Genomic DNA, 72,089 nt, shown 5'->3' with positions numbered 1-72,089 from the left:
GCTTAATCTTGACTGAACCCTTCGGGTCACACCCAAGCATTCAACAAACCGAATCGACGAATTAATTCGGAAGGAATTAATGAGTCAACCGAGTAATATTTATTTAGACGTCGGAAATTCGAGCTTAGAGCGTCGAAACCGAGCGTCGGAAGTCGAGTCAAAAAATAGTGAAAGACGAGACGAGAAATAGTAATAAATCAACAAAAGACCAAAATACCCCTAGCATCGGAATGCCCTAGCAAACCGAGTGCTAAGGGCATATGGCCTAGCATGGTGGCTAGCATGCGCACCAAGCCGAGCCTAGGCTGGCTGGTGCGTGCTAGCGCACTCATGCTAGCATCGCAAGGCTAGGCGCTGCCTAGTGCGTGCTAGCATGCTAGGCACAGCCTTGTGCGCGCAATGGCTAGCAAGCCATGCCGCAACAAGCTGCTGGAGCTAGCACGCTAGGCGCGCCAGCTCGCAACAGCTAGCAGCAGCATGGCTAGGCCATTGCTTGCTGCCTAGCAGCGCTGGCCAAGGCACAAGGCCAGCAGCAGCAGCCCGCACAAGCATGCTGGGCGTGCTGGCCAGCAGCAGCAGCAGCCCGCATGCAAGTGCTGGGCTTGCTGGGCGTAGCTGCCACGGACAGCAGCACATGGCAGCCCACCTTGGCTGCCTTGGTGCCCAAGGGTGGGTGCCATGTGGCTTGTGGTCCTTGAGTGTGTGGGGAGTGAGTTGGCCGGTTATGGGAGAGGGAGTGGGGAGCAAGTTTGGTCCCCCCCTTCTCCAAATGGTCCTCACCTAACCACTCACATGAGCTTGCCACTTGGTGATTTATTACTAGCTTGATTATTGATTTTATTTTAGCTTTAAAATAAAATGGAAAAATCATACTATCCCACATTGATGGGAGAGTAAATGATACTCCCATCATTTCCTATAAATACCCAAGTATGGGCATTGGGAAAGATGCTTGAGTAAGAGTTGGAAAAGGCATCACAATTAGTGAAAACCTTTGAACTCAATATTATTACTCGGGTTTTGTTGGTCGGGTCTTGCTAACTCCAAGACATTGGACCTAGTCGGTTTTGTTGGTGCGGGTGGACTTCGTTGGAGGTCTCCGTGCAAGCGGGACTTGAAGCTTTCAAGTAAGAGCTCATTTGGAGCGAAGCACGCGTCAAGGGTAATTAGCTTATCTTAATCTTGTGATTAATTTAATTATGTTTATGGTTTTATTTATTGCGAGTGCGGTCTTGGTTTTGGGTTTGTTTCCGCGGTGAGTCGGACTCACCAAACCCCAACAGCATCATTATATAAGTTATTTGACATATATTCTTTTCTATTAAGTTATTCAAAGAACAATCATAATTGAGAACAATCAATAAATCTCTTGGATTAAGTTACTGTTGTTAACAATTTTGGGAACATAACAACTATGAAAAGAACGATCAATAAATCTGTTGTATTAACTTAGTGTTCTTAACAAGGTTGGGAACATAACAACTGTGAAAAGAACGATCAATAAATCTCTTGGATGAAGTTATTGGATAACAATGCTAGTCGATCGGATAAAGATAAGAATTCACAATGCTGGTCGATCGAATTAAGCTAATAGATAAAAAGTGTGAAAAGAACGATTAATAACTCTCTTGGATGAAGTTATTAGATAACAATGTTGGTCGATCGGATGAAGATAAGAATTCACAATGCTGGTCGATTAAATTAAGCTATTAGATAACAACTGTGAAAAGAACGGTCAATGATACATTTTGGTGATGATATGTTAAATATTTCAAGTACTAATCCAATGACCTCTTCTGTTGTTTATGGAACTATTTTTTTTTACATTATAACGATGTGGTACATACTTACGTATTTTGTATTAAGTAATCCCATATTCAGCATTACGTAATGCTATAGTAAATATATATGATTTTACATGCATTATAACGGTGTTAGATGCATTGTAATGATGTGCCACATACTTACATATTAAGTAATGCTACATTTTGTATTAAGTAATGCTATATTTTGTGTTAAGTAATGCTATATTTTGTATTAAGTATAAACTTCTATGATAATGTCTAATTCAGTTAACGATGTGATTTATACTATTATATTTTTCTCATGTACTGCCTACTGCTATATTAAGTGATGATATCCTTTGTTCATATATACTGTTATATATGTGTATATTATTGCTTTGGTTTATTTAACAAATATGATGTTGTATAAATACCAAGTGGTATTTATGCCTTATACATTTTTCAATTGATATTTATTTTCAATTTACGTACTTGTATATTTGACTATATATTGTTATACTGTCATTATATATTGCTAAATATATTTTAAGGTTTTGAAACTAGTGTTTGATCTAGCCTTTTTTGACCTAACCTTTGACCGTATATATATAAAAAGTGTAGGAGATCCCCACACATATTTCCCAAAAACTTGTGCATTGGCATCTTGTGCATGGTTACTGTTTCCCATCATCTAACCATTCAAGCCCATTGTATATAATTTCCTCTCACCACCATTTTGCCGGCGTCGTGACAGAGAGCCGAGGAGAATGTCTAGACTTTACAAGAACTTATCAACGACGGCCTGCCACTGATTCGGGAAGTCTTGGCTTACGTTACTCTGAAGCGACGCAATCGATCCTCTGAAGCGACATTTATATGCCTATGTTTTCTCACCAACTTGCAACAATATGCCAAACCTACTTTATGTTCAAAGGTTTGCAATTTCATCCATATTTCCCCTACATAAGCCCTTTTAGGATCAATAAGCCTTGGCAATTCCGTAAAGAGGCTTATTGCTTAATGTATTATATGCTTGATTTTTACAAGGTTTGTTTCTCAATCAAGCTAAGGGAGTTGCGTCGTTACTTGTGGCTTTGTCTCAATTTCGAGTATAGGTACCGTTACCTTATAAGGTTCATGCGTTGGTTCATGGAGATTGATGGATGGATGGATAGTGACTGTACAACAACTCATTGATACACATGAGGCATATAGTTGGGGGTTGTTGGTACTGCATAAGGAGTTTTCGTGTCAGGGAATCATCGAAAGTGAGCGGGTTTCCATCGAATGGATTAGATTTGGGCCAATTGATTTTGTGGATCTTTTCCAGGAAAATGAAGAGGAGTACTACTTATTCAAACAGGCCATGTGTACTCAAAATGGAGTTCGCATAGAGGATTACCCGGAGTTGGTCCACCGGAAACCGTATAGCAAAGAAGGGTTTGACCCCATTTAACCTGCTTGAATCGGCTGTCAATTACGCAGAGAAACTTCATGATGGGTTGCGGGGTTCATCTGCCTCTATGGATGAAGACGGTGATTCTAGCGATGACGATGTTGAATTTTAATCTTGGTCATGGCCCTTTCCTAGTTTACCAACTATGATGAAGATGTTTTACCCTGGTGTCTATTAATGTTATGCCTTTGTTTTATGTATTAGTTTAACTTATGTTTAAGTTTATGTAGTAGGATTATGGGATGTTTAATGTTATGGGTAGTATATTATGTGTGTTATATGGATTGTTTAATGTTATGGTCTAAAAAATTAATATGACTCATAATAAATTTAAAGTAAACAATAAAAATTCAGCCAAAGTGTAAAAAAAAACATGACTTCAAGCTTAAAGTACATCAATTGAGTAATGAAAAAAAAAAGTCAAACTGTCGATTGGAACTCAGTACATTTTACCATTTACCTAAACTTAAATTACGTAAACAAATTAAATACATTTTAAAAGATACATAAATTTAAACTTAAATTACGTATATGTTATTGAAGAAATTCATGTATTTTGTACCATCAAAAGATTACATTAAATTTTAAAAGGAAATGTAAAGATGTAAATTAATTTAAAAGGAAATGTAAAGGTAAGGAAAATGTACTATCAAAAGGAGGTAGTACCAAAGACATTTAAATTAAATAAATGTACTTACAACTAAACTTTTGTAGAATATCTTTTCATGTCAGTACCATGCTGTCAACTCATTCCCCAGCCTATACTGCCGCCTATAATCCTAGTAATGTATGACGGTCAACAGTTGATTTCGACTTACTTTTATATCTTCATATTATATTAAAACCAATACAGTTATTTATAATAATACTACTATATGTTAAATATTACAGTTAATTTTACAAATATACTATTATTTTTTCCGCTTATAGAATGTATAGGATGTCAACAGCTGATTTCGACTTATTTTTATATCTTCATATTATATAAAAACTAATACAGTTATTTATAAATTAATACTATTATATGTTAAATATTACGGTTACTTTGTCAAATATACTGTTATTTTTCCCGCCTATAGAATGTATACAATGCAACAGCTGATTTCGACTTTATTTTACATATTACATTAAAACAAATACAGTTATGTATAAAATAATACTACTATATGTTAAATATTACAGTTACTTTGTCAAATGTACTGTTATTTTCTGTGAAATGTTATTATTTGTGAAAATGTAACAAATGCCAACTCTTTAGATTATATAAACTGCCATTCATAATCAGCATACAGTTATTTACATAATATTAAGAAATTCAATTGGTTGAATTTCCCGCCACATTTGCTTTTACTTTTGGGTGGGAGAATTAAGCGGTAAACTATAGCCAGTATATGTACTACTGGTTGCTCCCTCCACAATATATGTGAATATCCACCTCCATTACAACACCCAATCATCCACCATGAAAGAACTTCTGATCTCATCACTGATGTTGAAAAGCCACCAGATTCACAAAAAAACTTAAACATTGCTCTCCTTACGCCAATTCTAAATCGATTAGGGTCATTTCATGCCCAAGTTCATCGAAAACCTTGATAAAATTTAGATACCTTAAAAAAAAATAGAGTTGTTGAATTTAATCTTTAATCCTCTAGAGGCTGAACCTTCCTCCACCAACATTGTTCAAATGTCACCATGCGGAGACATATATCCCTTTTACATTCCTGATATGAGTGATCTAGCATTACTACCTAAGCCACTGAAGGTGTACTTTGAGTGGTTAATTCGTACAAGCGTTGGTAGTATGCTAACATCACTCTGGATAAAGTTTCATCCTTGAACGAGTTGGTGGTGACCGTAATCGACAGTCCACAGCTCGTGCAATGTCATTAGGTTGTTCGCCACGAGTTATGGAATTCAACAGACCATAGCGTTTGAGTTAAAATCCGGTAACGTCACTACGAATGCGAGGGATGGCAGAATATTAACAATGAAGCTTAATGTCGAAGCTCCCTTGTATGAAACTTGTGCGGGAGAATACAGAATAGTATTTTTGAATTGTAAGGGAATATCTCATGATAATTTTCCAACTCAAGCTTCTCACATAATAGAAGTTGTTAGGCCGTAGTTGTTGATCCTAGCCGAGACACGGTTGTCAAACGTGATTGCAAGATGGGTTACAACCCCATTAAAACCTTGGAGGATTTCGTTTGCTGACCTGAAAGGTGGGGGGGTATGGCAATACTAAGCTTCAGCAAGCATTGTGCATTTCAAAATGTGACAACAGGTCCAAATTATTAGAAAGGGGAAGCTTTGAAAAGAGTAACATTCATGTACTTTGAATTAAGCTTTTTAGTATGAAATGTATGTCAATGATATGAAAATTTAAATATAAGTGATTGAAATGATATGAAAATTTTAATATAAGTGATTCAAATGATATAAAATTTAACCTGCTGTCCTGACCATTAGTTCATTTAACCATAACTTAACTCCCACCTAAAACTATGTATAATTAGTTACACCACAATTCAACAAGCACCATTACATACATATATGAAGTTCTTCAATAAAATGCTACTTCTTCGTAACAGCATCCAACACCTCATCTCATACGTCATTCAATTTGCACATCAAGTCCTCAAAGAACAGCCATGACTGTCAACATTAATATCAGATTCCTAAAAGAATGGCAACAGCAGGATGAGGAGCTAAGCAATATCCAAAACACAAAGAAACCTCTTTCAGATATCAAGATGTAGGCCATACCAAAGAAAGTTCAGTAAGGAGCCTCTCTGCGTTCCTCTTGATGGAAGCCAACATATGCACTCCACAGCTATGCCTGGGATTAATAGAATGACACGCAAAGTCAGCAAAAAGCACATGGCCATTTTTTTTTAAACATGCAGTGATGTTGTCAAGGAAAGGACATATACAAATCGCCCTGGGTGATCCATTTTAAGGGAACTAGTAACCCAGTTCCCAACTATTCCTAAGGGCTATTGGGTTCTAGAAGTTGGAACACAAGATCCATTGCATATGCCTACGCAAAAGATCACAAGATCCAACACAAGATACAAGTCATATGTTCAGACAGATTATATGTAAAAGACGAGGGTAACGATACATTACAGGCAGGTCGAGAAAAGTACCAGCTGTTCACATTTACACAATGCAGATCTGCGGCCGTGGACGTCTCTATGGAATCCATGACAACAATTTCTTCCCGATTCACAGAAAAAGCAACACACCACCAGGATTATTTAGTACCACGGGAACAAATACCTGCAACAGGAGAAACAAACAACATAAACAGTACGGAAAACATACTCCCATGACCGCGTTCACCAAAAATCACATACCACATTAATCCGGTTCGGAGTTAAACCTAACAGTTGCCTAGTGTACACCCTAGTTGTTCGGTCGAGGTCGTTTAGAGAGTTCTTTTGCAATACACGATGCTAGTAACATGAAAAACCATCGATTTCATACAGTGAGATGAAATCACATCCTTTTCATGAAGGGTTAACCAAAACTTACGGCAAATGCAGGGTCCAACATAAATCGCCCGTTGCGACCTTCAAACCGCTTCGCCGAAACCTTTTCATAAATCCTCGCAGCCACCCTAACATACTATCATTCAGATGGATTTAATGAGTACAACGAACCTGATGTATATGTGGGCCATATTTATATTTAGTTACCTGATCACTAACTTGGCCCCTACTCAAAGCTATTTCAGCATACGTAGATAGAGTTACCTGATGACCATCGTAACATAGCATCACAGGGTCTTCATCACTACAGACAAATTTAATTTCAGATCAAATGAGAGTGTTATCCAAACACAAGAATAATGTTAAACACTAACTTACATTTCTATGAGCTGCCTTCTCAGAGAGAAATTGGTGTTCAACCTAACATAGTTCATGATAGAATGTCATAATCTACGGTACTTCTAAGGCCACCAACTGGTGACATATCCTTGTACTAGCCTCCTGGGTGTGGCTGTTGTCTTTCACTTTTGCCTACTACATTCACCAACAGAATTCATTGATGTCTCAACATCCTCATCGCTTGAGCTAAACGATATCTCTTCATCAATTCTCTTTGGACTTTGAGGTCCGCGTGTTATCTGCTTTTTTGGGGACCTATAACCTTTGTCAAAGAAACTCTCCTTGTCTAGGTTCTCAGTCTGTAAACACCCCTTCAACTTCTCATTCTCCTTTTCTTCCTGCCTTTGTCTCTCCTGTTCCTCCTTCTCCTTTTCCTCCATCTCTTTTTCCTCCTCCTTCTACAGCCTCTCCAACTCCTCCTGCATTTCTTTCTCCTGCTGCTCCTTTTCCTCCTGGCTTTCTCTACCTTGTCTCTCGTTTTCCTTCCTCTTTTCCTCTATTTCTCTCTCCTGCTCCTGCCTTTCTCTATCTTGTCTCTCCTGTTCCTCCCTCTCTTTTTCTTCCTTCTCCAGCCTCTCCAACTCTTCCTATATTTCTCTCTCCTGCCTCTTTTGCCTTTCTAGCTGCTCCCTCTATTGCCTCTCCTTTTCCTCCCTGTCTTGCCTATTCTTTTCTTCCCTCTCCTACTTCTACTTTTCCTTCCTCTCTTATCTATCCTTCTCCAACCTCTCCAACTCCTAGATTTCTCTCTCCTTCCTTTCCATCTCCTCCTACCCCTGCCTCTCTTGTCCTCCCTCTCCTGCCTTTCCTTATTCTCCCTTTCCAGCCTTTCCTTTTCTAGCCTCTCTTGTAGTTCTTTTGCTTGCCTTTCTTCCATCTCTTTTGCCTCCTTCTCTTGCAGTTCTTTTGCTTCCCTCTCCTGCTTCTCTTTTGCTATATCCAACCTATGCCTGTCTTCCCTTCCCTGATATCCTCCCACTAATTATTCACAAAAGGGCTGCCACACAGTAATCCACTTAAAATGTAATCGTGGACAGAGATGTCGGCTAGCAACTATAACATGCTGCATACATTCATTACGACTCATATAATTGTAAATTACCCGATGCCTTATTCTATCCAAAGTAGCCATCCCCATTCTTTGGACGCTTTTTGGCACCTTGCGTGCAGATAAGTTTTTCAACATCCTCCTCTTGTAGATCCACAGATTGCAACAAAGCTTCTACAACCTATTCATTTAACAACCTACATTACACCATAGTATGACTATTACCCAACCATATCAAATAATCCGCAAAATCACATACCTCAGTTGCCACATCACGTCTCTTCACCGGCATAATATCCAAGGCACTTCGTTCGTGTGGCCGACCATACGCAACATTCTCAGTCTACAGAAATTACATACAAACAACTCAGTTATCACACATACAGTTTTTAGACACACTAAAGCACAAACGAATAATCAAAACGTACCCCCAATTTCCCAAAATCACTTTCCTTATGGCGATCAGCCTTCTTAGCCTTTTGATCTCTACTTGTGTCCAAACTTTCAACCTAGGAAGGACTCCCCACTTCACAGGGGGCCTTCTCAACCGATAAAGGTACAGTATCTGCATAAGAAATAAGCATAGAAAATTATGTACAAACATTACATAACAATAAAAATTTCAGCTTACGGTGGCTAACGTGAGACTAACCGAGAGAAATATGGTACAGCCTCCACATCCCTTGGCAAAATCCATCGGGTTAAACCTCCTTGCAAAGCTACTGATGGAGTACATAAGTTTATTAATCACTAACTATAGGGAATATTTCAAGCATCCCACACTTGAGCCCCACTGTGATCATACACTTAAGCATGGTGGCGTCCAAAGGGAAGGAAGCTAGAGTAAAAGAGTCGCCAACAAGTTTTAGGAACTTGTAAATCGTTCACAGGGTGAAGGTTACACCCCTTAATGATCCAGGAGATCGTTAACTCCAATAGGTCTGGAACCATGACTGGAAGTTCAGGGATGAAGGTACAAATCCAACCTAAAAGAGATTGAACTTGCCCTAAAAATAGGCCTCTACTTTGTTCTTCTCATATTCATGTGCGCTTTCTGACTAACATACAACCATTAAATTAACCCTAAACCTGCTTAGTCTATGTTGGTTGAATATTAATGCACAACAAAATTATTTTTGGCGATCACTTGAATTATAATCATATTAGCCTAAACAAGGGTATTAATTATCTTATTAAGCGTGATTACAAGTACAAATTCCCTTTAAACATGCATAAAAGGCGTGATCAAGCAATAACAATAAAAATATGTCAAGCAACATAATAATCATCATCATAATCAAAGCTTAATAATAATAGCAAGCATGTCACTAAACATTAAAGATCAGTTAGCCCTAACATGACACTAACATGCTATAAAGAAAGAATAGGAAGCATCATAGAAACATGCATGATATTAGAAAGCAATAAAAGCATCTTAACGTGATACTAGGAATTAAAATAATCTTGCATGATTTCTATATCAAAAGATCAATAAAGTAATTAAATTACTTACTTGGATGCCTCGTATCTCTTTATAATAACAAAATACACGCGTTAGTAACATCAAGGAAAAATATTAAAACAGTAAATCTAATCAAAGAATTGTAATAAGGTTTGGGACCAAACCCTCAGAAATTATCAACCTTTCACGTTTAGGGCGAAGGCAACCTCGAACTTGGATAGGTGTGTCTAGAGCTAATGTATGTGGAATTTTGTAAAAGGGAAAGTTTAGAAAAAGAATAGAGAGAAAAGGAAAGCTTTTAGTTTTTTTAGAGAGAGAATAGAGAGAGATGATTGTTGTGAATGATTAAAAACGGTGAGATACGACCCCTATTTATAAGAAAATAGTCCGAAAACCGATAAAAAGAGTAAGAATTTGAATCGGAATAAAACTGGCTTCTGTCGCCAAGCGACAGACATCAACGCCAGGCAACAGACATTAGCGCCTGGCGACAGACTCTGTCGTCTGGCAACAAACTCTGTCGTTTGGCGCTAATTAAAAGATAAAATGCGCTTTGTACGAAATCCTTTTCCTAATATAATTAAGTAATTAGAATCCACGTTAAACAGTTTTTAAGATCAGATTTATCATGAAACGCTTATTTTATTCCAAATAAAACTCTTTAAAATATAATTATTAATCCTAATATCATTAGAATTAAAAAGAACCTTCTAAATATTCTAGAAGATTAAAATTAATCCTAATAACTTTAGGAATAATAATTAATAGGCCCTCCTCTAGATCATTGGGCCACATTTCGAGCCCAATTTAATATAATCCATAACTTCCTCATTATTCATCAAAATTGGGCTTATAATATATCGTTGGAAAGCTCTTTTCGAACCCAATTCAACTACACTATTATTGGACCCTTACCATGGACCAAACCAAATTGGATTGGCTATTTTTCATAAATAGAGTAAGAGAAGAAATATTTTTGAAAACAGAAAGAGAAATATTTTAATAAAAACATTCTCATCACTAGACCTTTCATACTTTCACCTTGTTCGACAATTAAATGACGTGAAAGGTATTCATCACTGGGTTTGGTTTTGGGGAGACACATTTGGGTGTCTACACTAACGTACACCGGTCATAGGACTCCGTCTCGTTTGCTGCAATTACTGCTGGAATTAGCTTAGGGCACAGCCTATGGGATGTAGTAGGACACAAAATATCAGCTAGGGCTAACAGCAAAAATGTTATCTTAAACTCATACACATCCTGAAATGGAGCTTCAACTTCGTCAACTTAATTTTTCCTCGGTATCGCATTGTTCGAACTGATTCGATTGCGCACTGTTTCCACAAAATATTCCATGTTTTCAGTAACTGGCTCCTTCGGAACCGGCAAGGGCCCCTTAGGAATGCCAAGAACCCAATGGAATTGAACGGGATCCAATGAAAACTCTTTCCCGTCCAGAATAATCAAGCAATTAGAGGGCACATCAACCCTCGTTGCAATCCAATAAGCCAACTCCCTCGGAAGCTGCCTGTCAACTAATGCATATAGCCTAGCAAATCCCATATCCTTCACTATCTTCCTTTTTCTTTCACGGAATTCATTGATAATTATACCAAATTTCTCCACACGACGATTAACATTTTCAAGCAGCAATTGCATCATAAACATAGACAATTCTATTAACAGCTGAAATTGCAATTTCACTAATTTTTTTAAACAAGACATCATACACATAGACAAATCATAAACTTTTCAGCAAATTTTACCCTTTTGAGCTCCTCCTGGCACCTTTCAATGACTTTACCTAACTGCTTCATCTTACCACCCTCACTAAGTAAATTTTCCTACACACATAAACACATTGAGCAATACCAAAAATTAGCCTACTATATAACAATGGCCATACTAGGTACAAAACCAATTACGAACTCACCCTATACACAACATCATCAATTTTCTTAGATACCTAAAGCACGTCATTGTAGGGAATATTTCAAGAATCCCACACTTGAGCCCCACCGTGATCATACACTTAAGCATGGTGGCGTCCAAAAGGAAGGAAGCTAGAGCAAAAGAGTCGCCAACAAGTTTTAGGAACTTGTAAACCGTTCATAGGGTGAAGGTTACACCCTTTCACGATCCATGAGATTGCTAACTCCATAATGGTCCTGAACCAGGACTGGATATTCGGGGATGAAGGTACAAATCCAGCCTAAAAGAGATTGAACTTTCCCTAAAAAATAGGCCTCTACTTTATTCTTCTCATGTTCATGTGCGCTTTCTGACTAACATACAATCAATATATTAACCCTAAACCTGTTTAATCTATGTTGGTTGAATATTAATGCACAAACAAATCTATTATTGGCAATCACTTGAATTAAAATTATATTCGCCTAAATAAAATTATTAATTATCTTATTAAGCGTGATTTTAAGTACAAATTCCCCTTAAACCTACAAGAAAGGGCGTGATCAAGCAATAACAGTAAATATCAAGCAACATATAATTATTGATACAACAAATCATCATAATAATATTCTCAGAGCAATAATTTTAGCAAGATCCTAGGCATGATACTAACAAGATTAATAACAAACCCTAGCATGTCGCTAAACATTAAAGATCAAAGCTTTAACCCTAACATGATACTAACATGATAGAAGAAAATAGGAAGCAACCTAAACATGATACTAGAAAGCAATAAAAACATCCTAACATGATACTAAGAATTAATATAATACAAACATGCTTTCTACAAAATATAACAATGAAACTACTCACTTTGATGCCTCATATCTCTTTCTATCAAAACAATACACACATTAGTAACTTCAAGGAAAATATCAAACAATTAATTTAAATAATTGAAATAGGGATTTGGGACCAAACCCTCATAAATTATCAACCTTTCACGTTTAGGGTGAAGGCAACTTCGAGCTTGGCTATGTGTGTTTAAGTCTCGTGATGGAGGAATATTGTATTTGAAAAGACAAGGCTTAGAAAATCAAGAGAGAAGGAAAGAATAAGTTTCTAGCTTTTAGAGAGAAAAGAATAGATGATTGTTGGTGGTTGTTGGTGATCAAGCTTGTTAATGATTGAAAAAAGGGTGATATGACCTCTATTTATAGGAAAAAATAGGGTCAAAGGGATAGAAAAGAATTCGAATTCGAATCGGAATAAAACTCGATGGACAACAGTTTTGCGATTTTTGTTTTTATCATAACTTTTGATCCATAAGTTGGAATAACATATATAATATGTCGTTGGAAAGCTCTTAAAGTATACTTTCCAACCCAATCAGAATCAGATTAAAATATTTTTAAGAATAAAATATATGGCTAAAATAGTGGGACGGTGTTAGTTTTGGATAGAGTTTCGTATTTCTTTCATATCTTTTTCGTTATAGCTCGGAATTAATATTATAATATATCATTGGAAAGATAATTTCAAGATCTATCCAACCATTTAATATTTGGATAAAAATTATTAGGAACGAAAATAATATCTGAACATATTCCATTTCGCATAGAACAAGGACTCTTAAAAAGAGGAGTTTTATTCAATTTCAAACTCTTTGATCTTATCTTTTCAAAAAGGATAATTAATATCTTTTAGAAACTAATAGAAGCTTCTAATTAATCCTAATTATTTTAGGAATGTGATTAAACCTTTGGACCCTCCACATGATCATTGGGTCGTAGGTAAAATCTGGTTTGGGCCCAGTTTAGTATTTTGGCCATAACTTCCTCATTATTCATCGGAATTGGGCTTATAATATATCGTTGGAAAGCACTTTTCGAGCCCCATCCAACTAAAATATTATTAGACCCATATCATGGTCCAAAATAAACTGGACTGGAAAATTTCATAAAATAGAGTATGAAAAGAAATATTTCCGAAAATAGAAAGAAGTATTTTTTCTTAAAAACAAGTGCATCACGAGACTCTTTCACATTTCACCTTATTCTATAATCAATGACGTGAAAGATATTCATCACTGGGTTTGGTTTTTGGGGAGATACAATCAGGTGTCTACAGAAGCCCCCGCTTTGACTGAGTTTGGAGAAACGTATGTTTTGAAAACAAAAGTTAAAGTATTGATAGGGACAGAGAATGACTTAGAATGTTAAGAGATCCTAAATCATTCTTGTAATGCAAATACCTGCAAACTAGCGTTAGTTTAAACAAATAAAAGAGTTAAGAAACGCGTATCTTGCACCGTCAAGTACACGTCTCTAGAGTAACCGATTTTATTGCCACATTTATGACAACGTTCCCCAAGCCAAGGGATATCGCAGAAGACCGCTCCGCTTGTAGCCATCTCCCGTTTCTATGACAACCTTCCACGTCTTAGTGAACATCGTCGAAGGTGACTCTGCTTGTAGTCATGTTCAGTTGTTTGTGACAACCCTCCACATCTTAGGGAAGGTCGTCGAAGACCATTCTGCTTGTAACGATCCTCAGTTTTGTTATCGTGACAATCTTCCACATCCTAGGGAACATTGTCGAAGATCTGCTGCTACATCACGAGCTATTTTTTTGAATCATGGTGACAACCTTCACAATCATAGCAAATGTTGTCGAAGACCACCTCATCACGAACCGTTCTTCTCAAATCTGGGTGACGACTTCCACAATCATAGCGAACGTCGTCGAAGACCACTCATCTCATGCCATCTTCTCAATTCTTGGTGACAACTTCCACAATCTTAGCGAAAGTCGTCGAAGATCGCCCATCTCGTGCTATCTTCTAAATTCTGGGTGACAACTTCCACAATCTTAGAGAAAGCTATCGAAGATTGCTTCATCTCGAACCGCCCTTCTCAAATCGAAGCGAGAGACCCTTTAATCCTAGAGCCTCATATCGAAGGCTTCTTCATCTTGAGCCTTCAAATCTTCTGGTCTTTACCCTTAGAAGTAATTGACCTTTCCATCTTTGGAAAATTCATCTTAAGAACCATATCTAAGATTCTTAAAGTCTTCAAATTAATTTGTAGAAATCTTCCATCCTAGGAATTCTTTGTGATTATAATCAATTACTACTCAAATGTTCTTAATCAATTTTCAAATCTGCTTCATTTGATTGTCATCAGGCCGATCATCAATCAAGACTGTAATCGGGCCAATTACCAATCAAATATCTATCAAGACTGTAATCGGGCCAATTACCAAGTTTCAAAAGTTTTATTTTATTTTATTGGTTTTGTACTATCTTTGTATGAACTACGTGTATACTTTAAGTATTAATGAATTGTTTTTTTGTTTAATTGAAGTGAATTTTTTTGAGGTGATAATTGAAATTGTATATATTAAAATACAAATTTAATTTTTTTTTTTTAAAAAAGGAAAAAGAGACCATCTATTTGAAATAGGTGGTCTCAATTTTTGTAAAACTGAGACCATTTATTTGAAATAGGTGGTCTTAGTTTATGAAAAACTGAGACCGTCTATTTGAAATAGGTGGTCTCAAATTTTTCAAAGCCTGAGACCACCTGTTCTAAATAAGTGGTCTCACTTTTTAAATCAAGAGACCACTTTTGATGAAATGGTCTCTTAGGCAAAAGAGACCTGAGAGCTAGAGACCACCCCTAAGGTAGTCTCTTTGGCCATTTTGATATGGTCTCTTTGGCCAATTTTGTAGCAGTGAAGGTTTTTATAACACAAATTACAGTTATCAAAAAATAAAGGTTTTTATAACACAAATTACAGTTCTCAAACAATAACAGAAGATGCAATAAGATTTTCATTTGGATTAAAATCGGGCGACGTTGTGCCTGTCATCCTTGTTCACCACCTCAAGCTTCAAAATTGATCACACAGCATTTCTAATTGGACATGGGTGGCTACTTCTTGCTGCCAAACCTATAAAGCAAAACAACACTAATATAATTAAAACATGCACATGATCTAATCAGACTAGATCTAACTAGTATGATCTAAATCAGACTAGATCTAACTAGTAAGATCTAAATTAAAACAAGCATGCTCATGAAAAAAGAAATAAACAACAAATATTAGAAAGAATCAACATAACGTAAACAACATTTAACAATAAAAATTAGCATTAACATTCGAAAATTAGCAAGAACAACCGTTTAATAACATAAACAACAACATTTAACATCAGAAATTAGTAATAACATTCGAAAATTAGCACGTAAAAAACCAAAATAAACGAAAGCAGGTAATTTAAAATTAACAACAGATGAAGAATTCGAAAATAAACAAAAATAGCATGTAAAAAAACGAAAGAAAAAAAACCAGAAAATAAATTAAGAAGCAAGATACCTTGATTGATGAAGGAGAGGAATTGAGGAACGCGTCTCGTGAAGGAGTCAAGTCGTGAAGGAGATGGTGAAGTACTCGAATTCAACAATGGTAAAGTACTCGGATTCAACAATGGAAAATGAATTTTAGGGTTTTTGAGGAGAAAGAAAATTATTGAGAGAAAAGTGAAACGGCTGAAGAAATGAGGGTAAAAGTGATGATTTAGGGTTTTGTTTTTATATAAGGATGCCTCTTTATGAATTTGGGCTAGGCTAATAAGCTTTTTACGATTTTTTTTTTCTTTTTACTTAATGTAGTTCTGGTTACAGGTCGAGTTCGAGTTGACCCGACCTGATTTTGACCAGAAATTTATTTCGGGTTAAGTGGGTCGTTTTGGGGTGCAGATTTTCAACCTTAACCTAACCCATTTAATTTCAGGTTCGGGTTCGTGTCGACCCATTTAAGTTTTGGGGTCGAAAATCTCAACCCCGCTTTTTTCAAGTCGGGTTCGGGTAGGGTTTTCGGGTCGGGTCAGTTTTTGCCAGCCCTAGTATTTAGAATCTATGGGTCATACTACTCTATATATGACAACATAAAATCGTATATTATATAAAAGTGTCATATAATAAATCACTCAACATGCTTGCCTAAACTACAACATTAAATGTTCACAATTAAGGCAACACAATTCCTTAAATATCTCATATTTTAAAGGAAAAATTGACAAAAGTAATCCCAACGTTCCTCCATTCGCTCAAAATAACCCCAACTTTGGATTATTTTTAAATAATCCCAACTTTGAGGTTCATTTGCTTAAAATGATTCCAACTGGTCATTTAACCTGTTATAACAAGTTAAGGTGACACGTGTTACTATTTAATTAGCTGAAAAAAATAAAGAAAAAACTTTTTTTAAAAAAAGGAAAAAAAAACCCAACTGCCGGAACCTCATCCACAACTACCCTCTCTGCCACCTAGCCACGACCCCTCCCAGAACCCTCCATGTTCGGCGGCGTCTAGACATTTCTCCCCCACCCTGGCTCCGGCGACGCCCTTCCCCTGAACCACCAAATCGCCAATACAACAACCCTATCGAAACCCCTAAAAAAACCCTCCGCTACCATTAAACCCCCAAATCAGCCCTTCCCACCCTCGGAACCCTAACGACTAGGGGTTCCGAGGGTAGGGGAAGGCCAATTAAGGGGGTTTGATGTGGTGGGGGAGGGTTTTTTTCGGGATTTTGGGTTGCCGTTTTGGGTGGTTTGGTGGTTTAGGGGAGGGTTTTTAAGGGAATTCGGGTTTCCATTTAGGGTGGTTTAAGGGAGGGGCGTCGCCGGCGCTAGGGGGCAAATGTCGCTGGTGGGGTTGGGGGCGGGCATATATGGGCTGGGACTGCCAGATGGTGGTCGCCGGCCGTTAAGGTTAAGTAACTGTATGTTATGGGATTTTTTATTTTTTCTGTTTTTTTAAAATTATTTTTTTCAACCTATAATGTATTGACACGTTCTTTCAAAAAAATAATAATAATGTGTTGACACATGTCACTTAAAACTAAAGAAAAAAAACCTCTTTTATAGGTTACCGGTCACTTGGGACCAATAAAAGCGAATGACCCCTAAAGTTGGGATTATTTGAAAATAATCCAAAGTTGGGATTATTTTGAGCAAATGTTTGAAAGTTGGGTGTATTTTTGTCAATTTTTCCTATCTTAAATTCAGAATTAGATAATATCATATACTTCCTCCATTTCTTTTTAGTTGACACCTTTGTTTAGTCACATTTTCCAACGCACAAATTCAACCATTCATATCTTTAATTAAAAATAAGCAAAAAAAAATTAAGATTTGATATTTTGAAAATATATATCGTGAGTAATCTAACAAGATCCCTCATGACTATATTTTTTTTTTATCTATAAACCACAAAACAGGTCAAAGGGTAGTGTGTGAATAGTGCTAAAGTCAAAACATAACAACTAAAAAAAACGGAGGTAGTATTACTCATTGACATCCATAAAATATCATATATTTTAAATTTAGCATCAGATAGAATCAAATCTTATTTTAATATTGAAAGATAAATCATATTTATTTTCCATGATTATCATAACTAACTTAGGAGATTGCATCCAAATTACTAGCCAATCAGATAATTTTAAAAATCAATTGTTTCCAAATCTAATTAGGAAAAATTGCTGGGAATAATCCCACCTTTAGGGCGTCCGCGAAAAAATAATCCCACCTTTATACCTAATCCACTGAAAATGGTCCCAACCGGTCATATAACCTGTTATAACAAGTTACAGGACACATGGCGGCCTTTGTTTGGTAAAAAAAATAAAAATAAAATAACCTGAAAAAAATTTAAACAAAAAAACTGAAATTATTTTAAAGAAAAAATAAAAAATTGAAAAACCACCCACCAGCCCTAGCCACCTACCCTGACTCCCCTGCCCCGTGGCTTCGGCCACCCAGGCTCCCAACCCTAGCCGGCACCTGCGCCTGACTCCCCTCCCTTAAACCACCACCCCGCCTCCCTCTCCCACAAAACCCAGGCACGATTAAACCCCGATTCCAGCCGTCCAAACCACCAACCTCCCCCCCCCCCTCTCCCCAAAACCCAAGCAGCAATTAAACCACCGTCGCGATTTCAGCGCCAAAATCACCACCACTCCTACCTTCCCCTTCCCGATTCCGGCACCTCGCCCTTTCCCCATCCCGATTCCGGCCTTCTTCTTCTGGGGTCTAGTTTGTCGGGTTTCGATTTTTCGAAATCCCACCTTTGGGGTTGGCCTAGCAGGGGTGGGATCCTAGTCGTCGGCACAGTAGTTTCTTGGTGACGGTGGTTTTGGGGTTGGATGGAGTGGTGGTTTCAGAGTCTGGGTTTGATTGGTGTGTGGGGATGGTGGTGGCTGAAACTTAGGTGGTGTTGGTTTCTTTTTTTTTTTATTTATTAGATTTTACTTTTTTTTGTTTTTTTTTAATTTTAGACAAATTAAGTTGTGACACATGTATATAATACTTATTAAAAAAAATACCGATTCAACCGGTTACCGGTCACCCGGGATCATTTACAGCGGATTGGGTATAAAGGTGGGATTATTTGAAAAATCCTAAAGATGGGATTATTTATCGCGGATGCTCAAAAGATGGGATTATTCCCAACAATTTTTCCATCTAATTATGGGATAATCACATTATTTAAAATAATTATTATCCTTTTGGAATATGTTTAAAATATCCTAACAAAACCTATCCAAAATTAATCACCGTAATTATGGATAATTACCAAATTAATCAACTTTTGAAAATTTGATTTTACCCCCAAAATAAAATCAGATTTTATTTTGAAAATTAATTAAACTAGTTTTTTTTTTTTTGAAAAATCGTACCACGCCATTGGCCACCGTGGTTGGCTAGCCAAAGATAGTCACAGTTACTGGCCGCTTTTCAACAGCCACTGCCACAAGGGCAGCAGCAAGCAGTAGCAACAGCAGCCATGACAGCAGTGTGCAACGCTTGGACAGGCGCACAACTGCTGCCCAGCAACCCCTTGACCACCTACCCTCCCTTTCGGACTGACATCGGTCGGCAGCCACCGCAGCAGCGTCACCCAGCCGTGGCTTCCAGACATAAAAACCTTTTTTGTGTTTAATTTAATTAAAACAACTTTTGTAAAAATTAAATTAGATCTATCTTACAATTAAAATTAAATCCCTATTCAATTTTAAAATTCGGGATCTTCTTAAAATTAATCTCGATTTAATTCTAACTCTTAAAATTAAATTGATGATCACACACAAAACATTTTTATGCATAAATTAATTCTAATTAAAATTATGAAACATATTTAAAACGAAATCAAACAAAACAAGCGCACAAAATCATATTTTCATGGCTTATTATTAGGTTCGAAATTTTCGAAAATATTAGGGTTAGGGTTCGAAATTTTCAAATGCATTAAGGCAAATAATCGTTCCTCTTTATGGTTATTTTGAGCATAATTAAATCATATTTAATCAATTTCAAGAGATAAATCACATTTAATATAATAATTGAACCATAATTAAATTAATTCTCCCTCTTAGTTGATTATAAAATTATGAACATGGACTTCAAGTAATCGTATTATATTATAATCATGCATGTTCATAGAAGAGGCTACTAATACCACTTTATGACTATTTAGGTAGTATAAGAGGAATTTCATAAATCATATTCATACGCACCTTAATCAGGATCACATGTATAACACACAAGAATCACATAATCATACCTTTGAAGCGTGAATTCCACGTAGCAAATTGATTAACAAATCAGGAAGCGAATAGAGCCCCAAGCGTGACTCCTCTACTTAGTCTACATGATTCGATCAAGCCGTCTACCAATACTAGATTGGTCGAGTGAAGGGGAAAACCGCGATCACCATCTTTAATGGACAATCAGCCACCACGACGAACCACCACCACCTTGTACACCACCGGCGCCGAGAGAGGAGGAGAGAGCCTTGAGAGATAGAGGAAGTTTGAGAGGTTAGGTATCGTGTTTGCTAACTCGGGTTTCAATTAACAGAAAATCTATTCTTTAGAAAACCTAGGCACCTAATCTATTTATCATGGGCCTCGTCCTCTTATGCTTAATATAAGCCCTTTGTGTGACCTTATAGGATTCGTCCAATTGGGCTTTTGCCTATTTAACTAGCCCAAAGATCATTAGTACCTCTAGATATGATATAATGACCCAAATGGACGAACTTAAATATCTCCATAATTTGATCCATTATATATTTAGTAATTGCACTTGACGAAGACATAAATCCTTCACTATGACCAAATTCTTATAATTTGTACTCCCACAGTTTTGATTTGTTTGCTCATATTCCATTTTTAGATGTCACTTAAAGATTGCTCCATATATCCCTATATCATATTGTGTGCCCACCATCAACTCCACTTAGCTTGCACACACTTATAAAACTTTAAAAGACAAGGATATCTCCATCCTCCTGAAACTTTGGTTTAATAATTCTTAATAAAGCACATTCTGCTTATGGGGCAAACAAATAGGAATAAAGGGAGTAGCACATTAGTAGTAAAATAGAGAAAGAGTAGCTACTACTCGTATGTCTGTAACAACGCAAACTAAATGAGGGAAGTAAAATGTTAGAAAAATCAAACAAAAAGAAAAGAAACCCTTTCTCTCTCTAACCCTTATAACCGCTTCCACCGCTTCCCCTCTTTCAGGCTCACAACTAAAAATTAAGTTTTTTGCGACCGCCTCGAACGGTCGCTAAAAATAATTGCGATCATCGACGATCGAAATAGGGTAGTCGTTATTCACTTGGTCACAAAAGGAGATTTTTGCGACCGAATAACTATCGCAGATTAATTGCGATCGTTTTTCTTATTTTCAACGACCACACAGAAAATAGTCGCAAATGTTCAGAATTGCGACTACTTTATGTGCCGGTTGCAAATCTAGACTTTAGCAATAGCTTTTGGCAGTCGCTAAAAGTTTTTAAAAAAAAAAACAAAAAAAAAGACTCGTTGCATGTACTACAATGGCCTGTACTTCTTATAAAGCCCCACCACCATTCGCACCCAAACCAACCCCACCAGTCAGTTCCCACCCTAACCTAGTCTACCCACCACCACCACCACCACCAGCGCCGCCGCCGCCTACCCACAAAAACCCTTTAACCCACAAAAAAATATCAAACTCCACAGCATTAACGTAAACCAAAGTATATTAACGATAAAAATCAACAAAATATGAACAAAGTTAACGAAAATACATATAAATCAATGAAAACTAAAATCAAACTCAAAATGAACGAAATTTGAACAACGTTAACAAAAACTGAAAATCAAACCCAAAATGAACGAAATTCGAACATAATATGAACAAAATTCATGAAAATTCGAACAAAATTAACAACAAAATCAAGATCAAACCCAAATCAACGAAATTCGAATAAAAACTCAAAAAAATCACAAAAATCGAATAAAAAACGAATCCAAACCACTAAAATAGAAAATAAACAGAAACAAACAAAAATTTCAGAAAAATCAAAATACCTTTCCTATTATTTCTTCCTCTATGGGTTTATATGGTCAAATTCGATCATAAAAATTCCAGATCTGGAATTTTTATGGTCAAATTTGACCATGAAAACCATAAGTCATTTGTTGAAGAAAAATCCGAACAACATAATTTGTTTGTTGAAAAAAATTTAAACTCTAAAATTCCAGATCTGGAAAGAATGGAAAAAAAAAAAGAGAACGAGATGTCGAGATATGCGAATAGAGATGTGAGAAGAAAGAGAAAGGAAAGAGAACAAGGAAGAAGGAAAGAGGAACGAAAGAGAAAGGAAAGAGAACAAGGATGAGCTGAGAAGAAGGAAAGAGGAAAGAAAGAAATGGAGATGGAGGAACGTGAGAATGGAAAGAGTAGAAAGAGATAGGAGAGAGAAAAGAAAGAGGAAGAGGAGCGGCATGCGTGAGGAAAAATTAGGGTTCGGGAGTTTGGGGTATCCATTTATACAATATTTTTTTTATTAAAAAAAACCCTTTTGCGACCAGTAAAAGCGGTCGCAAATTACGACCGTTTATTTAACAGTCGCAATAAAACGGTCGTAATTTGCGACCGCTTTTATCGGTTGCAAAAGAATTATTTTAATTTAGAATTAATTTTAATCAAACATCATTGCAACCGTTTAAATGGCCAAAACGGTCGTAATTTTACGACCGGCATCAAAACGGTCGTAATTTTGCGACCGTGTAAAAATCGGTCACAGATTTTAATTTTTACGACCATTTTTATAACGGTCGTAGAAAAACAGTCGCAATTTAACCGAATTTTAGTAGTGGCTCTGCTCGCTGACGACTAGCGTGGGCTTCGCCTAGTCGTCGCTGGCGAGTCCCTTCCATCCGTTTCTCCCTTTTTTGCCATTTAATTTTAGTGTTTTTTTATCGTTTGGAGAGGTAAACAACGAATTCGCAGAGCCTCTTTCTTCGGTCTCATCGGTGGTTTCATCAATTTGGTGTATCGTCGAGTGTGTTTCGGCTTAATGAATCAAGACCAAAGGCTATTCTTAAAGCCGCCACTGAAAGGAAGTCTGACAATTGATTTCCCGACGGCAAAGGTGAAATTAAGGCTAGGGTTTCCTCGCGTTTCCAAGGTGGGTTCAGTGAGGGGTTCTTATTGGGTTACCCTTTACAATTGTTCGTGGTGTTAGGATTAGTTTCTATTGGTGAGATTTTTCCGACTTATCGTTGTTTTTCCTGTTACCTTGCATTAGTTTGTGTTCTTGTTTTTTTATCGTTCTTGGTTTGCCTTAGTTTAGTCATGTTGGTATTGTATAAGTTGCTTGTTTTGTTGATTTGATTTTTGTTTTTAAATAATTCTCTTTCTCTGTTTCTTCATGAGTTAGAGTCCTATAGAGTTGTTCTAGTTTGGGAAGTTAACGGAGTGTCGTCGTTGTCTTTGGAGCCTTGATGGACGGTTTTAAGGGTTGTAAGGTTAAGCAATCCTTTGTTGGTTAGGTTGGTGCTCCTTTTGGAAGCCTTGTCGGGGTGTGGATATATTCCCCTGGTTATTCATGGTGTGGAGTTATCAACGCAGGCGGATGGTTTTCCCTGCATTTGGAGTTTGCAGGAGGAGAATGGTTTTGATGGAGGGGTTTGGTACGCTGCTCTTGTTGCTTGGTTATGGGGTGATATGGGCATTCATACAATTGCTATCATCCCTATGTTAGTCTTGGTGATGACAAAGTCAGTCATCGCTGTTAATCGAAATCTTGAAGGAGGCTCCCCATCTTTAGTGCTAGGGGTATGCAAAATCCTCCATTTTCTTGCATTTTCTCTTGGTAGAATTGTAAGAAGAGAACCTGCATTTGGATGAACGGGTTCTCATTGTAGAGTCGTTAAAGCATACGACTATTGGTCTTGTTCCTAGACTCCTAGGATGCAGCTATGCTTTCCAACCCCTAGGAGTGGAATGGTGTCAACGGTTCGTTCCTCAGCAACAGGGTGCTTTCAGTTTCCGATTTCTCCGTCTTTCGACAAGTTCCATCATGAGTTTCCTTTGGTGTCAGTGCCAATTTTGGGTTTCTTCAATGATTATGTCCTGCGCTCTTAGTCCATCTCGATTATTTCAGTTCATTTGGCTTCTCTTGGTCCCCAATGTGGATGTGGTATGTGATAGGAATGGTGTCCTTTGAACAAGGTATTATTCCGATAGAGGGTTCAGAATTATTAGAAAACTAATTATTCATTGAGGTCAAGTGATCAGAATGCCTAGCTGGAGGCCGCTTAGCTTAATCTTGACAAAACCCCACGGGTCACACCTAATCAAGTAGCCGATCCGTGACGACGAATTAATCCGAAAGGAATTAATAAGTCCTTAGAGTATTATGAGCATAGACGTCGGATATCGAGCTAGGTTCGTCGAAACCGGGCGTATCAAGTCGAGTCGAATTTAGACTAGACGATGAATAAAGCAATCAACAAGTCTAGCCTAGGATGCCTTGTGTGCATTGCAAGGTTAGGCGGGCTGGCCAAGCATGCTAGGGAAGCCACAACCCTAGCTGCACCGTCACAAGGCCAACAACACACATGTGCGTGGTAGGCTGCAAGGCTAGGCTGGCATTGCTAGCAATGCTAACCGCACCAGTCGCGCACAAGCAGCAGCAGCCCACATTAAGTGCATGGCTTGCTGCGCGCATTTGCGGGTTGGGTGTGTGGCCAGCGTGCCCTCGCTAAAGCATCAATGCTAGCAGCGCTAGTAAGGCCAGCAACTAGCAAAGCTCACTGGGCCTCGCTAGCTGCTGGTAACAGCCCGCGCCCAGCAGCCCGCAAGCATGCGAGGCTTGCTAGGCTAAGAGTGCTGGCGCGCACTAAGTTGGCAGGCCCGACCAAGGGGCCAGGCCGCCAACGAGGCAGCCTTGGTGCCCAAGGGGCCGAGCATGTGGGAAGTTTTGGTGAGGATGCTTGGGGAGGAAGGAGTGGTCCCCTCCCTTGGTGGTCCTCACCTACTCCTTTTCTCTTGCTATGCCACTTGTTGATTCTTGATTGCATTGCCTTTTTCTTTTGATTTTTGTTTTAAATTAAAATAGAAAAATGGGATTTTACTAACTCTCCCACATTGATGGGAGAGAGGAATGTTCATGGGATTTCTCTATAAATACCAAGCTTTGGAATTTGAGAAAATCCACTTTGATTTATGAGCTTGAAAGGATCACCAAAAGTGTGAACACTTTCGCTCGCAATACTCCAAGTTCTTTTGGTCTAGCCCCGACTAAGCTCCGGGGTAGGGGTCGTACAGGTCATGCTTGTGGGTGGACTTCGTAGAAGGTTCTCGCATTTGCGAAACTCGAGTAGCTTTTCAAGTACGAGCTCTTTAAGGAGCGAAGCACGCTACAAGGGTAAAATCGTCTTTCCTTTTCTCTTGTTAATTATGTAAATTAATATGCTTATGTTTAGTTGCATTAATTTATGTACGGGTCTTGGGGCCGGCTTTTGTTTCCGCGTGGAGTATCCGAAAGAAGAAATCGAACCTTGCTAGACATAGTACGATCAACTATGGGTCTTAGTGATCTTCCTATATCTTTCTAGGGACAGGCACTTCTAACCATGACACTAACACTGAACCGTGCTCTGTCAAAAGCTATCGAAAAGACTCCATATGAATTATGGACGAAGAAACCTCCAAGGTTGTCTTTTCTCAAGATTTAGGGATGCGAAGCATATGTAAAAAGATTAATTTCTGACAAATTTCACCCGAAATCTTACAAGTGTTTTTTATGGGATATCCAAAAGAAACCAAGGAGTATTACTTCTACAACAAATTCGAGAACAAAGTTTTTGTTGCTCGCGATGGTGTCTTTTTGAAGAAGGAATACCTTTCCAAAATGACAAGTGGGAGGAAAATCAAACTCGATGAAGTTCGAGAGGAGGAGCAACAAAGTCAAATTGACAGTTAAAGTGCTCAAACAGCATCTGTTGATGTTGGTCAAACTGTGCAAAGTCTAACTGACAATGCAAATGCTCAGTCCAATACCCTACGTAGGTCCCAAAGGCCAAGGTCTCAACTACATAGATATTTCAGTGTTGTATTAACCGAGGATCAAGACATCCTAGTTATGGATGGAGATGAGCCTACGACCTACAAGCAAGCTATGACGAGCCCCGACTCTGCTAAATGGCAAGAAGCCATGAAATCTGAGATGGACTCCATGTTTGAAAATCAAGTATGGGACTTGGTTGATTTGCCCGAAGGTTACACACCTATCGGTTGCAGCGCAAATGGATTTTCAGGATGAAAACTGATAAAGATGAAAATGTATTTATATATAAAGCTAGACTGGTAGCAAAAGGTTACACACAAATTCACGGCGTTGATTATGATGATACCTTTTTTTCTAGTTGCAATGCTTAAGTCCGTCCAAATTATCCTAGCAATTGCTGCCTATTACGATTATGAAATATGGAATATGGACGCCAAAACCGCCTTCCTAAATGGAATTTTGGAAGAAAACGTGTATATGACACGACCTGAAGGTTTTGTCGACCAGAACAATGCTGGGAAGGTATGCAAGCTTAAAAAGTCCATTTATGGGCTAAAGCAAGCTAGCAGGAGTTGGAATCTGCGATTCAATGAAGCTATCAGTAAGTTTGGTTTTATCAAGAATCCAGATGAGTCTTGTGTTTACAAGAAGGTCAGTGGGAGTGACATCGCCTTCCTAGTCTTATATGTCGATGACATATTACTCATTGGAAATATCAAGAATCCAGATGAGTCTTGTGTTTACAAGAATAATGCTAGGAAGGTATGCAAGCTTAAGAAATCCATTTATGGGTTGAAGCAAGCAAGCAGAAATTGGAATCTGCGATTCGATGAAGCCATAAGCAAGTTTGGTTTTATCAAGAATCCAGATGAGTCTTATGTTTACAAGAAGGTCAGTGGGAGTGACATTGCCTTCCTCGTTTTATATGTCGATGACATATTGCTCATTGGGAACAGTATTCCAACGTTTAGAGTCTGTAAAGGCTTGTCTTGGAAAATGTTTTTCAATGAATGACTTGGGCGAGGCACGGTATATATTGGGAATCAAAATTTATAGGGATAGATCAAAGAGGATGATTGGATTGAGCTAAAGTACATACATCGATAAGACTGACACGATTCAATATGCAGGAGACCAAGAGAGGTCACCTACTGATGAATGTCATTTATGGCACTCATTTGGCCTCTTTTAGGATGAATTTCCTTGTTTTTATGTCTCTTTTATCCCCTTTTCTTCAGTTTTATTTGATATATTCTCTACTTTGTGTTTTCTTTAGTTGTTTTTCCGTTTTCTTGCATTTCTTGGTTTATTTTGCTTTTTCTCCTTTACTTATTTGCTTCTCTGTGATTTTAGGAAATTAGTGACGTTTAAGGAACCAAATAACCTTCTCTTGGGATTTGCAAAGCTTAAGGTGCAAGTCGGTTCCTCCTCTTGAAGCTCAAAAATGAAGGAGTGCAAAATCCAAGTCTTCAAGGGCGCACTCTCATGTTGTATGGACATCAAAATCAGTGTTGAACCCACCGTGAAGACCTCTAGAGACTGCCTCCCCCAACATGTATCAAGTGGAGCGCACGAAAGCATCAACGACTGCACGAGAGGAAGGTGCCCTGCTCCCAGGCGCAGGCGCGCACGAGTACGGCGCGGGCGCGTAGGCCCTGTGCGCGGCCGCGCAGGTGTAAGGTGCGGCCGCGCACCTCCTCTTCCCCTGTTCTGTACCCATTTCATTGCTGTCATACATGTAGAGGAGAGGTCGCGCCATTTGGGGTTCTTTTGGACATCTAACTAACTTTTCTTTTGTTAGTTTTACTATATATAGAATTTCTTCATTTCTAGAGAGAGAATGAGTTTTGAATTAGCTTAGAATTAGATTTTGATTAGAATATTAGAGAGAGAATCTCAAATTGGGGAAACTTATGTTCTTAGATTCTAGAGAGAGAAACTTGGTGATTTTAATGAATGGTACTTTCAATCTTCTTCCTCTTTGATTTTGATCAAAGTTTTGTAAGAATTATTTACTCTTTAATGCAAATTAGCTTTTGATTCTTGAATTTTGATTGAAATACTTGTTGTTTGTTTGATTTGATTTTTGATATCTTTGGTTTATTTTGAATACAATGTTGATGATGAAATTGGTGATTAGTTTAGTTTTGTTATTCAAATTTGCAATGTGTAGTGAGTAGATTACTTGTTAGGGATATGGTGAAGCATGTATTAGTGATAATTCATGGCTAATTGGGGGATTTTGATTGATCATCATTGTGATTAAATTGGTTGCTGAAATTTGTGCATGTGTTTGATATCTTGAGGAGTGATCAACCTTAACTATCAAGCTAGATTGCATATATAATAGTTTTCTTTGATACGAAAAATTGATTTGGAAGCTATTATAATCGATTGATCTTGTTTTGCGATTTTCCTTTGAAGTCATTTGTAGAGACATCTAGCTTGACCCTAGGAAATAGCTCTTTAAGTGATTTTGATTGCATTTATTACTTTCCCTCACATTATTTGATTTGTTGAATTCTTGCCCTATTAGTATGATTGTCATGAGTGCATGTGGATCCTAATTCCCTAGCATCCTTTATATCGTTCTCGTATTAATTTAATTACGTTGTTTAGTTTACTAGACCAACCCTCACCTAGGTTTCGAAATAGCTTAGCTAGAGACTTTAGCATATACCACATTCCCTTGGGATCGACTTGGACTTACCCCTATACTTAGGGTTGGGTTTGGTTTTATAAACTTTGTTTTGATTGGGGAATCATAGAAATCAACGACCTAAGTCTCACCCGTGTCACATGGCAAAACCCTAAGCAAGAAGTAGTGTCCAAAGACACCTGATGAGCGAGAAAGGATGAATCAGATCCCATATGCTTCGCTTATTAGATCAATCGTGTATGCCATGATATGTACTAGGCCAGATGTTTTGTGTGCTTTAAGTGCTACGAGTCGATACCAATCAGACCCAGGAGAGGCGCATTGGATGGACTGTGGCCAAGAATATACTAAAGTACCTGAAAAGGAACAAGGATAAATTCATGGTTTATGGTGCTAGTAATGACTTGGTTGTTGAAGGTTACACCAACACAAGCTTCCAAACAGATAGAGACGACTTCAAGTCGCAATCAGGATACATATTCTGTCTAAATGGAGGAGCGTTTAGTTGGAAGAGTGCTAAGAAAAGCACGACTGCGGATTTTACAACTGAAGCCGAATACTTGGCAGCTTCTGAAGAAGCTAAGGAGGCAGCTTGGATTCGCAAGTTCGTTGGTGAACTTGATGGTGTACCCTCCATCAATGGTCCAATAGACCTCTATTGTGACAACAATGGAGCTATTGCTCAGGCTAGATAGCCAAGGGAACATCAGAAGGTCAATCATGTCAAAAGGCGATTTCACATGATAAGGGAATGGAAGTCCGAGGGTGAAATCAGAATTTGTAAGATTGAAACGGACGACAATGTAGCCGATCCTCTCACTAAACCTTTGCCTCAAGTGAAACACAACAAGCACGTTGAGGCAATGGGAATCAGGCATGTTGGAGATTGACTTTGATTTCCCTAGTTATATGTTTTAATTAATTTTGGAGATTTTAATGTAAAACACTATGTTGAACGATTCAATTTTTGGAGTAATTTAAATTTTAAGTAACTTTTATCACTCCATTTCTATTTAATATATTTAATAGTGGTCTAGAATTAAATAACGAGTCCATTCGATTTGAGAATATTCAAAGTAGGGTATCAAGACAATGTCTTGGATAAAGAAACACCTATTAAGTGAACGTTGAATATTATAATCGAAAATTATCCCTAATCAAGGTCATTTAAATATTGGACGATTAATGACCACTTGAGATTAGTGTGTAGTATGGTTTATAGCACCGTTTCTTGTGCTACAAGGATATGATTGTCATAAATCATTTGCACAGGTATTGGTTTAGAATCATACTAGATAAACCTATGAGAATACTTTAAGAGATTAAAAATTGTCATAAGTATATTTCTCATTATGACTATTGGAACCTTTTTCCTCGACCATGAGTATTGCAAGTTCTCTTGTTTGAGTACTAGTCCGTTTTGATGTCTGCCAAACTTCTGCCGTACATGGAGATTATAACGGCAAAACTTGGGCGGTTAGGTCCTCTTACTAAGAGAAGTTTACAGTACAAGACTGCGAATGTCCCCCTATTGAATAAATAGGGAATATGTCTTTGTTGTTTACAAGGCCTCTTGATGAGCGAGACTGTGAAAATGCATGGCCGTGCTCAGATGAATTTTAGAAATCATCTGCTTACTGATAGTGAAACTCGGATATCGAGAAACACTTCTCGACGTAATAAGGATGATGAATAATCTTACCTTACAGTTCATGAAGAGACATTAAGTGACATAGGAAATAGACTATACACAAAAGTCGCACTTGTCCGGAAGGACAAGTGGGAGATTGATAGGAATGGTGTCCTTCGAACAAGTGTATTATTCCGATAGAGGGTTCAGAATTATTAGAAAGCTAATTATTCAATGAGGTCAAGTGATCGGAATGCCTAGCTGGAGGCCGCTTCCGATCGGTAATATTAATGTATAATTGATATTGCAACTTAATCTTGATTGAACCCTACGGGTCACACCTAGGGATGTCAGTGGGGCGGGTCAAGTAGGAGACTCGCCCCATCCCCCCCCCCCCCTCGGTGGGGCGTGGATAGGTCTCAGTTTGGCGGGTGGTGGGCAGGGATGGGGATAAAAATCATACCCGCCATGGGTGATGAGGCAGGGGTGGATTTTAAGTTGTACCCGCCCCACCCGCCCAACTTCGTACCCGCTCCATCCCCACCTCATACCCACATCTATATATTTTTAAAAGCAAAATTATATACTTTTATACTATTTTATAAAATAACTACGTGAAATAAAATATTAATTATAATACTTTGTACTACACTTATATTATAAACAAAAATGTATGTAATATTAAGAATGTTTTTTTTATTATTATTACTATTATTATAATCCGTATTAATTATGTAGGATTGTGTATTTGAGAGATGGGGATTAGGTGGGTCTTGGGTGGGGATTAGACAAGTCTTTGGTGGGGATGGATATCCAAGTGGGGTGAGGCGGGGTTTGGAGTTGTACACGCCGAGGTGGGGATGGCGATGAATATTGGACCCGCCGCGAGGATGGGGATGGGGATGGGGATGAAAATGTTAGGTGGGGATGGGGATGGAAAAGCCAACATCTGCCCCGCCCCGCCCCATTGACATCCCTAGTCACACTCAATCAAGTAACCGATCTGTGACGACAAATTAATCCGAAAGGAATTAATAAGTCATTAGAGTATTATGAGCATAGACGTCGGATATCGAGCTAGGAGCGTCAAAGCTGAGCGTATCAAGTTGAGTCGAATTTAGGAGTTGACGAGACGATGAATCAAGCAATCAACAAGCCTAGCCGAGGATGCCTTGTGTGCATCGCAAGGCTAGGCGGGCTAGCCAAGCATGCTAGGCAAGCAACAGCCCTAGTCGCACCATCACAAGGCCAGCAGCACACATGTATGTGCTAGGCCTCGCACATGGTTGCAAGGCTAGGCTGGCATTGCTAGCAATGCTAGCCGCACCAGCCCCGCACAAGCAGCAGCAGCGTGCATTGAGTGCGTGGCTTGTTGCAGGCATGTGCGGGCTGGGTGAGTGGCCAGCATGCCCTCGCTAGCGCGCCAATGCTAGCAGCGCTAGTAAGGCCAGCAGCTACCAATGCTCGCTAGGCCCCGCTAATTGCTGCTAGCAGCCCGCAAGCATGCGAGACTTGCTGGGCCAAGAGTGTTGGCGCGCGCCAAGCTGGCAGGCCCAGCCAAAGGGCAAGGTCGCCAGCGAGGCAGCCTTGGCGCCCAAGGCTAGGTGTGCCAGCTGGCGCGCGTTGATAGGGGCCGAGCATGTGGTCGATTTTGGTGAGGATTCTTGGGGAGGAAGGAATGGTCCCCTCCCCTAGGTGATCCTCACCTACTCCTTCTCTCTTGCTATGCTACTTGTTAATTCTTGATTGCATTTCCTTTTTCTTTTGATTTTTGATTTAAATTAAAATAGAAAAAGGGGATTTTACCAACTTTCCCACATTGATGGGAGAGAGGAATGTTTATGGGATTTCTCTATAAATAACAAGTTTTGGGATTTGAGAAAACCCACTTTGAGTTGTGAGCTTGAAAGGATCACCAAAAGTGTGGACACTTTTCGCTCGTAATACTCTAAGTTCTTTTGATCTAGCCCCGACTAAGCTCCGGGGTAGGGGCCGTACGGGTCGTGCTTGTGGGTGAACTTCGTAGGAGGTTCTCGCATTTGAGAAACTCGAGTAGCTTTTCAAGTACGAGCTCTTTAAGGAGCGAAGCACGCTACAAGGGTAAAATCGTCTTTCCTTTTCTCTTGTTAATTATGTTATTAATTATGTTAATTAATATGCTTATGTTTAGTTGCATTTATTTATGTGCGGGTCTTGGGGTCGGGTTTTGTATCCGCGTGGTGTTGGACATCACAAAACCCAACAGTACGATCCTCTCGGTTATACAAGCTCCGCAGCTATTGGTGTGCAGCAAGACTTTTTAAGTTTTTTGTTCTTTTCGTTCTTCCTATAATAGTGAGTAGCAAGCCCTATGTGATGGTTTGTTTAGATCTGTTTCTTAGCTCTCTTAGGTTGTAATTCTGCTTTTATTTATATAGTTCTCTTAGTAAAAAAAAATAAAAAAATAAATGAGGGAAGTAAAACTGTAAAAGGGTTGAAGCATGAAGAAATGGGGGCAACGTACAAATGAAGTCACAGAACGTGTAACCCCATGTTATGTGGTGGCCAACTGTCTTTCACGGTGTATATGTTACGTGCATACTACAGTAACTAGTAAGGATTGTTGTAGGATTATTAGTGCACTTAAATTCACTTGATTATGTCATTAATATCATCCTTTTATGCACATATTGTAGTAGTAAACTATGCATATAAAGTGAATTTTAGTTGAAATTGAAACGGGAATGTGTACTTGCTTGTTTTTAGATATTTGATAAAAATGAAGATCTATTTCAAGTTACCTTCATCCATTGTTTGCGATTTGAGAATCCAATCCTTATATCTTGAATCTTGCTATATTTCTTTGTGGTTAGTTAACACACATCAAAATACTAATCAGGTAATCCTTGACCGACTGAGTAACCCATGATTGATCGAGTAATTCTTGACCGACTAAGTAACTCCGGCCACACGGTGTGGTCAACCACATATGAAAGTTTGTGATTTTTTATTAGGTTTTTTTAAAAATTATTTCCTCCGTTTTTAAATACTTGCTCCACTTCTATTTCTGACCGTTTTTTAAATACTTGATTCATTTTCTTATATGCAAAGTTTTTACAATATTTAACTAATTTCTCTCACCTAGTTGACCAACCATAAATTATATTTTATTAATTTCATATTTTCTCTCTTCCAATTCTCTCCACTACTTTCGCTTTTTACATTTATCCTTCCACATACCCCACTACCTCCATATTTTATTATTTTTTTCCAATTTCTCCTAAAACTCCGCGCATAAAAGATGTTAGATGAAAAAAAGATACTCCACAACAAAGAGGGTATGTGCAGTGTTTGGGACTGTTAAAACTGAAGGGGGGAAAAAAATTAATATCTCATTTTACTATCTAATTACATTCAAGTTGATTTAAGTACAGTCTAATTACATTTGAGAAAAGATATCAACTACTCGCTCCGTCATTCAATATTTGCATCACATTGACTTGTGCATTATTCACATACTTTATTCTCTTATTATAAAACGAATTATGTTATTATGTAATATATCATTGAATTAGTTACAATGTCAATTTTCATAAATTTAATTTTTTATTTTTTACAATATTTACTAATAGCTTAAACATATAAATGATCAAAGTGATATATTGATAAATGTTACCGTCAAAGTGATGTAAATATTAAAAATGGGAAAAAAAAAATATTGAAATTATAAATCAACAAACATAACAATAAAAATGTCGTTTTTATAAAGAAAGGGCAAAAAGTATAAAATATTATAAGTTACTTTCAAACAAGACAACAACCAATAGAAAAACTTAAGGATGAAACAAAAAAAATACCAACATGATGTTACCAAAAGAGCATTGATTTAAAGTGGGATCATCTACTGGCAAAGTTCATGTGAAAAGAGTGATGAGAAAAACCAATGTGAAGGAGTGTAGTAGTAGTAATACATACTGATTTCTCTGTATTTTCAAATAATATTACATCATTGTCACATTGAGTAATGCTCCTACTAACCCCTCATCTCTCTCATGATATTACAACACCTAAAGTAAATGCCAACACTTCAGAAGCATGCTCATCTTCTCATTTCAATTTTTTCTGACACCCATGGACCTCATCCTACCCCTTTCTTATTTATTTCTTCTTAAAAAAAATGGAAATTAAAAAATTAAAAATAAAAACTACAAATTCTTTTTATTTGTGGTTGATTACACGGTGTGATCTGATCAGCCATTACAAGAGTTACTTCGTTAGTGTTATAGGGGTTACTTGGTCAGTGTAACAGGGGTTACTTGGTCGGTGTAACAATGTTACCCAGTCAGAATTAGAGGGGTTACGTACTTGGTTAGTATTATAGGGATTACTTTTTTTCTTTTACAAGTAATCACACGGTATGGCCAATTGCACACAAGGCGAGCTGATAAAAATTAATTTTTGTACTGATCTTTTAAGTCTACTTGATAAAAACTAATTCCCTAGTTAGTATATCTGGAGTCTGAAGTATGAATCCAACCACAACACATTTGAAGTATAAATAATTCCACCACTACAGCTTTATACTTTAATTTGTTTAGCTAAAAATGCAACTATCGCCTTTATGTAGTATATATGGTTGTATTATCCATAATTTCATGCATGTTGCTTTTCTTACCTTTCATTTTCTTTGTCGCATGGCATGTAACACCTAAATGATGATATTATTCTACATTTAGCTTTCAATTGTACTTCCTCTCTGTTTTCTTTGTTAATTAAATTTTGACTTTGCATTATTTTGAACAATTACATTTTTGAATATATTAATATTTCAAAATATGAATTAAAAAATATTAAAAATAATTAATAATTTAAAACTAGACCGTGAAATAAATCTAACAATATCTCATATATATATATATATATATGATATTATATTATAGTTGCGATAGAGGTGATCAATGAGCGGGCCGGGCCAGGTCGAGGTCGAGGTCAAAAAACTTCGGCCAAGCTTCGGGCGGAAAACGTGTGCCCAAACCCACCCAAACTAGTCGGGTCATACGGGCTTTTCGGGCCGGACCAAAAAAATCAACTAAAAATGCAAAAAAAATCCATTTTTCAAACCCGTCCAAACTATTTAAAAAATCGGGTCGGGCCGGAAAATTCTGTCCAAAACCCATCCAAAATCGGGCCGAGCTCAGTGTGATTAGCTCTAATTGGCGATAATATGTGGTCATAAGTTCAAATTTTAATAGTGTTATTAGCCTATATATATATATATATATATATATATATATATATATATATATATATATATATATATATATATATATATATACTTCCATAATGTCAACATTTACAAGTTTATATATTATTATTAGTGATTAAAATACTAATAAATTGACAAGTGTAAAATAATAAATGTTGAAAAAAATACAGGGAGTATATGTTATATATATCTACTTATTTATCCCAATTTTGGTTGATAATTTAAATTTTCATCATGATTTATGATACATATGATAGTCTTTAATTCTTTATTATAAACTTAATTGTATGGATTAGTATTTGATCAAGCCCTAAAAAGAATAATTTATTAAGTCTCACTTTTCATGTTTGTTTTCTATATTAATTAAATAAGTCCTAACCCAATTAAGATTGGTTAGTATAGTAACGTCAACTTATGCACAAACCTATGGTTTCTAATACGTGGAACCATTTAGGGCGTGTTCGGCACTAGCATTTGAGTAGCTTTTAGTGGTTTTACTTAACATAAAGTGTAAATGTTTGGTAAAGTAATGATTTGGGTAGCTTTTAGTGGTGAACGTAGCTTTTATGAAAAGTTAGAAATATTAGCTTTTGAAGTTAGAGGTATTTTTTGGGGTATCTGTTGAAAATTTAATCTATACTATTAAATAATAAAATATTGATTTTTAAATGTAACAGCTAATCAACCGCAAGTTTACCGAACACTCATCCTATATTATCTATTCTCACAGCTAACAGCTTGTTGACAGCTAAAAACTACCTACACAGCTAACCGCTACCTTCACAGCTATATTTTGCCGAATACGCCCTTAATGTAAAAAAAATTAAATTCAATAATTAGGTATGTATGGGTAAAAAAGATATTACCTCCGATAACTTTTAGTTGCAAATTTAGAATATTTTATATCTCACAAATAATACCCAAAGTTTCAATTAAAAGTTAACAAAATGTATATAATCTTTAATCTCACAAAATTTTTTATTGGCCTCTCTACTATTCACTGACACAATCCTGATGGAATAAATGGCGTAAACTTGATATCTGATTTTGCAAGCAAAGCAAACACAATTTATTTATTTTTCACCTCAATATAGAAAATCACTATTCTCCTCTCTTTCTAAGAAAACTTTGGTATAAATTAAAGACAATAATAAACAGCAAATTTAAAAAGCTAACCTCTCTCATCTATCTCCTTTTTAGGCCATTCACTTCATTCAACACTATTTATCTTAGCAACTGTTTTTGAGCATCACTACAAAACTCTTTTCTTCTCCTCTAAAACGCTCTCTAAAAACCTCTCGTTGTTTCATTTCCTTAGCAACTAGTTTAAACATATAATGTAAGTTAGCTTATTTTAAACAATATCTTATAATATTCATTTCATTTTAGCATGCCCATATTTTATTTTTTTTATTCCCTAACATAAAACCTTTTCTTTCAAGTACAACATAATATATATCCTCTCTAAAGTTTTGCATTATAGAAAAATTTACTTCTATATGTTACTGAAATAATATATATTTTTTAAAAAAATTTGTTTTTCTATTTGCATTGTAACGGAGAAATAGATAAAATGGAGTTTTTCCTCTATTTTTTAATGTGATAGGTTACATAAAATATAGTGGTGAAATTGAGACCTAAGATAGCTAGCTACCCTTTTTGGATACTTCATTCAAGACAAGATCTTGCATTTTGTCAACCAATTAGTTTCCCCATATACTTTTTCTTTTCTTTTGTTTGTTTTTTTCCTTATTTAGGGAGTACAATGATATAAATTAGAAGTTTATAAAAAAAAAATAAAAAATAAAAAAAAGGAAGTTTCAAAGAAAATTTTCTATTATTTCTTCGACCCTTTTTTGTTTTCAATTTTTGTTTTCTATTTTTTTTTCTTTTTTTTCAAATTAGGAATCAATGACTAGCCTTAGAATTTATTTTTTTTTTTTTAATTCCTATTAGTTAAAAATCCTTGTATTAAAAAGATGGAACTAAGTCATGAGGAAGAAGTGGAGATCCCAATGCCAATAAATAGTGCGCATGTTGGATTTCATGGTTATCATCATGGTAGCATGGCTCATCATCGCTACCATCATCATCATAACCATGACCCATCATCATCATCAACCCAAAACCAAGATAACAACAACAACGTAATCCTTCCATCAAACGATTCCAATGGTACTACAACTAATAGTACTATAACCACTACTACGGCTACTACCGCGGTTGTAGATGAAGATGATGATCGTAGTCTCCTTGGACAGAATCATTCACATTGTAATAACGACAACAACAACAACGACAACGATGATGATGATTCAAGCACGAAAGCGATGAAGAAGAAGGAGATGATGATGGTAAGATACAAAGAATGCCAAAAGAATCATGCAGCATGTATGGGAGGAAATGCAACAGATGGATGTGGAGAGTTTATGCCAAGTAGTGGTGAAGAAGGTAGTATTGAGTCTCTCATTTGTTCTGTTTGTAACTGTCATAGAAACTTCCATAGAAAAGAATTTCAAGGTGAACATAACATGAACATGAATATGAATGTGATGATTCCAACAGATAATTCATCATACTCCCCATTTTACCCTTCTACCACTCCTCCACACTTTCTTAACAATAGGGGTAGAAAGGTCATTTTGGGGGGAAATGGTGTAGGGTTCCCTACAATTTCAGGGCAAGTTGTCCCAAGGTCATTAGGAGTCAACAACATGACTACTTATGATCATAGTAATCATCATTATAATCATAATCATAATCTTAATCAAGGGGTTAAGAAGAGGTTTAGGACAAAGTTTAGTCAAGAACAAAAGGAGAAAATGTTGGAATTTGCTGATAAAGTTGGGTGGAAAATTCAAAGACAAGAGGAGAATGTTGTGCAACAATTTTGTCAAAAAATTGGGATTAAAAGGAGAGTTTTGAAGGTTTGGATGCATAACAACAAGCATAGTTTCGCCAAGAAGAATGACATGATCATTGACAATAATGATATCAACAATTCCTCTTAATCATTAATTAATTAAGCTACTAATAGTTTGCTTAAAATTCTTCTTATTGTTATATAAATACTAATCGATCATGTTTAATGAAGGCTTTTTTCTTTAATATATGATCCTTTTTTATATTATTTTTTGGGTGTGTGTTTTTTTTTTTGGTTGTTTGTATCATGTATTTTTATGTAAAGAGATCATAATATTAAGATGAGATCATATGTGTGTGATGTAGTTTGAATTATTACTAGGGTTTTAATTTGGGGTTTGGTGATGAACTAGAAGATGAAACATGAATTTCATGATCCTTGTAAAAGATTAAACTACTTGCATTATTCTTATTGCCTATTCTTTGTATTTAGTTTACCTCTAAAAAAGTGATTACTCTGTAGTATTATTTATGTTAGTTTGATTTATCGACTTTTAATTTATATAATGTTGTCATGTTGATTAGTTAATGACGTCAAGCTTATGATTATGGGCTAAGAATTGTATATGATCATCAATATAAACATATAAGGAAATTTTAGAAAATAATACCAGAAAAAAAACACAAAATTTGATTATAACACCATAAAATTTACAGCTTTTATTATACACTACAAAAAAACCAAAAATTTTGATTTCACCACCACTTAAGCCATTCAAAAAACAGTTAGTGGGCCCCACATAGTATACGTGTCAGATATATATTGGATTAAAAAAATAAAAAATAAATAAATAAAAAAGAAAAATAACAAAAAATGAAAAACCCTAAAATCCAAACCCAGCCACCATACTCACCATCGGCGTCAGTTCCTCCTGCCTACCGCCGCTGCTGGTTCCCCCAGTCGACCACCCTTGACCGACCACCTGAACGATGCACCACCCTAACCCTTAAAGTTGTACCCATCTTAGCCTCGGCCCTAACCCTGATTTAATTCGGTTTCTGGAAAAAGGTTAGGGTTCAGGTGAGGGTGGTTTTTGGGTTGGTGTGGGTTGGGGTTTTGCAACGGTTTTGGGTAAGGGAGAGGATTTCAGCGACGATGATGGTGTGGGAGAGGATTTCGGCGACGTGGGTGGTTTTTGGGTTGGTGCGGGAGAGAATTTCGGCGACGTGGGTGGTTTTCAGGGAGGGGGAAGGCAAAATTCAACAGCGTGGGGTGGTTTCGCCGGTTTGGGTGGAGGAGATAGGTGCCGGCGACCTGGGTTACGGTGTCGGCGACTGAGTTAAGGTGGCGCCGGTAGTGGGGCTAGCTGGGTTAGGGATTTTATTTTATTTTTTTTTTATTTTTTTTCTTTTTATTAATTCAATTTTTTAAATCTATAGGCTATTGACACGTGTCAAATTATGGGCTCCACTAATGGATTCCATCCAAGAATCCATTAAGTGGTGGTGAAATCAAATTTGTGATTTTTTTTGTGGTGTTATATAATTTTTTTTTTTTTTTTTTTGGTGTTATTTTCTAAAATTTCCAATATATAATGTTGTCGTATGATTTTGGTTATTTTCCTCAAACACAAAATTTAAATTTACTTTGTAGATTTTTAGCATAATTATCTCAAAAAAAAAAAAAAAAAAATACTCCTTTTGTTTGGACGGAATAATTGACACACTCTCATTGACATGTAAAATAATCATTAGGGGCCGTAAAAATGAGTTGATAATGAAAAGTAAATTAAGTTAGTTCAGTTCATAAAAAAAATAGGGGACATATGAGAGTGTTAAAAGTTAAGCTCTATTTTGTTCACTTAATTTATTATATCATGTATAATAACATGATATTGTTACTGAGATAATATAATATCTATAGGCAAATTATTAGTAAATCATGATGTTGTTACTGAGGTAATATAATAAATAGTATGGTAGAGGGTACATTATATATATATAAATACAATAACATTAGGATAAATTTAATGTTATTTTATTTATATGTAATTTTTTTTTTTTTTTGAAGAAGAAGAAAATTTATATGTAATGTTCTTTATTTTATATGTAATGTTCATTTCACCCTTCATTCTCTCTCTCTCTCTCTCTCTCTCTCTCTCTCTCTCTCTTTTATTCTATTTCTTGATTTTTATAGCTTTTATGTGCTTAATTCATCACTCACAACACACATTTGTACTAGATTTAACACTCCAAAATCTGAATTTTACAACCAAATTTTCGGATTTTTCCTGATTTGAGAATTTTTGGGTGTTTTTTTTTTTTATTTTGGCTAAAGAACTTGCAATTGAGTGTTTTATTTGTTTGATTCCCACTATTAATTCATATTACAAAGGTTTCCTACTCATTTTAGGTATAATTTCTTTTTCTTTGTACATCTTTGTTCTACTGCATATATATGAAACCCTAGGTTGTGCTTTAATGGTGAATTCTCATTGCTTGTTCTTTTCACATATATTTTGTGTTTTGTGATGATGTTTGTTGTTCATATAAAGCTTTATTATCATGAAATTACTTGATTGTTTGAATTTTTGGCACTACCATTGTTGTTCATCATCTTCTTCCATGGGTTTAGGTAATAGTATTTTATCATTGTTTACATGTAATATTCTTTATTTAATATGTAATGTTTCAGAAAGGTAATGTTCTTTTATTTATAATATAATGTTCTTTGATTCGTAAGTTATGTTCTTGATTTATATGTAATGTTCCTTATTTTATATTTAACTAGTGAGTAGCCCGGGCGTTACCCCGGTTGCTACTTTTGTAATCGTGTAATTGGGATATTTTATTTAAGGATTTTGTAATATGAAATCAACATTATTGAATGTGTTTTATTTAATAATTAAATCATGTAGTTTGCAGTTATGTACTCTTTTTCATATTTATAATATGCTTGATAATGGGCTAAAATGGTTAAATAGCCAATTTTGTTATAGGTGGTTGGGTGTTCGAATCCCCTTAACCTTAAATTTTTGGAAATTTTGATTTGAATAATTCAACCTTTACGCGATTTATTTTTAATAATCCGACCTTTTGATTATACATGAATAATCCAAGCTTTATATCCCATTCTTTTTTATTAGGCCAAGATGGCCGGTTACCTGTTCTTCAAGTAAATTTTTTTTTCTTTTCTTTTCAATTTTTTAAAAAATAAAGGAAAAATAATAAAAATAAAAGCCCTTTCTCTCTCCTCCCAGCCATCCTCCATTTCCCTTCTGCCACCCATGTACTCTTCCCTTCCTTCTCTTTCCTCTTTGCTTTTCTGCTTGATCTCCCCATCAGCCACCCAACCCCGCAGTGTTGTGGGCTGCGATTTTTCTTGTTCGAATTGGTGACTGCTGGTGGCAGTGGCGGATGTAGAATATTTAGTGTGGAGGGACACTAAATAAAAAAACAAAGTATAAAGACTTGAACCTAAGACTTTTTGCATAAACTTAATGCATTACCACTATGACAAAGCTGAATTATTGTTAAATATTGTATTAAAATTGTATTTAACCTATAAATTTACACATTTACCTAATAAAAAAAATAAAAAATTAATTGTTTGGAGGGGCCGGTGCCACCCAGGACCCTTAATAGGTCCGCCAATGGCTGGTGGGCGGTTCTGTTGCACGAGGGATTGCGAAATGGAGTGCAGTTGGTAGTGCTGGTGAGGGAGCAGCGTGGACAATTTGTGGCGACTGCTTGCGGTTGCTGCCGGAGGGTTGCGCTAGTGTAAGGAGGTGTCTGGGTCCGGGGTGGGGGTTTTTTGGTGGGGTTGTGGTCGTTTCGAGTGGGGTTGTGGCCGATTTCAGGTGAGTTGTGGCTGTTTTCGGGTGGGGTTGTGGCAGGTTTCAGGTGGGTTGTGGTCGTTTTTCGGGTGGGGTTGTGACTGGTTTCAGGGGGGTTGTGGCCGTTTTTGGGTGGGGTTGTGACCGGTTTTAGGTGGGTTGTGGCCGGAAAGGCAGGGTGGCGGCCTGGCTGGTAAGGGAGGATGGCCGGAAAGAAGGTGGTGTGGGCCATGGTGGCCGGATTTATGGAGGAAGGGAGAAAATTGGAAAAAAAAAATCATTTTTATTTTGAAGTAAAAAAAATTTAAGATTTAAAAAATTTTAAATAATAATATATATGTTTAGACGAATCAAAACGCGATAGTGGCAAGGTAACCTAGTGTTGTAGGTTGGATTATTCACGTATAATCAAAAGGTTGGATTAAAAGGTTGGATTATTCAAATCAAATTTTCCTATATTTTTATATGAAGTAATGTGGGCTCTTGGATGACGTGGAGTAACATTAAGGTTAATTAAATGGTGATGTGGCATAAAGTGATGTTGGGTAAGTGAGGTAGCGTCATGAATTGACGTGGCATAATTTAAAAGGAACCACGTGGCACATTGATGTTTTTATAAACGCCTTTTAGTATAGATTGTATAGATGTTCTTTTTTTTAATTTAGAAAACATGATTTACTTTATGTTCGTTTGTAATGTATAATAAATTATTATAACTACGATTTTTTTATTAATAGGTTATGTTCCTTTACTTATATGTAATGTTCTTTTATTTATAGGTTATGTTCATTTATTTATAAGTTATGTTTTTTATTTATAAGGTAATGTTCTTCCGGGTGTATTTGTGGGTCAAACTCGTCAGCGCATGGTACACCTGCCTGTACGAAACAATAACATTCAAAATCATGTGATCTACCTATGTACATATGTATAGGCACATTATTATATTGTTACTTTGCTTATGACTATATATAAGCTTGCAACTAGACCTGTCAATTTTTTACCCTGATCTGTTTTTTTGGGTTTTAAACAAAACATATTGTCACCAAACCCAATTAAACCCATTTAACCCGTAAATTTGTGGGTCAAACTCGACCCGACCCGCGAACCCATTTTTGTTAGGCTTTTTTATTTATTTTTATTTTTTAAAAAAAATTCATTAATTGAAAAATGAAAACTAGTTCTTTGATTGAGTTTGATCACCCATCCACCGTTTTACATTCAGGTTGCTTTTATCTTTCTCTCTCTCAACCTAACTAGCCACACCAACTGCATTCGCCTAGCCCATGTCGTGCCACCAACCACATAACCCACACCAACCATTGTCAGATGATATTTACATAATCAAAGGGATTATATACTCCTAAATATATACGAAGTATTAACATTGTCAAATACCATGTATATGATTTGAAAAGATAATAAAGTGATATCAAACATAGGAATATTATTCTCCACAAGTTTGTAAGCTTCCCTCCTTTAGTTTTGTAATGTTTTCATGTTTTATTTTTTATTTTATTGTCATTTTGAATAATTAGGAATTGGATGTGCTTTGATAATGATTTAAATTACATAGAATAAATGTAATATATAAAAATAAAATTGGTAGAAATGATCAAATAAAAAAGGCAATAGTCCACCACTCCCCACCCCCACCCCTCAAAGCAACCGTCGTTCTTTCCCCAGCCTCAAAACCCACAAACCACAAACCCTACCCTGAAACCCACCTCCTTTCTTTCCACCCCTTGCCCTTCCTGGACGGTGGTTTTCAGGGGGTGGGGATAGCTTCAAGCGGTTGCAAGCATGGCAAAGGTTGCTACTAGGGCTGTTCAATTTCGGATATCCTATCCGAAAATTCGGATATCCGAAATTTTCGGATCAGAGAAATTGTGATCCGAAATTTTCGGATATTCGAATTTTCGGATCGGATAGTCGTATTTTCGGATCGGATAGTCGGGTTTTCGGATCGGGTAGTTAAAATTTTCGGACAAAATCCGATCCATATCCGATCCGAAAATCCGAAATTCTTTTCAGATATCCAATCCAAAATATCAGAAACCTTAAAAACCGGATCGGATATCCGAAATTTCAAATCGGATCATCGGATTTTCGGATCGGATATTTTTTAACACCCCTAGTTGCTACTGATGTTGATCTGTGTCGATTGCTACAATTGTTGTTGGTGCGTGAGGTGGAAGACAAGAGGTTGCTTGATGAGTTGATGAGTGGGGTGACAGTGAGCGGTTCCGATGGTGGGGGTGGGGAGGATGGGGCTGCAAATTATCTTACCAATCAATCAATAATCTATATTTATATATTAAAAAGCGTTCCTAAAACATAATATGTTCCACGTGTCACCTTTTTTAAGTTCGACATGTCAGCAATATGCGTCACATGTCATTATAAACATAACATGTTACTTTCACATGTATTTGGTTTGCATCTAAAAAATGCTTATAACAAGACTTGAACTCAAGACCAACAAGTCTTAAGTTAAGAGTCTTACCATCTTAGCCATTTATTAAATGTGTTTCTTATCCAACAAAATTATAGTTAACTTAGATAAGTTAATTTGTGTCTTATTATACTATTTATTTTCATTATGTAATGATTGAGTTTGACAACTAAAAAATGTTTATAGCAATACTTAAACTCAAAACCAACAAGTCTTACTATCTAAACAGTCGAATTTGATAGCAAATTAAACAAGTACAAACCCAGGGCATAGCCCGGGCCACACACTAGTTATATACTAAAAGACACACCAGCAATGATACGTGTCATCTCCTGGTGTATCTCTAGTTGTTTTTTTTTTTTTTTTTTTTTTTTTTGTAAAAAATTATGTTTGAGGAACAAATCTTTACATATATTTTCTTTTAAAAAAAACAAAAAATCTTTACATATATATAATAATGATTATTTATGGAGTATAATAGAAGATTTGATACATCCTTCCAAAAAAAATAAAAAATAAAAAAATATTAACAATTATTAACTTAAGCAAAGAGAACATTAAAAAAAAAAAAAAATCTTAACATAATTTGTGACATATAGAGTTTTTTTTTTTTGAAAGACATATTATGTATTAAGTTTATTACAACAAGATCATATATATTTTTTTTTCTTGAATATACTTATTTTTTAAAATATGTAATAGAAGCTACAAATTTTTACGATGAAATGCGAATATCAAATCAACAAATGATACTTTTGTTATTTCCTTAAATAATTTATGATTAAAATTTTAATCAATTACTAATCTATAATTAACTATGAACACTTCAATAATACTTGCCAAGAACGATACATGCTGATTATTCTTAGTGTGATTTTTCTTACCAATTTTTGTTGTTCTTCAGCATTTAATTGATATGAATGTAACATATGAAATTTGAATATTTAATATAATGTTAAATTTAAAATTAGTTATTGCAAATTACAGTACATGGCACGAGATCTAACCTAGTATTTCCTTAAGACAAGATATACACAAATATATATACTTCCTCCGTTCTTTTATTATTGCACCACTTGCCTTTTTAGGAAGTTTTATAAATATTGCACTATTTCCTCTTTAGGAAAAAAAATTATTTGTGTTCACACTACAAATACCCAACATACCCCTTGCTTTTCACACTTACTTTTTAGTTTATCAATATATCCCATGGGCAATTTTGTATTTTTACCTTTCTCTCTCTTACTTTTTTTCACTATCAAAATATTTGTACTCAACCCCTATGGTGCAATAATAAAAAAACGGAGGAAGTATATATATAGCTGAACGAGGATGTATTAAATTTGCATTGGTTTTGGAATAACTTTATACTTAAGAGTTCAGACAGATTTAAATCCATGGAAGATAAAACTGCATCTTTAAAGAGAGCCCAAACTAGTTCACAATATATTCAATGTAAATAGACTACATTATCCATACCAAAGTAAATAGACTGGACTGAAAGCAACAGTACAGGAATCAAAATTTGGTTGTATAAATATAATAATCACTTGCATTCCTTATTGTTATTCCCAATTTCCATCTTGATCGTTCTTTACAATTGCTTCACGTTGGAAGTTCCTTGAAAAGGAAAAGCCAATCCAAAATGTCTACCTTAAAAGTCATCAGCTTCAGTGCTGTCAAAATCGTGCGCCCTCCCACCCTCCAGCAACATCTTTGTGTATTAAATTTGAACACAGCAGACCAAACTAAGCAATAGATACAATGAGGGAGAAAGACGAGCTTAAAACATATACATTCTAAAACAGCTTTCGTAACCATATTACTGCTTTTAGGCCTCACATATTGAAATGTGGAAATCTACAAACTTCCACTAGATCAGAATGATCAATCTTCCAACAGATCACAACCATTTCCCCCAAAGACAAAACCCATTATATATACGTTGCAACATCAATCACAATGTTAGCAGCGACAGATTCTCCCTGAACCTTGGTCTTGACTCTTGAGGACTTGGTCTGTCATGCAAGCACCTATTATCATGACAAGGTTTATTCCGAGCCAAGATTTCAATTAGTTTCCATCTCATGAAAACAAGTGGTTCAACCTTATTCTGGACACAACCGGGCACGCCCAGGATTAAGAAGTGATTCGGACATTACCCATCCCTGTCATAGATAAAGCTACCAGTCAATGTCCGAAGCAATTAAAATAGGGTAGGGGTAACAACTCACAAAGTAACAAGCACTACGCAACACATCACTTTAACAGCCATTATGAGATGCAATTAGATGAATAAACTCTCAATATGAAATTTTTATATATCTTACAAGGAATCTATATCCTACGCAAGTCTTAAGACACAAATTAAAATTATCAGGGAAACACAAACAAATTCTAGAACATAATTTTTGTCACCCATACACCAAAATGAACCAGAAGTTCCATATAAGATTCTACAATAAAACTACGCATCATTAGAGACCACACACATCCTTAGAGTACAATTGCATGTACGAAGCAGCATAGAAAATTTGACAGAAGTCAAAAGTAAAAGTAAAAGCAAGAGAAATACAAGTGCTCAACAACATATATATGTAATAAATGCTCTTAATCCAATACAAGTAATAGAAACAGATAACATAATATATTAAGACGAAGTTTCCTTCAAGTTACCTGTTCAGCAGCTTTATATTTGAACAGACCATAAGTAGATGAAACCATCTTGCAGGATTCAGCCACGAGAGACTCAATATTTCCAGGCATGGCTATAGTGCCTAAGTAATCATGCCCACAATTCTTCCCAGAAGCACTATGCTTTTTTACTGATGATCGAATAGAATAGTTAAGTACATAACCCTGTAAAGGTGAAACTCCAGAAGATTATTTTCAAGTATACCTAAAGGAACGAAGTAATGCAACAATAAAGAAACCCTCAGAGCCACTTACATGGAATGCCGCTTTTAAGATGTCTTCAGGCTTTGCTTGATCCTTGAGCAATGCACATACTTTGTTCTTTACAGGATTGTAGGTCACCACATATCTCTCCCTCTGCACAAAAGTAATTGAGAATGTGGGTGATGATTCCCAAAGCAGTTGTGAAAACTAAAATATTAATAAACAAATCATCCACAAAGAAAAGTGTGTTATAATATGTACCTCAAAGAGGGGCTCTAGTGCAATATATAAACCTGGGTCTTGGAATGCATCCTTGAATTTACAACCTATCAAATTCGACAGCTCAAGTTTCCACCATAAGTTGGAAAATTACAGGGACAAAAACTATAAATTATGAAGATTCATCATACCAAGTTGAACCGAGCTATCATGTACCCATGGAAATGAAAAAACGCTTTCCTTTAAATTTCCTTCTTTCAGAGAAGGAACATGCCCTACAGGAACATAGTACATGATTAGAAATAATATTGTACCATTGCTTAATAAGGTAAAGAATATACCACAAAAACTGCAGTTTAGCAAATATAACAATACACAAAACATCCCAAAAGTATGCTTCAAGGGGAACGACTAAGGACCTGTTTGAATAGAAGTGTTTTGGGTAAAAGTAGAGGTTATGCCAAAATTAGTGGTTTAACCAATCAAACAGCTCATTTTAGTATTTGGTTAGAATAATTTTGCAAGAGTTATTTGGTACCAAAAAGCTTATTTTAGCAGCATTTTGAAACAAGAGGTTTGGAGGTTTGAGGGGGAAATTACAGGTTTATCCAAATATCTACCTTGTTCCTCCATTGGCTCCATACTTCAAGATTAGAAAAAGAAATTTCATAACAGCCCCAAAACAATCATAATTTTTTTTTACATCAAATGAAATTCTATAGCAATGAGTTCAACCTACACCATCGTATACATACATTCATCAAGAAAAGGGGAGAATTTATCCTAAAAGATGAAAATATGTTGATTAATTTTAAATTATACTATAAGAACAACTCAAAATCATAAAATGAATACTCAAATTATTTTTGCATGCATGAGACCAAGAGGTCTAAAATTTTAAGAGGATAGGAATTGGAATTGGTATTAAGGGAATTAAAAAAAAATGAGGAACAGAATAAAAGAAATATAATTTTTTTTTTTGGAGAGATAATATACATGCTTAGAGAAGTAAGTGGTTAAAAGTCTCAAGGAAATGAATGATAGGGAGTGCCAATTTTAATTTCTTCCTTTTATATAGGAGTAAGAGTTAAATGAGTTAATCTTAAATATGTCCTTTTATTCCCTTATAAAAGTGATTCTTATTTTTAAATATATATATGAAAAAAATTTAAATAAATATGGTACATAATTTTTAAAATACATATTAGACTAATACATTTCCATATGAGTCTACATCAATAACAAAAAAAGTAAAAATAAAATAAATACACTAAACAATTCAAAAACAAATTATTTTGATGTCATTATGGGTCATTTTACACACTTAAGATACTATTCGCTAACCAACATTTACCAAACACAAAATCAAAAAGTCAAAAACAGCTGATACAATAAGCTAACAGCTAATGCTTGATATCAGTTTGTTACTAAACAAGGGTTAAGTGCTTGGTCACTAGGTGGATAAGCTGATGGGTAGGATTAAAGTGTAGGGTTATAGTCTTATAGATATAATTCGCTGCAAGATTTCAACATAAAAAGTTAGAGCTCATGAGGCTTCACGTTTATTGAGCACAGGTATTTATTTTCCTAAACATGTGATAGATTACATTGATTCTATGATTGTATTCTTATGGCAAGGTGCTTACCTTTTTGTTCAAAGCCTGGGTATGTTGCCTGGTCAGAGGTTTGGACTTATCCAAAAAAAAGGGGAAAGTAGACTCAGAATTACAAAAAATCAAGCCTGGAATATTGCAGCCCTTGAATTATGTGTAGGCCATTGCCACCAAGCAAGATTCAATGCGATTTTGATGGGTCAATGCCATCTACATAAGAATTCTGACGAGTGGTAGTACCATCCCGAGCCTGAAAGTGGATGGAGCTCGTAAAAAAATAATGTTCTATCAAAGAACTATTGAGAGAGTTGAGAGATTTCAATGATAGAAATGCCCTTCTGAATACTCAGGTCTTACTCTGTTAAGGATGTCTACAGGAAGCTGATAAAACAACTCTGGTGTAATGGTATAGAGCTATATGCAACAGGACGAGTATAACAAAGCACAGAATAATTAGTTGGAAGCTTGTCCAACAAGGGTTACAAATGAAAGCTAGATAGTTCAAGACTGGACTCTGTGGACAAGGTGTGTTTGGTTTGTGGCAGGAGTGATGAGACATTGTCTGAAGAGCTGAAAAGCTGGACTGGCATGTCAAGTAAAGAAATGTTTTTTCTAGGGTTTGTGAGGCAGATTCAAAAGAGAAGCAGCGGTAAATTCAAAAAGGTATGTGGTTGGCAGTTGGCTATTGTAGGCTTGTAGCTGCTGCTACGTATAGTATATATGGGCTGCAATACATGAAGGCTTTTGACTTTTGAAAAAAGAAAGTTCCCACTATAAATTATACTTAGCAAAAAGTAAAAGATCTGTGATTACAGATAGTGATAATTGCTGGTTGTACATTCTAAACAATGATGCATAGTCATAAGACTCATAACAGTCAGCAATGGAGCTGTAGTTTCTCTCTTGTGCCAGTGAGACCTTACTAGAAGGTTTGATGGGATTTGGTAGTAATTAGGTTGAATAAGTTTTTTGAGTAATATATACTTGAACCAAATTATCAAAACAAAACAGCATGACTAATTCATACCAGTTTTAAGGAAAGAATCCACTGCCACAGTAAATCTTGCCCTGTTCAACGTGTGTAGTACAACAGACTTCACCTGTTAGAAAGCCAAAATATAACTGTGAGGACATTTAAATTCTCATTTAAGAGACAACAGGACAAAACTGAGCTAGGAGAGCCACCGAACCTCTTGATAAGAACTCAGAACATAACCACATGAAAGAAAGGCAAATGTCGTAACCAAAGACGGGTTCCTTTTTGATAGCATGATGCTCAGTCCAGTTCCCAACTGCATAGCAAACATTTAGTTATCATCAGCTAAGAAGATTTGTGGAATAGCAAAAACAAAAAAAAGAAAGTAGCATACACCATTCATAAATGCAATAACACAAATGTATTGCAACCAAATTACATAAATGCTCATTGAATGAAAATTCAAAAGTTAAAGAGATCATTAAGAGAACAATCCAAACCATTGTTCTCAAGAACAAACTGCAGTATACTAAACACATGATTGGTGTAAAAAGTCTATGAGAGAATACCAGCTTCATGTTCTTGCTAAAATTGGATATGGCAATGGTTAGAATGGACCACAAAGGATGAAACAATCAGTGGTGTTGGGCATAAGAGAAATAGTTAGGAGGAGATGAGAGAAGTTAGGGAGAAAATAAGTAAAGATGATGGGTGGGTTGAGTGACTTTTGGTAAGACCGCGGGGGAGACAATGTAGAGAGCAGCTAGGTTGTGAGTGAATTTGAGGTAGATAAAATTGGAGAAAGGCAATTGTATTTTTGTTTTTACATTTAGATCATCAAACCAAATATAAGAATATAATCATTTTTTTTTTTCCACTCAAATTAAACAAAAGTATTCAACTGTCTTTCTTGTTTCTTTTCCTTGATCATATTGTATAATATTTCCTTATTTTATTTCCCTTTATTGTTCTTTTTCTTTTCTTTTGTGTGAGCCAAATAGCTCCTATATTGATTGTTTCATTAACAAAAAAAAAAAAAAAAAAAAAAAAGCATGATCGGCACAAGGGAACAAATCTTCATATTAGTTAAAGAGGAGATAGACAAAGAGGTTCCTTAGGTGAAATTAATCTACCCTAGAGCATTGCCTCCCCAATGAGATAAAGGCAGCTGGCTCATGATTTTACCACAGGCATATTGCTAGAAGGATGCAGAATGCAAAGCTATCTTTGTCTTCTTCCACAGCTGCAACTTTAATGTTAGTCAGCCACAGACATGGTTGAACGGAAACATAATTACATATCCAAGAGATATGTTAGAGCTCAAAATTTCAGACACCAGTGCAGGAACATGCATATTGCAAAGCTTGATTTTATAGGCATCTTGCATGTGCTTTGCAAATTTGTAGGTCAAGGATAGCTTTATTATCAATTTGATTGAAGTTCAAATAGATATAGGGATAACTTTGATGATTCAAAAATTCACACACACGTCAAACTTTTCTCATATTGATCCCCTTACTCGATCTTTAGACAATCCCGGTAGGCTTTCTTCACCCCCCCCCCCCCCCCCCACAACTCTGTGCCCAATCTCCAAAGTGCCATTATCTAAATCGTTCTTTCTGAAACTTCAAAGGCTGATATTCCTCCGAAGGCTGTAGTGGTACATATCAAAGAGATAGGACTCAAAATTAGAGGCACCTTTGCACGGACATGCATACCTAGATTTATAGGCTTCTTGCATGTGCTTTGCAAGTCAAGGATACTGTAAGTTTCATTTTTCATTTGAAGATAACCATCAATTTTATAGAGATCTAGGGCTTCACTTAGACAGCTCTTAATCTAATTCACCCTGTATCACGTCTAGAAATTTCAGTTCGACATTCTAAAATTATATAACAACACAGGCGATATGTGGAATGCAGCTGAGTTTCTAACCCATGGATGCAGGGCACCAATAACCAAATTCACAGCAAGTTTTCATAGACTAGTTTGGACTTCACTTGCCCAAAACATCCAGAGTCCCCTACTATAGCTAATGCTTCATTTCAACTCTTTCTGGGTAAAGCCGTGAACTTTGTCATGCAATCTAGCGTCAGATTTCTCTCTCCCTTATCCTTTTCTTTGTCTTCACAATTAACAGGTCACTAAAAAAATTCGGCAAACACCACAATGAAAGGCTCAGCAACAACAATTCTTCAAGATCCCAAAATACTTTGACTGATTAATATGATAATACGATTATTAGATAGAAATTAAAAGCTTCATGGCTCACATGGAAACTCTGGTTTTCGCAATCTTAGATGCTCAGGCTCAAAATCTGTCATCAGCAAGTAATGCTATATTGCTATGTAACTCTCATAGCGATTAATGTAGCTTTGCAGTTCTGTATTTATTCCAAAATGACAGGATCCTGTTACATAATAACTTGAACAATAATTACCCAATAATTTTGTCCACATAAAATAACAGCTTGATCAGGGCTCCACTTTTAGAGTTTTAGGCTCATGCAGCAAGACTTTTCACAGCTGCTATCTACATGGAATTTTAAAGAATGTTGCTGCTCCTCCGAGTGGTACATAATCTCTTTGTAAGATACAATAAAGCTCATGGAGTTATTCAAAGAAATTTATCCAACTCTTGATACAGGAGAATATAATAGATCAATTTGCACAATATAAGCTGTATGCAGTAATTTTATCAAACAAATTGAGATCTTAAAGCAAAAATAAAAAGGTATCAAAGAATTGCATAAGCAACAAACTGCAGGCATGACGACAAAGATATACTTCGTATTCATATCTCTAAAAAGGACTGGAGCATATTCCCATACTTCTGATTATTAAAGTGCAAGAAGCATTAAAATGAACCACAGCACAGAGCATACCAGATCTGCAATGTTGCCAACACATTCGCCTTTGGCAGTAACATCTCCAATATTCTCACCCTTAGCAAATGCTTTGTAAATTGGAGTACGAGTAGATGTTGATGTAACAGCACCAACATTCTGTCAGGGAGACAAGAATTTTAAAATGATTAGCCATGGCATAGAAAGAAATAACAGGCATACAAATTGCTTCAATCAAGACAAAGAAGAGAAAAAGTAATGCAGAGTAACCAAACAAAAAATATCGGCTCAGATAATCATTCACTATGTTTCACAAGCACTAACAGGTTCAATGTGCAAAGTAGACAATCTAGCCTCCTTGCTCTATCAGCACAAATAGCATGATTGCAGCTATGAGAACTAAACAGAGGAAAAAATCAAAGTAGCTCTGTCAATTTTGAATAGTATCCTTAACAGTAAATCAAACATGTTATAAACTGTTCAAGATTGAAAGGTTCAAGTTTGGCCAATAACAATCAATCTGCATGTACAAAAGTGCAATATGTGTAAAGACAGACATCTATGCAATAGACTACCAATCAAATTCAGCTAATTCACAAGTCATTTTTCTGAAGACGAACAAAGTAGCAAGTGGTGCCTAAGTATCTAATCTAACCTTAGCTACATTGGCAGCACAAGCCAAAGGCAGAAACAAATTTGGCATTGCAGCAGTTGCCAGCTCTATCCCAGCTCCCAATTCCATCAATAGATCACCAGAGAATCTAAGCTGAAAGGATTAATTGATCACATGAAAGCAAAGAATATTAGTCACATTTACACACAAAACAAACAGAAAAGGGAGAGATACCTACTTGTTTCAAGTCATAGTCAAATTTCTTTCCTTGTCGAGCAAAGAGCATTTTTCCAACCCGGCCAGCACCATCCTACACATTACAATTGTATCAACAAAGACCCCTATGATTCCCTTAAAATCAAATTATAGAAAAATATCCCAAGATTACCAAATTTACAAGGAACGACAACTTGAATAAACTACAAAAAGCCAAGTATACTTCAAAGTAATAAGTAGTCGGTTCTGTTTAGTTCACCCTATTTCAATACTTTATTACTTATTTCAGATTCTCACAAGTTCAAATTAGTAAATTTTATGACTTTTTTTTTTTTTTTTTTTTTTTTTGCAATTTTTTATTGCTGAACATATTAGTTTAGTAATGAAAAGAATCATGAAAATTACATATTTGGAAAAGGCACATTAAGAAAACCTAATAAGAACTCATTTTATACATTTTCAAACATACCAAAGTTCAGTTGAATCGGGCAATCAAAGAAATAATATCAAAACATATCAAATCAGAAATAATAAATTCAGATCAAGTCTGATGTGCAAAAAAAAGGTGAATTATGTATAGCTGAAATTAAAGAAAACTTTTTTTTTTCAACCACACATCAACAAGACTAACAATGATGATGGTACTCATACTAAAGGCACTTGCCTCAGATTATATATGCTTATTTCTTGGCCTTCGTCAATCAAATTCAATAATATAAACAGAGTAAATAATTGTGAATTACAAAGATTATAGAGTCCAACATATTAACATAAACAAGCAAATCTCTCCCAATCAAGGGTCATGCATGACAAACCTATTGATTTTGAAACAGAACAGCCAGAAGAATACACTACTCCCCGATACTAGATTCTGTAACAATGGTTGTTTTTATACAGCCCATTACTATTAAAAAATAAGACCTTCAGGGTTCAGGCTGGGACATTCAGAAATATTTTTTTCACAGTATCTATACCTTGCATGATCTTCTCCTATATGTTAAAGATATCGACCTCCCTAAATATACTAAACAGAGAATATGCACTTCAGCAATAGAATTATGCCCACGAAAAGACCTATTGGTAGATTATAAGTACAATGAAATGAAATAGAAGCCCTCAATAAATCACTCTAAATAAAAGAGTCAAACAAACATATAGCATAAACTCAAGTAAAAATAAAGCCTTCAGCAGACTATAAAGGGAAGAATACATATCTATGATGAAATACAAAGCATTCAACATTTTAAACTCAATTTAATTGATTAAAATACCTTAAGGATCCAATTGATAGCAACAGCACCAGGAGTTGCTCTGCTTCTGGATACTCCAACAGAAGTCAACAGTGTTTGTGTTGTAAAGACACCCATAGCTCCACCAAAGAAATGCTACAGAAAATACTACAAGATTAGTGACATACAAATGGTTCCAATAATACATCTCATATGTCACAATTAAATTGAACAATAGTACAGCTTGCCAACAAAGATAGCAATATCACACCACAAGCAATCAAATGGTGAAATCATTTTAAGCTGGTCAACTAAAATCATAAAGTGGGGATTTTTAATTGTAAAGTTTTCATTGAATACTGAGGGAGGTTAAGGCAAGATATGAACAAGTAGGTGACCCATTTTATTTTATATATATATATATGTTTTATATAAGGAAAATAAAAAAAGGCGGCTATTTCCTTGTCAAGCTTTTTAATTTTTAAGCTCCTTTGTTGTTGATGTGAGATCAGTGAAGCAAATTAAACTTTTAGGAAGTAGAATATGTAAAGTCCTAGAACAGAGTTTGAAATAAGAGTTGATATGGCAGGCAAAACCTCCATATCGAGAAATGAAAACCCTCTCTAACACTGAAAATTAGATCTCCAAAATTCGATCTACTACGCAGAAAATCTTTGAACTTTGTAAATTCCGAATACCTTTAGGGCCCTCCATGTCATGTATGGAACGTATGAAGGTGAGACACTGTCAGGAAAGCCTTCAGGAACAACATAGGATCGTATAAATGACACTAATTCCTGCACCAAAAAAAAAAAAAATGAATTTCACAAAATGAAACATCAATTCAACAAATGCAATCAATCAAACAAAAATAAATAAATATATACAAAAATATTGAGAATTTTTTGGGAAATTCCCAACGGTAACCCTCTACTTTTTAAATTTCTCAATGGTAACTTCCAATTTTCAAAATTATCAAATATAAGCCCAAATTAATAATTAATCATTAAATGTGACATTAGTAGGTTAAATGCATGTTTAATGAACCTTTTTCTGTTAAATAGTCCTAACCTTGGTTAATTATTATAGTTAATCTAATTTCCTCCATGATAATTGACCAACTAACCAGAAACTGTCTTACGTTCATGATAATTGATTATGCTTTGCCTCCATGAAATGAAAGAAAAAGTGGTAGCTACTAGCAACTAGCAACAGGACTCTAAAAGGCAAATAAAAATACTGTAGTGTACTTAAAATTTCAATTAAGTTGGAGTACTATGTGAGTATGTGGAAAAGCTGCTTCCCCATATTTTTATATACATTTTGTATTAGTATGCCAACACATTTTTTCCCTTTCTATTCAATTGTATTTGCCATTCACTACCTTTTGTTTTATGTCAAAGTTTACTGATATTATCTAGCCTTGTCTTCTAGTGCAATTAGTCAATGACGCTACACTAGTTGGCTAGGCAGTGTAAATTGATTAACATGTCGTTAGTTCTTCAATTGGGTCCAACAAGTTATCAAATTCCAGGTAAGATCACAAATTTGACCAAATGAGTACTCTGCTATAAAAATTATAAATAAAAACTAATAGCTACTTACAAGAATTTTCTCACAATTCCGTCAATTTCTATTGTCATAATCCACCCACTAATTTCTATATATTTAAACAAATAAATTTTCAATTATACAAACCCAACCTAGAATTCTACCAAAAATTTTGACACTTTAACCCAAAATTGAGAGAATGCACTTGCTTGTAATTTGAAGCCCTAAACAATTTGAAGGTAAAAAGTCAAAAATCGTTGGAATGAAAACACCAAGACCCAAAAAAACCCTTTGAATGTGTTGTGTCCCTCGTTTTTAATCGCTTTCCACAAAAGCTTGAATGGAGAATTTGCTAGTTTTTTGACAAAGAGAAGAATGTCTACAGCAGGAAATTGGTTGGCGGCACTAGCAGTTAATCAATATAGTAGTAGTACTACGTATATGCTAATTTAATTTTTAACCATGGTTAGCAAAACAACTCATTCACCCACAACTTAACGGAAAATATTGTAATTTAATTTTTTTAACCCACTAATGTCACATTTAATGATTAATTATTAATTTGGGGTTATATTTGATAATTTTGAAAATTGGAAGTTATCATTGAGAAATTTAAAAAGTTATCATTGAGAAATTTGGGGTTACCGTCTAATTTTTTTCCTCTTGCCAAGAAACGAAACTATGAAATCAATCAGAAGAAAACAACTTGGAAGCCCCAAAACTCTCTATATTAAATCAAAATCAGCCGACATTTATTAGGGAATCATATTACATACTGGTAATCATATAACAATCACTAATAACCAAAAAAAAACAATGGTAACAAAATTTAACAAAACAAAAACCAATAGCCAACTATATTACTCGGTCTCGGGTACTCGTGTCTAACATAGGTACGTGTTTAGGTGTCTAACATAGGTACGTGTTTAGGTGTCAAACTCCGCTATTTTGTCAATAAATTCCATTAACCATACCCAAAATTTCAGCCTACACCTAAAAAACACAAATTCACAATATTAAATAAAATAAAATAATAATTTGAAAATTAGATGAAATCGTACATCAGCGGGAGAAAGAGGAGTCTGCAAAGAAACAGAACGAATAGACCCCTTTTTAAGTTTTCCAAAGGAATCATTCTCAGCAACATATTTCCAGCGACGACCATCGATCTCTTCGCAACAAATCAACCTCAAATTAGAATCAATGTACTCATCTTCAACAAGCCCTAACCTCAAATTCTTACTCTCCAAAGCAGCAGGAAGAGTGGGAGGAATCGTAGAATTGGCAGGCGACGAAGGAGCAGAGGCTAAACTGGCGCTGATTCGAATGGTTTCTCTGACGAGAAGACGCGCATCTTGCGACGAAGAGGAAAGGGTTTGCGCAGTTGATGATGATTGTCGAAGGTTGAGAGGCGCCATTGACGGCAAGTTCGAGGTAGGAGAGAGAAAATAGGGGAATGAAAGGGAGAAATGAAGGGTGTGGGAGTTATGAATGAAAGGGAGGAGTGTTTGTGGGTGTGTAGGTGGCTGGCCCTACCCAAATTCTCAACGATATTGAAGGACACGTGAGATTAGGGCCACTTTTGGAAATTATGGAAACTTCTTTCGAATACGTCGCTAGCTGTTTTTAAGTAGGGGTGAAAGAAACTCGGTGTAAAACCGAACCAAATTGAAAACCGAACCTAATAAGAAATTTGGTTCGGTTTTTTTTTAGAGTGGTTCGATTTCGGTGCTAAAGAAAAAAAAATCGGTTTTCGATTCGAAAAAATGAAAAATCGAATTAGAGGCCCAACCCTAATAACCCCTGGCCCAACACTGAATTACCCTAGGTATATTATGCAAAAAAAGAAACCCTAATTACTCTCAGCCTCTCTCACTCTCTCTCTCCACTCCTCCTACTCAGTCCTCTCCTGTCTCCTCTCCGACCAGTGACACCAATCGACCACCGTCCAATCCACCGGCAACTTTCTCTCTCTCTCTCTCTCTCTCCTGCCTCCTCCTACTCTTTTTAAGGTATGCAATTAAGTTTTAATCTTTGCAATTTGCGATTTTGCCTGCGATTATACTTGTGAATTTCGATTTTCACTTGCAATTATTTTTGAGCAATTATTTTTGAGTTAGTCGATTTTGATAAACAAGTTAGGCTTGCCTTTGCTTGGAATTAGACTATAATTTAACATTGTGCAACTTGCTGTCATTATACTTGGAATATGACTATAATTTATAGTGTCATTATACTTGGAATTAGACTGTCTGCTCAACTGCTCAATTGCTTTTCCTAACTGCTATGCTACTGCATGTTCAATTGCTCTGTTAGACTGCTAGACTGCTAGTCTGCTACTGCTTAACTGCTCTGCTACTGCTTAATTGCTACTGCTTAATTGCTTACTACTACTGTTTTTTATGTCCTAGGCCAATGGCAAACAATCCTGACCAGCCTGAACTCGAACATGAGACTGAGCAAGTCTCTAGTAAGAAAAAAGAAGACGGTGCAAAAAGGAAGAGGATGAAAGAGCGCTCTGAAGTTTGGGAGCATTTTGTTAAAGAAGATTTACCTTCTGGAAGGTAGGCAACTTGCAAGTATTGTGGGATGAGCTACAAGTGTGGGGCAAAGAAAAACGGCACTAGTGTGTTATGGGCTCATATTAGCCGATGTCGTAAGTATCCCTTTAACACCCCTAAAGATTCAAAACAAAGTTTGCTTTCATTCAAAAGTGCTAAAGTACCAAGTGCTGCTGATGGTACTAGTGGGTTGACATACCACAAATTTGATGCTGGTAGTATTAGAAAAGCTTTGTCGTATATGATAATTGTTGATGAACTTCCATTTAAGTTTGTTGAAGGTATAGGTTTTAGACACTTTTGTGTTGTAATGGAACGTAGATTAAATGTTCCTTCTCGAATTACAGTAGCTAAAGATTGTTTTGAAACTTATTTAACTGAGAAACGAAAGCTGAAAAATGTGTTAAAGAAATGTAATTCAAGAGTTTCTTTAACCACTGATACATGGACCTCTATACAACAAATCAATTACATGTGCTTGACTGTCCACTTTATTGATAATGACTAGAAATTACACAAAAGAATCCTGAATTTTTGTCCTATTTCTAGTCATAAGGGTGATGATATTGGCAAAGAATTTGAAAAATGTTTGCTTGATTGGGGGCTTGAAAAAGTCATGTGTATAACTATTGATAATGCTAACTCAAATGATACTGCAATTGGGTATATGAGAAGGAAAATGAATGGATGGAAAACTGGGGTTCTTAAGGGTCGTTTCATTCACATGCGTTGTGTTGCACACATTGTCAATTTGGTTGTTTCTGATGGGTTGAAAAGTGTTAATGAGTCAGTTCAACGTGTTAGGCATGCTGTTAGGTTTATCAAACAATCTCCTGCTAGGTTGCAAAGGTTTAAAAAATGTGTCATAGATGAAAAAATCAACACAAAAAAAAGATTGTGCCTTGATGTGCCCACTAGGTGGAACTCCACCTATTTGATGTTGAATGTTGCTATTGAACTTGAGGATGCTTTTGAGAGGTATTCTGAGGAAGACCCTCACTATGTAATTGAGTTGAATGAGAAGGATGGCAAGGGTAGCCCTGATGTTGATGATTGGAACAATGTGAGAAGGTTTTCTGAATTTCTGCAAGCATTTTATGATTTGACCATGCATGTCTCTGGCTCTTTATATGTCACTTTGAATTTGTATTTTCATGAATTGGTGAGTGTTGTTGTACTTTTGAAAGATTTAGAGTCAAGTGATGATCCGGATATGTGTCCTATGGCTTGTGGAATGAAAGATAAATATGAAAAGTATTGGGGTGATCCAGAAAAAATAAACCTCTTGATTTTTATTGTCGTTGTCCTTGATCCTCGTTATAAACTTGATTATGTTGAGTGGATCATAACTAAAATTTATGATTCTATTGTTGCATCAAAGTTGGTTAATAACGTGAAAGAAGCTTTGAATGCTTTGTATGAGGAGTATCGTGTTTCTTCATATGGTGATGGGAATAAGGTGGAAGTGTCTTCAAGTAGTGAAGATAAAATTCCATTGTCTCCCAAACATAAGAAGATTGAGGTCTTGAAGAATAAGTATAAGAAACACAAGTGTGAGAGAGATGGAGATGCAAAAATAGAGTTAGACAAATATTTGGAGGAGGATACGGCGGAAGATATTGATGATTTTGACATTTTGAGCCGGTGGAAGTTTAATTGTTCAAGGTTTCCTACTGTTGCTAGAATTGCTCGTGACGTTCTTGTTGTCCCTGTGTCGACAGTAGCTTCTAAGAGTGCATTCAACACTGGTGACAGGGTTCTAGATCAGTTTAGGAGCTCATTAACTCCTCGAGTAATGGAAGGTCTTGTTTGTGCTCAAAATTGGTTACGTGCTTCACCATTTCCAAGTATTGAAGAATGTATTGAGGAAATTGAGCATCTTGAAGAAGGTAATATATAAGAACATTTAATCAAAAGTTAATTATTTTTCATTATGTATATATATATATATTTTGGTTTTTATGTTATGAATTTATTGAATTATGATAGACTTGAAGAATATGGCAATTGGTGATGCTGATATTGATGAAGTGGTCGAAATACTTGAGTGATTGAACTCACTTGCATGCTCTGTGCTACTACTGCTTTGTTGTTCTGCTGCTACTGTTTCGGTGTTTTGCTGCTACTGCTGGATCTGCTGAGTGCTGACTGCTATTTCTTCTGCCTGCTGATTGCTGTTCTTCTGAGTGTTGACTGTTGTTCTTCCATTCTGCTACAGACTGCAGTGCTGCTGTTAATCATGTTATGTTAAAAACTTTGTTTAATTCTGTATTTCTGTTAAAACTTGTTTAATTTAAGTTTGTATGGATTGATTGGTTTGATTTTGATACTTTGTTAGTTTGTTGTTAAAACTTAAGACTTGTTAAATTATGTGTATGCCTTGTATGAATTGGATTGGTTTGGTTTTGTTTTGTTTTGTTAAGTTGCACGGCAGTACTGCTGTGTTAGTGTGTTAGTGTGTTGATGAATGAGGCCCAAAAAATTGCAGATTATTGCCCCAAATAAATGAGGCCCAAAAAAATCGGTTTGGTTCGGTTTTTTATTATGAAACCGAAATAAATATGGTTTGGTTTGATTCGGTTTCTAAAGTAAAGTGGTGCGGTGTGGTTTCTAAAATCCAGAAATCGAATTAAAGTGGTTCGGTTTTGGTTTGGGAAAAAAACCAAACCGAAAACCGAACTTTCACCCCTATTTTTAAGTTCAGGGAATGGGCAAGTCACCGAGTGTAAATTTTTCTTTTTTTTTTTTAATAAACTAATCGCAAACTATTGGGTGCGTCCACACGCACCCAAGTGTTTGTGCGTCCAAGACCCGAAGACGACAAAGACGACGATGACGATGCAGGCAATGGTGGATGACGATGATGAGCACTCCGGGCTGCGCGACTGGGGTCCGGCAAGAGCAGCGGTGTGGGTGTGTAGCGGCAATAGCGACTGCGCTCCTCCCAATTCCTTCGGCAATCTATTGATCGGAAAAATACAAATCTAAAATTAATTCAAAAACATGAGAAAAAATCATAATTAATTTGAGTTTAGGAGAGAGAAATTGACCTTGAGAAATTGATTCGAGGAAGATTTGAGGAAGTGGATCTGGGAAGATTTGAGAATACCTTGGAGCATATTTAGTAGCGGAATTAATGGAGGATTTGAGAGAAGAAAGTGGTGTTGTTCATGAATCTACCGCATTTCGACGCCATTGATTAATTGTTGATTGAATTTGAGCGAAGGATTAAAGGATTTGATAATGGAGATTGAAAATGAATTTATTTGGCTGATACATTTGTGTTGTTGGCTTATTTTGGGTTGGCTTATACATTTGTGTTGTTGGAGCTAATGCTAGATACATATAAGCCAACAAAGGATGTATATTAGCCATTAAAATGAACATATCAGCCAATTAATGTCTTATATCAGTCAACATTAGGGACATATAAGACATTAGTAAAAACGTATCTGCCAACAAAAAATACATATAAGCCAACAAGTGGAGTATGTCAGCCAACAAAAGATACATTTAAGCCAACAAGAGGAGTATATCAGCCAACAAAAGATACATATAAGCCAACAAGAGGAGTATATTAGCCAATAAAAGGTACTTTTTAGCCAACAGAAAGAACATATCAGCTAACAAATGAAGCGTATCAGTCAACAAAAGCAACAGGTAAGCCAACAAAATAAAACATATGTAATACCCCGTATTTTCATACGTATTTCCTAATTAATTATTATTTCATAAAAAGGGTATTTTAGTAAATTAACTTACTATTTGAATTTTGGAGCCAAAATGATATTTGAATTTTGGCGCCAAAAATATTTTGAAATCTAATTATTATTTTTAGATTTTGGATAAGATTTATTATCTATTTATTTTATCTTAAAAATCGGATTATTTATATATTTTGGATATTTTAATTAAACCAAAAGCTATATTTTATTAATTAATTAAAAGGTCCGAAAATTCCCAAAAGTAGCAGGAATTTCGGATTTTCTATGTATAGAAAAACTGATTTTCTTAGTTATTTTATTGGTGAATAATTGGTATTTATTTAATTCATTATTTTAGACAATAAATATTATTTACACAATTATTTTTATTCCTTAAAATCTAGCAAAATCTTCCTTAATTCCACTAATGAGGTTCAAAAATCTGAGCTATGGTAAGCTCAAGATTTTCGGCCCTCATGGTTAATTTTGGGGGAATTTATTTTGGTAAATTATATTTTTAATTATCTCCTTAAAATCTAGTATTTTCCTTAATTCTATTTTTCCATATCCTAAATATTTGATCATCATATTTTCCTACCTTTTTTATTTTCCTTGATTATTCCCCAAGTAATCTTCCTTGCCATATTATTTTTCATGACAACATACCTTCCATATTTTTATTATGCACAATCACCTTAATATCAAAACTTTCCATATTTATTTGTTCACTTCTCAAAGTATTTCCATAACTCTTCTTGCCATAATTCTTCCTACACTTTTCTACCATAATTCATGCCCATACTAGCCTATAAATACCCCTTTATTTCATGACCAAACACTTACACCAATTCTCATAATTCTCTCTTATTCTTTTCTCTTATTTCTCTCTCTTTTTCTTTCTCCTCCTTGCGCACCACCACCTCCACCGTACACCACCACCACCTCCGGTGCCCCCTGTCGCCGCCAGCCACCTCCGGCACCCCCTGTCACCTCCGGCACCCCTGCCGCCACTGGCAGCCACCCCCTTGACGCCACTCTCCTCCTCTTTCTCGTTGGTTTTCTATCCTTTCTTCTTCTCTTCTCTTATTTAATTAATTATAATTATTACGGGGGATTTATAAAAATTATGACTAGTTTTAATTAAATAAAATCAGATTTTTAATGATGTTTATGAGAAAATAATTTAAAAGGTTCATGTACATATAGTTGGGGGTTTTTAATTTAATTATTGTGATTATTTGTTAACCTTATATTAATTAAGGTTATATTTAATTATAGGGTGTGTTCAATCAAGGTTCTTGAGTTCTTTTGTGTGGTTTGCTAAGCAAGGATCGAGGTACGTTTAGGTGGCTAGATACCTTTGAAGTGATTGGATTAATAGCATGTTTTATATGATTTTATTGGCGATTGAATTAAATTGACTTGAATTATGATTTATGAAATAAAGTATGATTTTAATGTGTGTCTTAATAAATTGATCTTGATATTATGATTTTATGGAGCTAGGGTTTATGAAATAAAAAGTATGATTAAAAGATTGGTTTTAATAAATAAATTAAAGGTTGATTTTATATCATGTCTTGATTAATTAAATTACTCCCTCTGTCCCCTTTTGATAGTCACTTATGCCATTTTTGGTGACCCAAAATGTAAGTCACATTTGCTTTTTTCTAGTACCATTAATATTATTTTTTTACCAAAATTCTCTCCCATTTGCAAAAATATTTGTGCAAAATTTAACTTTCCCATATAAATTTTACTTTGCCATGTAATTTAGTTACTTTCTCTCTCTACTTTTTTGCATACCCAATGTAAATTTACTTTTTCAATTTACTTTTGCTACTTCTTATTTATGGTTATTAATTCCCGTGATTTTCTACCAAAAGTGACTATAAAAAGGGGACGGAGGGATTTAATGTGTGTTTTAAAGGTTTGATTTTAATGTGTGTTTAATAAAAAGGAGTTTTGAATTATGTTGAAATTATTAAAAAGGATTTATTGAATTATGGAATAATCATTATTAAAGCTTTATAAGCATGTTAGTAATCCCACTATGCGGATTTGGTTTATTTGATAAGACTTTGGACTCTGTATGACCGAGTCTTTCCTCGAGAATAGCCTTGTAAAATAAGGAGACTAGCTCGGGGGGTGTGCACACTTGGGTGAGGAATTTGAATATTTAATGGAATTGGATTTAAAGGAATTGGCACTACAAGAAAAAGGCAAATTAGCGACGGCCAAAGTAGTCGCAAATCCGTCGCAAAAATGGATTTGCGACGGATTTGGAACTACTTTGGTTAGTCGTTAAAAACCTCGTCGCAAATCTATTTTTGCGACTAATTTTTGGATAGTCGCAAATTTAGCGATGGATTTGCAACAACTTTGCAACTACCATTTAGCAACTAACTTTAAAATTTTAGCAACTAAATCATTATCCGTCGCAATATCTTTGCGACAAATTAGCGACTACGAAGACCAATGTTTTAAGACTACGGAGACCAATATTTTGTGACGGAATAGCGACTACTATACCAAACTTTTGCGACTACGAGACCAAGCTTTAGCGACTATAAAGACTAATTAATTTTGCAACGGATTAGCGACTACAAGATCAAACTTTTGCAACTACAGAGACTATTTTTTTTTTTTTTTTTTTTTTTTTTTTTTTTTTTTTTTTGCGACGGATTAGAGATTATTGAGACTAATTACTTTGCAACTAACCATTCAGTCTCTAAAACAAATCTGCAGTCGCTAAATTTTTGCAATTAACAATCAACATTTGGAGACCATCATTGCCACAATGCAACTATTTAATACATATTTTTTTTGGGTAAATACCATAAACCATAAAATATTTCAATTTTTACATTACAAGAGTGCTTACATTACATAAGAGTGTTCATAATGCTCAACAATCTAAACCATATAAGATCAACTTTATCTATTTCTACATATACATCTTCAACTCTACTATACTATACAAAAACTATTTAGTTGTAAATTATAAACATGTCTCTTATAACAATTAATTGCTAAAAAGTTGTTTTATCAAATAAGTTGCTCTATATAACCTCAATCGTAATCCTCTAACCCTGTTGAGTTATCATTAAAAATCACGTCTCTTGCCAGGTACATTTAATCAATATATCAAAGAAAGCCACCCCGCAATATCAACAAAGGCTTAATCAATATATATTATATCACATGCTTGAATTGATATCGTCAATCAACCTTGGAGAAGAAAGAAAAATACTCCGTACGCGATAACAAATGCAACAAAAATCAGCAAAAAGCATCCAAGTACATAGACTTGTCTTCAGCTACTTAACCTACAATGAAACATAAAGTTGGTCAATGTGTGGGGAAAAAAAAGTAAGAATAAATAATTTAATATTTTTAAGTCTATATATCACTCACGAGTTAAATGAACCAATCCCATTGTAATTGTAATATTGAATCTTTGATCATACTTATCTCCATCACTCTCCACCCTCGTAAACCAGATATCAACACTAACATGTATTTAAATGTAGTTTATATAGAATGAATGATCAAAGAGCCAAACTATCCATATTAGCCACAAATCATTTTTACTGGAAATCAATAACCCATGCCCAAAAGTTATACTAATTTTCCACATAAACTAATTTGCAATGTCTAGCTCTAACCTTAATAGATAAAAGCTGAGTTGAAATCTAAACCAACACAACATTTCAACCATCATTCTGATATTTTTTCTATCTATATACATACGTAAATTTTAAGAAAAAAAAAGTACTCCACTAATTCAGATAAACCAAAGTCTATACAAAACCTAGATGTAGATTCCAAAGTAACAATGTAACATGCTCCAATATATCATTAAGATTCAAATAAATCAAAGAGAGGAAATAAAGCCAATCATATTAAATCTTCTAGGTTCTAAATTTCTAATCGCATAAAAATTATGAATTAATAAACAATAATTCGACAACCACAATTGAAATATCTAAAAGCAAAAACAGCAAAATTTTACAAAAGTGACCAGACAAAGATCTTGAAACATAGAATTAGAGTTGGATCAATGTAAGCTCTGCATAAGAATTGGATATGGCTAGAGACTCTGGCAAAAAATTCCTACATTTTAGCAAATTAAAGGAAAAGCAAACATGGATAACAGACAAAACCTCAGCCTATACTAGGATCCGAGAGAAAGCATGGGTAATAGGCTACCCTAAACAAAAGAAAACATGGGTAACAGACTACCCTACCCAAAATGAAGTCTACCAAGTTCAACTTAAAATACAGAACAAAACAGCTAGAAAATCTTTAGATGGAACAAAACAGGAAAAAAAATGGTGCAGTTCAACCGTTAAAATTTCAAAGAATACCCACTAATAAACAATCAATTTTCTATAATATTCAAAATTACCATCTAATTAAACCGTTCATTCCCACAACCGTCCTAGCGCTGGCCAGCACCCCCGACCACTATACGAAGCACTGCTACCATGTAACGCTGCCAAGCTCTTACATCTGATAGCACCACACACTAGGTTATTTAATTCCTTATGTTTTGTTTGATTCGAATCATAACATCTCTTTCTGGGTTTATATATATATATATATATGCATAATTTATATGTGAAATCAAAGTTATTGATGGAATTCTTGTTTAATCTTTTTATAATCAGACTTGCGATCTTTACATTGAAAATAATTAGGGATTTTTGCAAAATCAATCAATTTTGAATGTTTTTTCATTAATTGACTTCAATTAAACTATGGAAACCAGATTAAAATAAAAAATTGGACAAAAAACTCAATGAACCCTAAAATTCGCAATTGGTAAATTGCAGTAAGAGAAAGATTGAATGGACTGTATGAAGGGGCAGAATGCGTAACTAACCTGGGAGAAAGATGGAATGGTGGCGCAGCGGCGGCAGAGGAAGAAAGACGACGAAGGGTTGATTCTCGAACTGAACTTGGGCTTCTGAGTTTTTTTTTTTTTTTTGAGGAAGAGAGTATGTAAACTCAATATTATACGAGTAGAGGTGTCCACCGTGCGAGTCGTGCGAGTTGGGTTAGGGTTAGGTGGGTCGCGGGTTGGGGTTTCATGACACACGACACGATACATGTAAGGTAGGGTGGGCCGAGTCGTGGGTTGGGTCGGAGAAGTTGGACACACCAGGGTTAGGTTCGTGGGTTGGACGGGTCGTAGGTGGGTCGAGCTGAGTTCGTGGGTTAGATGGGTCATGGGTGGGTCGAGCTGGGTTCGTGGGTTAGGGTGGGTCAAAGGGTGGGTCGAGGTGGGTTAGTGGGTTAGGGTGGGTTGATGGGTGGGTTAGGTGGGTTTGGGTTGAGTTAGGTTAGTGTGTTAGGGTCGGGTGGGTTCGTGGGTTAGACGGTGTTTTAATTTTTACAAAAATAACAATTTGATGGCTTGCTCTTAATTAAGATGCCTACATATCCTTATATCACAAAATAAGGAATCAAAGCCAACGTAGTTCTTATATTGTACTTATTTTGGAATTTGGGGGAGGGGAGGGGGGGCTTGGACCTATCTTTAGAAAATTAAAATTTAATTTTGCAATTAAATTCTAATTTTCGAAAAATAAGTTGCCTACGTATCCCAAAAGAATCAAAGCCCACGTAGTTCTTAGCGTACCTGATTAAGACTATTCTAGCCACCCATGTTTGTTGCATCATCATCCCCAGAAGCTGCATCATCCGTTGATGACTCCAATATCATCACAGGATCATCTTCATCGTCTTCGTCTTGCTTTAAACCTTGAGTTCTTCTTTCAGCTTGATCCCAATATTTCTTACAAACACAAATTTGAATGCTTTCCGGAGTTAAGCAAGATCTTTTTTCATCTAACACTCTTCTACCTGCACTAAAAGCAGACTCGGAAGCAACAGATGAAGAGGGAACTGCAAGTATATCTTTTGCAATTCTCGCTAATATAGGAAATTTTTTTTGATGTTCTTGCCACCATTTTATAATTTGAAAGCTGTTGTTGGTCTCATGTTGATATGACAAATAATCATTTATAGAAAGTGTTGAAGAAGATGATGATGAGAATGATGTAGATGCTTTGTATTTTTTTTCATAACTTTATCAAGAAAACCAAATCTAGAATCGGAAGTACTAGTATTAGTTGGTGTTGCTAAATCAAAACCATAAATAGATGCATAATGATCATAAAGGTCTCCCAAAACAGATTTGCATTTGTTAATATATTCACTAACATCATAATCGATACCTAAACTTGTATAATAAAATTCTAAAAGATTTTCCAAACCTTCAGCTTTGACACCGGGGTCAAGAATAGCAGCAATTCCATAAATAATTGGAAATTCACTAAAATAAGTATGCCACTTACGTTTCATGCTATCAAGAATTGGACGAAGTTCATCAATCTTCATATGCTCTTCGATGGTGTGAACAACTTTAACACACTCAATTACGACTAAATGAATGTTAGGCTCATAGATATAAGAGAAAATATGAGTTGCACTATCAAAAGCATTTAAAACATCACAAAAAATAGAAGGATTAGTCCATTGACTTTCGGTTATTAACTCAGTAGGATCAACACGAGTCTCATTGTAAAGTTGGGTCAAAATATCACGATACTTTATAGCATCATTCAACAAATTGAAAGTAGAATTCCAACGGGTAGGGGTATCAATAGACCATTGTCTTTTCTTAAGACCTCTCTCTTTACACATAGTTATGTACTTTCTTCTAACCGACTGAGTTATCGTAATCCATTTTATAACTGTTCTAATTGGGTTTAACAATGGTTGCAACTCAGCGAGACCCTCTTGAACAGACAAATTCAAAATATGAGCACAACATCTAACATGCAAGAGACTACCACCCAACAACAAATGCAACTCGGAGTCATTTTTCAAATAGTCAATACACTTTGTGTTTGCAGTTGCATTATCAAGAGACAAAGAAAAAACTTTATTATTCAAGTGGAATTCTTTTAAACAATTCAAAATACGAACTTTGATATTAAAACCGGTATGCCTTTCTTCCATAGCTTGAAAACATAGTATACGTTTTTGAATAAACCAATCATCATCCAGCCAATGAGCAGTAATTCAAAGAAAAGGTTCGCCCATACTAGAAGTCCATGTATCACTTGTAAAACTAACACGACCATCAAAAGTACGAAATAATTCAATCAAACCACTTCTATACTTATAATAAGAAGTTTGTACATAACATCTTAGGGTATTTCGGGGGACACGAGTAAATGCAGGTTATAATGCAACTTTATTAAAATGCTCAACATTTGCATTTTCACCGTAACTAAAAGGGTATTCATTAGCAATAACTAAAGTACTCATTTCATCTATCATTCTACTTTATTATAAATGAAAGGTGTACCTCCGCCTGGTAGATGGCTCATGTATCCACCCAATTGTGTTTGGACGGCCATCCCACCTCCCGAAAGACAGGGGCCATTTTCGAACAAGTCGTGTTTATTTTGCAAATGCTGAGTCAAGGTTCCGGTTCCATCTCCCGTTTTCCAATTATATGGCTTGACATCTGCACCTAGCGCCTTGCAAACTAGGCATGTACACGTGAACCTCCTTGGTTGACCGGTTTGCCATCCCGGGGGTGTAACTTCAACTCGTTCAAAATGTTTCCACACCCAAGAAGTCATAGCTCGACCTTTACTTTCACCGCCATCACCTTTCATAAATAAAATTATTGAAATTAATTTTTAACACTATTTATGAAAATGCACTTTTAAATTTAAAATATTTTAATTATAATAATTTAAACGCTTTTTTCATGGTGATTATAAATTATAGAAAATTGGAAACTAAACTAACTTTATAATCATTAATAATAGTTTTTTTTTAAAAAATATTCATAACAATAAAAATTAAATTAGAAATTATCTTGAGATGAAGGTTGAGATGTTGGTTGCGATGGAGGTGGCATAGTTGAACTTGATGATTAGTGGGAGAAATGTTGTGGTGGAGACGTTTGAATATTTTGCCCATCTCCTAAACCATAATCTCCATATTCATTGACAAATTGGTTTAAATTTTCTGTATTCATTTCATATGAAAAATTTGCACCACCACTCCCTTGGCCACCACTTCGACCACCACTTTGATTCCTTTCCATTTCTCCTCTTGAACCCTTTTTTTTTAAATGATTACTAACTATAATATAGAGAAGAATTTTTAAGACCTTTTTTTTTTTTTTGAGAAATTGTTTTTAAGAATACTAATAATAATATTAAGGAGATTTTTTTTAACAAAAATAAACTCTATATAACACTAAATAACACTTGAGATTTTGAGAACAATTAAGAATTTTTGAGTAAGAGAGAAAGAAAGCTTGAGTTGTGTGGAAATTTGAGTGAAATGGAATTGGTATTTATAGGAAAAATTGAGGGGATGGTCTTACAATTAAAAAAAAATACTAGCCTTCTTTCAAAAAAAAAAAAAAAAAAACTAGCTAGTAAAAGTTACCATTAGTAGCCGTTAGTTTATGATTTCATAAACTTGTTAGCTTTGAATTTTTAAACAAAGACACAAAGTAGCCGTTAGTTGGATTAGGTGGGTTGGGCGGGTTGGGTTGGCAGGTTGGGCAGGTTATGCGGGTTGGTGGGTTGGGTGGGCCGTGCGTGATGGGTCGAATTGGGTGGGTCGAATCATGTGGGTCGAAGTGGGTTGAACGAGTTGGGCCGAATCACGTGGGTCGAAATGGGCTGGGTCAAAATGGGTTGGGCTAAAATTTTTAGACCCACGACACAACCACCTTTGCAGACGGGTTGTGCCGGGTTGTACTGGGTCGGATCCGGGCTGGACCCATTTGACCCACTAGCCGTACGGGTCAGGGAAGGCTGGGTCCAACCCGGCCCACTGGCCACCTCTATATACGAGTAATGAACTAATGACTTAAAGGAGGGTTAGTTAGTTCTTGTTTTTGGCGGAACTCATTATTATACTAAGGGTTTTTCTTTTTCTTTTTAATAA

At 35.7% G+C, this 72,089-nt stretch overlaps 2 protein-coding genes and 1 pseudogene across 2 annotated transcripts; 2 read left to right on the top strand and 1 right to left on the bottom strand.

Moving 5' to 3' along the window:
- The first annotated feature begins 37,009 nt into the window (after positions 1-37,009).
- Positions 37,010-38,914, top strand: LOC145563920 (zinc-finger homeodomain protein 2 pseudogene; annotated as a pseudogene).
- A 7,173-nt stretch (positions 38,915-46,087) lies between these two features.
- Positions 46,088-58,334, bottom strand: LOC145562429 (protein root UVB sensitive 6-like). The gene is made up of 13 exons (XM_081622702.1): positions 57,892-58,334; positions 55,978-56,076; positions 55,322-55,435; positions 54,073-54,144; positions 53,877-53,987; positions 53,261-53,380; positions 50,591-50,692; positions 50,428-50,500; positions 47,979-48,062; positions 47,830-47,894; positions 47,620-47,721; positions 47,347-47,529; positions 46,088-46,838 (listed from the first exon to the last, which is right to left on the bottom strand). The coding sequence occupies exons 1-13, from the start codon at positions 58,246-58,248 to the stop codon at positions 46,779-46,781; spliced, it is 1,542 nt and encodes a 513-aa protein (XP_081478828.1). The 5' UTR covers positions 58,249-58,334; the 3' UTR covers positions 46,088-46,778.
- A 911-nt stretch (positions 58,335-59,245) lies between these two features.
- LOC145565195 (zinc finger BED domain-containing protein RICESLEEPER 2-like) lies at positions 59,246-61,442 on the top strand. The gene is made up of 4 exons (XM_081625271.1): positions 59,246-59,394; positions 59,479-59,815; positions 59,900-61,280; positions 61,381-61,442. The coding sequence occupies exons 1-4, from the start codon at positions 59,246-59,248 to the stop codon at positions 61,440-61,442; spliced, it is 1,929 nt and encodes a 642-aa protein (XP_081481397.1).
- The last annotated feature ends 10,647 nt before the right edge of the window (positions 61,443-72,089 follow it).

Source organism: Chenopodium album, chromosome 10 (assembly GCF_948465745.1).
Source record: "Chenopodium album chromosome 10, dcCheAlbu1.1, whole genome shotgun sequence".
Classification (NCBI taxonomy): domain Eukaryota; kingdom Viridiplantae; phylum Streptophyta; class Magnoliopsida; order Caryophyllales; family Amaranthaceae; genus Chenopodium; species Chenopodium album.
Note: the sequence above shows the minus strand (reverse complement) of the source record. Positions and strands in the feature narration are given on the sequence as shown.

Coding starts and splice junctions, on each gene's coding strand:
- LOC145565195 (XM_081625271.1), top strand. CDS start 59,246: ATGGCAAACAATCCTGACCAGCCTGAACTCGAACATGAGACTGAGCAA. Junction 59,395..59,478: donor GAAGATTTACCTTCTGGAAG/GTAGGCAACTTG, acceptor GGCTCATATTAG/CCGATGTCGTAAGTATCCCT. Junction 59,816..59,899: donor TAAAGAAATGTAATTCAAGA/GTTTCTTTAACC, acceptor GATAATGACTAG/AAATTACACAAAAGAATCCT.
- LOC145562429 (XM_081622702.1), bottom strand. CDS start 58,248: ATGGCGCCTCTCAACCTTCGACAATCATCATCAACTGCGCAAACCCTT. Junction 56,077..57,891: donor CTCCTCTTTCTCCCGCTGAT/GTACGATTTCAT, acceptor TTTTTGGTGCAG/GAATTAGTGTCATTTATACG. Junction 50,693..53,260: donor TTGGCAACATTGCAGATCTG/GTATGCTCTGTG, acceptor TTTGCTATGCAG/TTGGGAACTGGACTGAGCAT.